At 35.2% G+C, this 72,089-nt stretch overlaps 3 protein-coding genes across 3 annotated transcripts; 1 reads left to right on the forward strand and 2 right to left on the reverse strand.

Annotated features, from left to right (window-relative positions):
- Positions 1–6,277: 6,277 nt before the first annotated feature.
- Positions 6,278–6,598, reverse strand: LOC141680332 (uncharacterized). Its single transcript, XM_074486588.1, has one exon. It carries the CDS (start codon positions 6,596–6,598, stop codon positions 6,278–6,280), a length of 321 nt encoding a protein of 106 aa, XP_074342689.1.
- Positions 6,599–7,223: 625 nt separating this feature from the next.
- LOC141680333 (uncharacterized) lies at positions 7,224–8,896 on the reverse strand. The gene is made up of 2 exons (XM_074486589.1): positions 8,571–8,896; positions 7,224–8,382 (listed from the first exon to the last, which is right to left on the reverse strand). The coding sequence occupies exons 1-2, from the start codon at positions 8,894–8,896 to the stop codon at positions 7,224–7,226; spliced, it is 1,485 nt and encodes a 494-aa protein (XP_074342690.1).
- Positions 8,897–22,917: 14,021 nt separating this feature from the next.
- On the forward strand, positions 22,918–24,066 carry LOC141680334 (uncharacterized). The gene has a single exon (XM_074486590.1). It carries the CDS (start codon positions 22,918–22,920, stop codon positions 24,064–24,066), a length of 1,149 nt encoding a protein of 382 aa, XP_074342691.1.
- The last annotated feature ends 48,023 nt before the right edge of the window (positions 24,067–72,089 follow it).

Here is a 72,089-nt window from a genome sequence, read left to right on the forward strand (position 1 = left end):
GAACAGAAGTACAAAATTTACTCAAAATGAGACTAGGGTGTTACAATATGAATACTGAGATCAATAAAATAATTTCTTTGTGTTAATCTATATTTTCATACTTTTTAATCTCTTCACTTTTGTGAATAATTTTCAATCTTGACCTTATTAGATATATAAATAGGTTTTGATTAGTGTAATACAAGTTTTATGCTCTTGAATCTAGTGATAAACCTATTATGTTAAATTAATAATGTACTTTAATAATGGATTGAGTCGTCATCACAAGTAAAATTAGCCTCCACACTTATGATGAGTTAAAGTTTGTTCTTTTTTAATTCACAACTCTTAGACCTTCAAATCTCTTGACCGCTTTTGCTTTAAGATATATTGGTCTAATGAGAAGAGATTAACTCATCTAAAGATTTTTACGGCATAAATAAGTTTTATGTGAAAAAAAAATTATGGGCCAATATATTGTCTTGTTTATTTTTCAGATTATATGGTCAAATTTTTTATGTTGAGTTATTACATATCATTGTATATCACTTTTTACAGAATATTAGTGTACACACAAGTTGAGTGTCGTTCGTAAAAACAAGCTATTCATTTTTATAAATGAGAATAACACCACGTACATGATATCGTTATATACAGGGTAAGTTTGATTGGTGTTATGTTTTCATACTTTTAATATTTTATTTCTATTCATTTTTTTCCAGTTATGTATGTTGACTAAAGACTCTGGTAACAACAAAGATTGAGGTTTCTCGCCGGAATTAAGATCTATGACGGTGGTTCTTCGCCGGAAAATCAAGCGGTGTATGGTGGTTTGTGGTTGTTTTAGGCTGAGATTGATCAGAGTAAGTGGTGGCTCTCTTATCAGCTCTCAACTTCTTACCCTCTCAATGTGCCTACGTACCATTTATATAGGGATCAAGCCTGACGTAGTTCTTGTGGAACAAGAAATCTAATGGGCTTAGACTTCTTATTCCTAGGCCCGGTAGAAGCCCATCCAAAGTCCGTCTTCCACTAGCTTTAGGAATGTCCAACTATGAGGCCCAACCGCAAAGGCCCAAGGCTCGTCCGTAATCGTATGACTTCACGGATAGTGCATCTCCCTGCGCAAGGATAACACTCCGCTACAGCTATTTCCCTTGATTTACAGACACAGGTATAACCACGGTTCACCCCAAGTGCCGGACACATCCCTGTCCCCTGAATGAGGATAACCCACCAGATAACAGGACAGGTGATCCCAAGCTCTTGGGTGCAAAGTGCAGGATGACTCCAAAGTTCTCCAACGAGGACACCCGTTGAATACAAGAACAGAGTTCCCAAAGCATACACCAATGCTAACCCCGCATCCCCAACGAGGACACCCGTTGAATACAGGAGGAGGCCTTCAATCATCAGGCATACCCCTGGAGGCCTTCAAGCTTTTCACGGACATCCCCCTCTTTGACCATCTCAAGGAGGGAATTCTTCAAAGAGTACCTGCAACAAATACATTAGTAAAAATAATCTCCACTGCTCCCCTCCATGCAACCTTTATCCTAAAGTCACCATTGAGAATACATAGACCAGGCACAGGACGCGTCCTAAGACCCTGGGCGTGTCCTCACCTTCATGAAACCTGCATAGCCTCCTCAAAAACCGTTGCGCACAGCATTCCACTACATAGGGCGCGTCCTAGGCAAAACAAGCGCATCCTCCAGCTGTTATTGCCACGAGACCACGTTTGCCAAATGCTTTCACTACGGTTGACGCGTCCACTTAGCTTGGGCGCGTCCTTTACCAATCATGCACTCCCAAGCTTCGCCATCACTAGACCATAAAACATAAAACATCTCTTCTAGATTAGGTGCATCCTCTCTGCCTGGACGCGTCCTTATCTTCTACAACGCGATACCGGGTTTGACCGTACTTAGTCCGTATTTGACCCGAATCAACTCAATGCCGAGTTTTGGGTATAACAACTACCCCCGAATTCCATTTGCAGTTGAAAAAAATTGGAATTTTTATTTAAAAACCTCAAACAAAAATTTGCATGGGCCCATGAGGACGCGTCCTATAATCTGGACGTGTCAACTTTTCAATCATTTATGATCGACCGTTGCATAACAGCCGTCTTATACACGTCAGCCATCTCTCTCTATAAATATCTTCCCCCTCCCACAATATTACTTTACCATTTCTCTCTCTCCAAAAACTTCCATTACCGCCGCTGCAAGAAGCTAAATCCGAAAATCCGACGAATCCACCGGCCATTTCCTGATTTTTTTAGCTTAATCCAACCCTTAACTTACGAGGTACGTGAATATTCTTTTATTTCTTTATTTGGTTGAATAAATCGACTCTAATAAGCAAAAAACCGTTCATATTCCTCATGTTTTCATGCACTGTTCTTCATTTTTGCCGTGTATGTATATGTGTATATATAAAAAATCTCCATATTTTGCTCTTTTGATTCTTGAATTACATGTTTTTAGGGTTTTATTATATTTTCCCTAAATTGCTAATAGTCGGTTAGAATTCTACTGCATTGCAACCATATAGGACGCGTCTACCCGTCAGGGCGCGTCTTATATTCCTTTATTTAAGACGTATGCTTAAGTTGTTCCAAACAAAGATCATATAGGGCCAATACCTTACTAGGATGTGTCATTATGGTGCGTCTCCTGCGATAGATTCTTAGGACGCGTCCTCGTACTTTTCCAGTACCTTCCTCCTTTTCTTTTCTTTCTTCTTCCTTTTTTTTCTTTTTTTTATGTGGATGCGTCCTCAAGTTTTTCTTCCTTCTTTTGTAGCTGGAGGACGCGCCTTCTTCATCACCTTTCCATCCATTCAAAGTTCTCAACAAACGCCTTGAGATTTACTCCCCAAACTTGATCTCTTTCAAACCCGATTTTCCTGAATTTCACAGGACGAGTTCCTTCCTTGAAGCAGAAAGACGCATCTTCGTTTCCCTCAAATCAAAGATCTCTATAATGTCTGATTCCAGTTCCGATTCTATGGATCATGTCCCCATAAGCTCTAGAATGAAAAAGAAAGAATTCAAACGGAACAGAACCCCAATTCTCAATGCTAGAGCTACTATCGAAGATTGGACTAATGATGAAGTCATCCCAACCACCAGTCAACAGCCCTCCCGCATGATTGTTTCTAACGAGGGCGCGTCTCCTTCTCAGGATGCGTCAGCTTCTCGGGACGCAGCTTCTTCACAGGACGCGGCTCCTTCTCAGGACGCATCTCCTCTCAGCGTAAGTGAGTTTGAAAAAAGAATTCCTGATCCTGAAAAGTATCCTGTGTCTCCTCAAAAATCCGACCCACCCTTCGAACACTGGGAACCCTCGGATGTCAAAGTGGATTGTGACTGGACCAAGCTTGGTGCTTTAACTGAGGCATAGATTAACGCCAGGAGGAAGAAAGAAGGCAAGCTAGCTGTGTAGCCCTCGACTCCACCGCAACTAACTTGGAGATCCAGTGGCACATGAAATATTATGACATGGAGGGCATCTGTGCGCGCCCTCTTCGTACCATGAGGCCGCACATCTTCAAAATTGGGAACCAAAGGATCCCTAGAATGGTGCTCACACCAAAATTGATTTCTCTAAGCGTGGGCGCGCCCTTGCACCCATACATCAAAAAGATCTTGAAGTGGTATGACGTTGCCCCGATTCTATTGTCTCCAAACTCATACAAACTAGCTTGGGCTTTGTACATGATCTACCACAATCTTGGACTGGGCGCGCCCTCCATGAAGGAATTTAGCTTCTTTTAGAACATAAGAAAATCAATCCCTGGCTATCATTTCTTTGTAGTCAACAAGTGGCTGAACAACAAGGGATTCAATAAAGGCAAGATCAGCCATGAGAGGGATTGGAAGGAACCTTTCTTCTACGTCTATGACGTCAAGAGATCCCGAGTTCATTTCAACCTACAACCAAGTAAGTGATTCCCAAAACATGTCCTCATATGCTTGACACGTCTTTTACTATGGACGCGTCCTGTTTTTCCAAATTTTTTCTTTTTCTTTAACAAGTCCTTATTTTTTTATCTTTAGACAAAAGAGTTCAAAAGGAATTAATAGGGAAAAGAAAAAACAGAGCATATAAAGTTCTTCAGTATGCAGATAAACACTTCAACCTCAAGGACATGATCACAGAAGACAACCTCAAACTGGTGGGTGCGTTATCTGCCCGGGTTGGCTCTATCTGCAAGTTTCATGAATTTCATAATGGTAAACCTATTCTCACAGCCTTAGAAAAAGCCAGGGGCCTTAGTGCCATAGAAGTAGTCGAGATTGATATTAGTAAACAATTTGATTTAGAACAAGGTAAGTGTACATGAGAGAGGACGCGTCATCCTTTTTGGACGCGTCCAAAGCTACAGAATTAGCTTTTTAATTTACCTAAATCTGTAGGGCGCGTCATGTTTATCTTTGACGCGTCATACAGATGTTTGTCTTTTCTTTTATATACAAAACTTAATACGTTTTACGGGCGTTTCCTGCACATATGTCTCTGTTTTGGGCGCGCATTAGTTTCAGGGCGCGTCTCGTTCCAGTCATCTGGGACTCATACCATTTTCCCATGACTTGCACTTTTACCATAACTCACGTTATAGCCAGTATGTCCTTAATTAGGGCACATCATATATTTATGACTCGTCATCCTTTCTTTATTTGACACATACACGCATTCCTCACGTCTCTGCATATACTTTTCTTGACATATCATCATGCATTTACATGCCTTTATATACATTTTATTTGACATTTGCATTGCCTATTCAACTAATGTTTTTCTATGTTCATGTCACAGATATGGCTTCTCTCCCGAAAGGATTTGCCATTGGAGCTTCCAAAAAGCTGAGGGCCAGGAAACAAGCCCCTGCAAAGCCTGATCCAAAGGTTAAAGACCCTACTCCTGCTGTAACTCCTTCCCCTCCACCAAAAGTGATTGACACTACTGTGCTCGACATCCCTGAGAAGGAGGATGACGCGCCCTCAAAGCGTCAGAAAGTAGTGCCAGATGAACAATCCTTTGTCCTTCGATATCTGGGCGCGTCCTCAGCTGGCGACTTTACTGAAGACGAAGTTAGAGGCTGGACTTTCAGGACAGAGGAACAAACAGAACAAGCCATGGTAAGGGCTGCAGCCGAGCTCCATCTACACGCCAGGCAAAGTGCCAACATGGCTGCGAGACTCAGAGCGCGTCTTGCTATGACTGACACCTCCAAAAGCCAAGCCGAAGACAAGATCAAATCCTTAGAAAAGTATATTAATTTGCTTGCCCAAGAAAAGGACACCGAGATCAGACGCCTGGAGGAGGACAAGACACGTCTTGAGGCAGAGAAAGCTGTGTTGGAAGGCAATGTCTCCTCTATGGAGAAAACGATGGAGAGTGTTATCACACTAAATTCCACCATGCAGCTAGAACTTGACACTATAAACGATGACAGGATGAACCTTATTTGCTGGCACGTTTTCATGATATTTTCTCGTTAATTTACCTTTATGCATATCTTTACTTTATCAACTCTGCTTTGTCATAAAGATGGGCGCGTCCTATGGAGGACGCGTCGCCTTTGAAATATTGTTGTTCTCTCTACTGTCACACATCAAGTAGGTGTTATTAATGGGCGCGTCCTCTCTATTTGGCCGCGTCTTCGTTTGTTTTTAAATTGTCTAGATAGTGTATTTCTAAAGGGCATGATATCATGCTGCATTTGGATGTTTAGATATGACACAGATCGTGAGGGGCACATCCTTAATAAGGATGCGTCTTCCCTTTTTAATTATGTTTTGTCAATATTAAAGAAACATCAGGCTGTCAGAACATCAACCAAGATAACTTGGGCGCGTCCTTGGGAATAGTATGCATCTTAGTTCCATTTTCACTTGAGTTTTGTTGTCCCTTTTGACAGCCATATCAAGGCGCGCCCTATGTCAAGGGTGCGTCATGCAACTTAAGCAATTTAACAAGCAAATAACTTTTGGAAAATTTTGAAGTTTTCATTAATAATGCGCTCTGGTGTCAAAAGTGCATCAATCCCACGGCTACTATGCTCTGTGGGGAATTTATTCGAAAAAATGACCCTTAAACTAGTTCTAAGGTAAGTAGTACACACACTACCCCCCTAGGCTAGGAGGAATTTATTTAATTCTAGTCTATAGTCTGGGCATAATCCTTAATAGAAAAGATATGTAAGGGGCCAAAGTCGCTCCTTACTGATAATACTTCCGAAGATGTTCCGCGTTCCAAGCTCGCGGAACCAGCTTTCCTTCCATATCCTAAAGGTGATATGTCCCTTTCCACAAGATTACTTTTATCTTATATGGTCCTTCCCAATTAGCTCCAAACACTCCATGCCGGGGATTCTTCGTATTTGGCATCACCCTCCTGAGCACCAAATCCCCTACCTTTAGCAGCTGTCCCTTTACCTTCTTGTTATAATACCTTGCGGCACGTTGCTGATATGCCACAAGCCTCAGCTGAGAATTCTCCCTTGTCTCTTCCAAAAGATCTAAATGAAGCCTTTTATTAACCTCTACATCTTCCTCCGTGTAACGATCTCTGCGAAGCGACCCCGAACCAACTTCCACGGGGACCATAGCTTCATAACCGTAAGTCAGCATAAATGGAGTTTCCCCCGTAGTAGATCGTGGAGTAGTGTTATAGGACCATATTACTTTCAGGAGTTCCTTAGGCCAATTCCCCTTGCGTTCTTCCAGTCTGGTCTTAAGGGTGTGCTTTATTATTTTATTCACGACCTCTGTTTATCCATTACTTTGAGGATGATAGACCGCTGCAAACTCCTTCTTAATTTTCAGGTCCTCACATAATTGCCGTAATTCCTTGCTGTCGAACTGCTTCCCATTGTCAGAGATAAGTTTGTAAGGAATACCAAACCTGCAAACAATGGAGTTGAAAACGAAATCTCCGATTTTCTTTGCCGTGATAGTTGCCAATGGTATAGCCTCTGCCCACTTAGTAAAGTAGTCAACCGCGACCACCGCATACTTGACATCCCCTTTAGCCTTGGGCAACTCCCCAATAAGATCTATTCCCCACATGGCAAACGGCCACGGACTTATCATAGACGTCAAGAGTGTCGCTGGCATAGGTGAGTAGTTTGCGAAATACTGGCAGCGATTGCATGCCCTGACAAAATTTACAACATCCTCTTTTATTGTAGGCCAATAATATCCTTGGCGCAAAACTTTCATTGCCAACGAGCTACCCCACCGAGTGATTGCCACAGATTCCTTCGTGCACCTCCCTTAAGATGTAATTTCCTTCTTCTTCGTCAACACATCTAAGCAACGGTTGATTGAAGCCTCTCTTGTACAGAACTTCGTCGTACACCACATACCTTGCAGCCTGATAGCGGAGTCGACGAGCCTTGAACTTATCCTCGGGGAGGGTTCCCTTGTAAATATAAGCGAGAATGGGCGTCATCCATGTTTCCTTGGGAGCCCCATCCACTTGAATAACTTTTATCTCCGGGATACTAGGAATCTCTTGGATTTCAAGGGGTATGGACCCTAACAACACTGCCTCCCGTTGTGACCCCATTTTTGCCAGAGCATCCGCGTTGCTGTTCTTCTCCCGTGGCACACATTCCAACCTAACTTCTTTGAACATTCCAATCAGGCACTGTGTGCACCTCAAGTACAATTCCGTTCGCGGGCCTCGCACTTGAAATCCCCCATTCACCTGATTCACCACCAGCTCCGAGTCACTCCTCGCAATTAGGTTTCGCACCCCCATTTCCAAAGCGATCTTTAGGGCATTAATCAATGCTTCATATTCTGCATCATTATTTGTTGCATAAAACTTGAAATGAACTGCAGTCATCAGATGATGGCCTTCCGGAGACACGAGTACTATACCCGCACCTGCTTCTCTATTGTTAACTACCCCATCCACATGCAAGATCCACCAGGGATGTGGGAATTCCTCCAAAGACTCCTCATCATGAGGTGGATGTAGCGGCACTAAAGCTTTGTCATCAACTGCAGAGTCAAATTCCAACAAGAAATCAGCTAAGGCTTGCCTTTTAATAGCTGTCCGGGGCATATATTCCAAAACAAACTGTCCCAACTCCACAGCCCACTTCAGCATTCTCCCCGATGACTCTGGTTTATGAAGGACTTGCCGTAGCGGGTATGCCGTGTGGACTTCAATTCTATGGGCCTGGAAGTACGACCGTAACTTTCTTGACGCAAGGATCAAGGCATAAACCAGTTTCTCCATACTTATGTAGCGAGTTTCAACGTCGTGCAATCGCTTGCTCACGTAATACACTGGCGACTGCTGTCCATCTTCCTCTCTTACCAGGACTGCACTGATTGAATACTTAGACCAGCGAGGTACAGAATTAGAGATTCCCCATCTAACGGTTTCGACAATATGGGAGGATTCCCCAATTGTTCTTTGATCTTTCTAAAAGCTTCTTCACATTCTGGTGTCCATACGAAGTCCTTTCCTGCCAACTTAATGGCTTTGAAGAATTCCTTGCATCTGTCAGACGACTTGGAAACGAATCGATTCAGCGCGACAATCCTTCCAGTTAAACTCTACACCTGTTTTACATTGGTGGGTGACTTCATATCCAACAATGCTTTGATCTTTGCAGGGTTAGCTTCAATTCCCCTATGATTGACGATGAACCCAAGAAACCTGCCTGACTCCATGCCGAACACACACTTTTGTGGGTTCAACTTCATGCGAAACCTCCTTAGAATGTCAAACATTTCCATCAAGTGTTCGATATGGTCATTCGCTTCCTTGGATTTTACCAACATATCATCTACATACACCTCCATGGTTCTCCCAATATGGTTTTTGAACATCATATTCACCAACCGCTGATAGGTTGCGCCAATATTAATCAATCCAAACGACATTCCTATATAGCAGTATAGCCCCCTATTGGTGATGAAGGATGTATGCTCATGGTCGGGACCATACATGGGGATCTAATTGTAACCCGAATATGCATCCATGAAACTTAGCAAGGCATGTCCTGCCATCGCGTTTACCAACTGATCAATTTATGGGAGCGGGAAACTATCCTTTGGACATGCCTTGTTGAGATCTATGAAATCCACACACGTCCTCCACTTCCCGTTCGGTTTTTTTACGAGCACTGGATTTGCAAGCCATTCGGGGTAGTAAGATTTTTTGATTAGTCCCACCTCCAACAAGCGGTCTACTTCTTCTTTTAATGCTATTGCCCTTTCCCCACTCACTCGACGACATTTTTGACGTATGCCCATACAATTCGGGAAGATATTCAACCGGTGACACATTACTCCTGGGTCAATTCCTACCATATATGAATGACTCCATGCAAAGACATCGAGATTTGCAATCAGGAAGCGGGTAAAACTTTCTCTTATTTCAGTACTTAGCTGGGATCCCACTTTCAAAACCTTGCTCGGGTCATCTTTATCGACCGGAACAGGTATTGTATCTTCGGCCGACCCTGTTTTTTCGGCGGGCGCAGGGATTCTGGGATCCAAATCAAAATCAAAGTCTCGGGGGTCCTCAACCTTCACTCTTGCATCTGAGGGCGCGTCCCCATGAGTGGGAGCATCTACCCCAGAGTAAGGCATGATTTTGTACAACGCAAGTGTGGAGGGCGCGTCCTCATTTGGAGGAGCATCAACCTCAATTTCATTTTTACTTTTCAAGGGCGCGTCCTCTTTTTGAGGAGCATCCACCTTGAGGTTACTTTCGAGACTTTGCAAAATCTCACTTCTTCCTTCCCACTTTTCTCCGTTAAACTCTGTCTGCATGATCTCCTCTGCACGGTTCATCACAACTTCTTCCATACTACGGATCCTCGAAACATTTCCCAACGTCAAAACAGAGGTCCCGGTGATATGGGTTCCTTCCTCCTCTGGGCCTTCTACGAAATAGTGGGCATGTACCTCTCCACTTGGTTTTGTATGAATGTCCTCCGCATCCTCAAATAAAAGACCCTTTCCCTCGTATCTTCTCCTGCGGAATTCCTTAACAGCCTTGTGATAGCAGTCACACGACTCGTACTGTGACCCTCTCAGACTGCCCACTCCGTTGGGTGTTGGAAATTTGATCATCAAGTGGTGTATCGAGGTTATCACCCTGAATGCTCTCAGCCAAGGTCTTCCTACCAACACATTGTACGCGGATTCCTGGTCCAACACTTTGAAGTCTATCATTTGGGTAACCGAAAAAGCTCCTTCTCCAAGTATGACAGGGAGTCTAACCGAACCCATAACTCTTACCGCTTCTCCCGTGAAGCCATAGACGTGTGTGTCTTCAAAGTACATATCACTATCCGGGAAACCCAGTTTCTTGTACGTGCTGTAATACAGGATGTTTGCAGAGCTCCCATTGTCCAAGAAAACTCGATGTACGTTCATTGCCCCAATGAGCATGGTAATCACCAGCACATTGTTATGGGGATGATGCACCCACCTTGATTCTTTTTCCTTGAATGTAATGTCTGCGGACTCTTCCTTAAAGATTTTCGAAGGTCTGTCTTCCAAGCAATGAATGTTAGTGAGCGGGGGATGCCGTGCTTCCCTTGTATTTCTTTCCAATGCTCGATTACTATCACCAACAAAGGGGTGTCCTCCAAAAATTGCCCTAATACTTCCAGCCCTCTGAAACTTAACTTTTGCCATTTTTTCAACACCTTCCACCCGTGGGGGTTGTCTTTCATCCTTACCCTTGCCATCGCTTCCCCTGCGTTGTTTCACCTTGTCTATCCATTCACCCAGGTACCCAGCCTTGATCAATTCCTCAATTTCATCTTTTAGGTGACGACACTCGTGGGTGTCATGGCCGGTAGACTCATGGTAATCACAATACTTCTTCCTGTCTCTACTCTGCCATGAAGTTAGACGGTCTGGTTTCTTGAAAATTCCTCTATCTTTATTCACCTCAAAGATATGTTCAATGGACGCTGCCAGTGGGGTTTAATTGCTGAACCTCCTCTCATAGTTCGATGGCGGACTCCATTCTCTCCGCGTGTTAACGATGTTCACCCTATTAGGGCTTCTGGCATTCCGCCGGTAATCTGGGCTCAAGGATCTATCTCTTCTCTTGGCTCGCCCCTTGGAGTTATGGGTGTTGTCATTCTTTTTTGTTTCTGCAAGCGACTGCTCAATCGCTTTGAATGATTCCGCCTGCACAAGCACATCAGCTAACGACACAGGGTCCTTCCCTTGCAGGTGCTTACAGAAATCTGTCCCAACACGCAGTCCAGCTATAAGAAGTATTTTCAACGTTTCATCAGTTGCGCCCCTTACTAGAGTGGATTCTACATTGAACTTTTTGAAGTATGAGGTCAAACTTTCTCCTTCCTTCTGTTTCACATTAGCCAGCGTGGTAACTGGTGGTGTGTACTTCATTGCATCTTAGAATTGAGTTAGAAACAAAGTTTTTATTTGTTCCCAGGATGTGATCACACCTGGACCAAGTTTCTGGAACCACTGTTGAGCGCCTTCTCTAAAAGTGGCTGCCAGGAGATGACATCGAGCCAAATCAGGTACCTGATATACATCCATCTCAATATTGAAACGCCCCAGGAATTCCACAGGGTCAGAGTTCCCATGAAAATGCAAGTCATTGGTTGTGTTCCTGTATCCTGCCGGCAACTGCGCCTCCCTCACAACAGCAGCAAAAGGAGAAGGAGCTTGCGCAGTTGCCGTCACTCTTCCTCCTTCAAGATGGTTGAGCAACCTCTTGAGATCGTTCACATTAAACGTCCTACTCCAGGAATGGTTTGAACATTAGGCTGTTGGGGTTGCTCCGCGACTTGTTGTGGTTCCCCTTGATTACCTCCCGGGTGTAGCGGTGGATCTCGCCGCCCCTCTCCCTGATGTTGCGGCTGTGGTATGTTACCATCTTGATTTTGAATGTTTTCCCGCACACGAGGTTCCTCTTGACCGCGTCGCGGAATTTCATCATTATTTTACACTCTAACTTGAATTCGCCCGCCGTCCTGGTCATGAGGACGCGCCCTGGACCCATTACCCGTAGCACCGTGAGAAGTTACAGGAATAACGACATGAGCTTCTTCAGTGGAGGGTGCGCCATCTCTCCTACCATTGTAGGGTGTTCTTTCATATTGGTATCCCATCCTTCCTCGTCCATTCCTCTAATATCCCTGGTAGTAATTCTCGGGCCTTCCTCGCGGAGGGGCACGCTCGTGCTCACGCTGCCGCACCCTGTCATCCCTTTGGAATGTAGGGGGCACACGCGTTGTATCACGGGGCCTCGCTTCCCCAGCGTTTCCTTCCTTTAGCCATTCTACCAGCAGCATCCTCAAATCGTCATCCTCCAACCTTATGCCAAGCCTTCTTTTCAAGGTTGAAAATCTCTTCCTTCCTCATCTTGATTCTGAGTATTCTCCGCACGACGACGCTCGTCCATCATACGCCCAGACCTATGTGGGTGTGGCACCACCTGGTTACCAAGGCGAGGCCTTTCCCTACCATCAGTATCCTCATCGACAAGCTCCACGATAGGTTCTACATCATCAGAATATTTCAAGCACCGCGGAGTGATTCGCGGGTTTTCTTTGCTACCCTGGGTATCTCCTTCAACTACTGGTGCCTTCCCCACGGCATGACCGCGACGGAGAAAACGACGACCTCTCCTCGTTCTCCGATACTCCACCGTATTCAGTCTTGAGTGAAAACTATTAAGAGTATCCCCCATGCGGTACAACTACTCCAAGATATCAGCGTTGCTGATGAGAACCGGAGGTGTCCCCCACACATCTGTAGCTCTCGGTGGATCTGCCATGTTTCTGGGAACGTAGGGTTCATGGCGAGTGTAGCCTCCCCCGCCTTCTCCTTCAGATCTGCTATCACTTCCATCATAAGAACTTCCATCACGATTGTAAGACATCTTTTCCTCCCAAGATTACGATCTTAATTTGCAGCCCCTCATTCTAGCGCCAATTTGTAGATGGAGGAATTTGGTAACAACAAAGATTGAGGTTTCTCGCCGGAATTAAGATCTATGATGGTGGTTCTTCGCCGGAAAATCAAGCGGTGTGTGGTGGTTTGTGGTTGTTTTAGGGTGAGATTGATCAAAATAAGTGGTGGCTCTCTTATCAGCTCTCAACTTCTTACCCTTTCAATGTGCCTACGTACCCTTTATATAGGGATCAAGCCTGATGTAGTTCTTGTGGAACAAGAAATCTAATGGGTTTAGACTTCTTATTTCTAGGCCCGGTAGAAGCCCATCCAAAGTCCGTCTTCCACTAGCTTTAGGAATGTCCAACTATGAAGCCCAACCGCGAAGGCCCAAAGCTCGTCCGTAATCGCAGGACTTCACGGATAGTGCATTTCCCTGCGCAATGATAACACTCCGCTACAGCTATTTCCCTTGATTTACGGATGCAGGTATAGCCACGGTTCACCCCAAGTGTCGGACGCATCCCTGTCCCCCGAATGAGGATAACCCACCAGATAACAGGACAGGTGATCCCAAGCTCTTGGGTGCAAAGTGCAGGATGACTCCAAAGTTCTCCAACGAGGACATCCGTTGAATACAAGAACAGAGTTTCCAAAGCACACACCAATGTTAACCCCACATCCCCAACGAGGACACCCGTTGAATACAGGAGGAGGCCTTCAATCATCAGGAATACCCCTGGAGGCCTTCAAGCTTTTCACGGACATCCCCTTTCTTGACCGTCTCAAGGAGGGAATTCTTCAAAGAGTACCTGCAACAAATACATTAGTAAAAATAATCTCCACTGCTCCCCTCCATGCAACCTTTATCCTAAAGTCACCATTGAGAATACATAGACCAGGCACAGGACACGTCTTAAGACCCTAGGCGCGTCCTCACCTTCATGAAACCTGCATAGCCTCCTCAAAAACCGTTGCGCACAACATTCCACTACATAGGGCGCGTCCTAGGCAAGACAGGCGCGTTCTCCAGCTGTTATTGCCACAAGACCACGTTTGCCAAATGCTTTCACTACGGTTGACGCGTCCACTTAGCTTGGGCGCGTCCTTTAGCTTGGGCGCGTCCTTTAGCTTGGGCGCGTCCTTTACCAATCATGCACTCCCAAGCTTCGCCATCACTAGATCATAAAACATAAAACATCTCCTCTAGATTAGGCGCGTCCTCTCTGCCTGGACGCGTCCTTATCTTCTACAACGCGATACCGGATTTGAGCGTACTTAATCCGCATTTGACCCGAATCAACTCAATGCCGAATTTTGGGTAAAATAATGTATTTCTTTTCAAGGGAATGCATTTCTTTTGTTAGGGTAAATAATGAAGATATGACTTTTTACTATAGATATTTGTTAGCAGGAGATATAGGATTTATGTATTTAAAAGAGGATATATAATTTTGATATTGGAGGAAGCTAAATAAAGTTACAAATTATTAAATTTTATTCTTTTATAGGGTGTTTTGAGATTTTAAGTTAATAAAAGGCCAGTGATATTTGGAGGGTTTTGAAGATGCGGTTACATTTTGGTGTTATTTAATATATATAACTATATGAACTCACAATTTTGTAAAACAACTGTAACATTTTAAATTCTTAATTTTTAGTAGTTAAATTCTTAAATTTACTATATTCTTCTAAAATATTCCCATTCATGCGTTAATATTTAATAGTTCTTTGTTCAGCAATCTTGTTTGATTGTCTTATACTTAGACACCAAAATTGTTTTATTTTTCGTCGAAAAATCCATGTTTCTGTTTGCTCGTGCTGCGGGTCGGGGTCGTTAAAAACTATTTATCTTCGGTAGTTCATTGTTCTGTTAATTCAATGGCAAGGCATTGGACTTTCAAGGAGTCTCTTGCTTATTGCTATGATATCATCTGTACAACTTTTTAACAAAGTATAGAAATGTCCATTGTCCGCTAGAAATTGAAAAACTACAGAGCGGCCTGTCCGTTTGAGAAACTGGATTTCATTTTAAATTATGGATTTGATCAAATACGTTATTTGATAATTTAGATTTGGATTTTATTTGAAATTAAAATCCAGGATATTCAAATATTAGTATAAACATGAGAATTTGAAATGACAACTTAAATTCTGTCATTTCAAATATCTCATTTGAAATGAAATGCAAGTTTACAAACGCCCTCTAAAAGTAATCAGGGTAGCACTTTTCCAAGACTTAACGATAATAGTATCGAATAAAGTAAATTATGCTTTATTTTAATTTACAACATATTTGTTCAGTTTTGATTATTTTTATAAATTATTGATTATTTTTGTAGATGATGTATGATTTTCGATTAATGATTCACTTCTTTAAAAAATAATTATGTGTTTTCATACTTTGTATATATGCATTTATATTTGTTTTTGTTGAGCTATATATTTTCTAGGTTTTTTTTGTTGGAAGTAATGCAATTATTATGTTAGGGTAAATAATTAAAGTATGACTTTTTACAATACATATTTGTTAGTACGAGATTTAATATTTTTTTATTTCAGTTATATCTTAGCACGGTATTTGAAATGTATTTAAAATGATATATATATATATATATATATAAATTATATACCATATATAATTTTTATGCCGGAGAAAGTTAAATAGAGTAACAAATTATCGTCACAAGTAAATTTCCAAATTATCCCGTAGGGAGACTCTACTCAATTTATAAATTTTACATATTTTTTTTTGACAAATGCAAAAAGTTTTCATTAATTTAAATATAGTACAGTCGAGACAAACCCCAACTGTCGATATAATCAGGTGGTAAAATAAATAATATATTAAAAATAATTAGATGATTTGTTTCCTGATTCTTTAACACATAGAATTTAAAAATTCTTAAAGCTAAAAATGAAATCAAAGGACATCCCAAACGATTCAAATTGCACCAACATATCTGAAATAGCAAAATCGCAATTGACCATATCACATAAAAACCATTATTAGCCAAATGTTTCAGAAACACCAATCGCATAAACTGAGATTGAAAAAGAGGCACCACAGCTATCTACATGCCGGACACCAGTTATAAACATGTCGAATTCACCCCAACTATCTACATGTTGGATATCAGCTATAGACATGCCGAAAATGTAAACTCGTGAATGGTGAATAATCTTTGGTTGTGAATGGTGAGCTTTTGTAATAATCACCACCGTCCCAGATTCGATGCAGGCTTTGCTGATCACCAAAAATATCAATAAACTCGTTCTCAACGGATCCAACATCAAATAAACCCAACAATGACTAAATAAAAATATAACAAAACACTCCAAAAGGAGAGACAAAACACACACTTCAAGAGGAGAGACACACAAACACCAAAAAATTGAATTTTATCGAAAGAAAATTAATGTGAGCAAAAGAGAATGAAAGGATTGGGATTTTACCCCAAAAGCCCCTTAATTTACTTGAAAATGGATAAATCCTAGGAGAGAGAGGAGGGAGGCGGTCATGTATTTTTGTAATAAGTTTCTAATTCCACATAATACTTGGTTTAATTTATTATACTCAAACAATGGCATTTTCTCTAACTCGAACAATGACATTTTCTCTACCCCTTCTTATCCTGCAAAGGAAGGTATTAATTATCACGAAGGTAGACTTTATTCAATTTATTAATTCTACATATACTTAGTTTAAATTATTTAATTTTTTTTTGAAAAGCTAAATATACACATTTTGATATTTGAATATGTAATCTTCTAACAAATAAATAATTTTTAATATTAATTTAAAGGTTTTCAATTATCTGTTATATCTTAATGAGCACTAGTGAAGCCTCCTCAAAATTTGTACTAAGAATGGTACTTTTGTAATTATTTTGACCCATATTTTAAAATTTTGACCAGTCAGTCGACCCATATTCCAAAATCAACTAATTCCTATACAAAAAATGCAAAGATCCAAGGAGTATCCATATCTTAAATGGTATTTATAATTATTAAAAAATCACTTTTAAATTTTAAAAAGATCAAATATATTATTAAAATTGATTTGTTTTTATACCCAATCAATTACAGATCCACAAATCATGTCTTCAGTTATTCAAATTCAAAATTCATTACTACTTTCCTTGATAATCATTATCTTCTTCTTTATTTTTACAGCCAATATACATGAATATGAATAATTGTATACATCATCATCTGCTATTGATTTTATGTTACACATTTTTTGTTATCTTTTGTTCAAGGTTTTGTCCGATAATGTTTAACCAAACCTATTTTTATTTGTTTTGCAGTAATGACAGAAGCTGGGCTCATCGCGTAATGACAGACGCATAGGTTAAAGTTTTGAACGGGAGAAAAAGATCTACTATCTTCCATGACCTCAGACCTGGTATGAATCTGCATAATCAAGGGTTTTCTTCTCTATTTTTTAAACGTTTGTATTGATAGGACTAATTACATACCATATAAGATATGAACGGGAGCAAACGTTCTACTATCTTTGATGACAACGGTCCTGATACGAGTCTGCATAATCATATTATCTCTTTGTTTTCTTTAAACGTTGTTATTGATAGTTTGTAGTCATCATTTTCACATTTAGTATTCATTTTAGCTGTTAAGCGACGAGTTCGTGGACATATATGCAATCCGATTCTCCAACCTCTGGATGAGAACAAATCAGATAGCCGATAAAATATCTCTCAGCCTATGACGGCTACCGAAGCATCTGTCATGTCTGTTGACTACAGTATTATATTTTTTTAACAATTGAAAGATCTGTAATGTAGCTTAGAACGATTGCGTTTACTAATGTATAAATTAAATTTATGAGCCCAGTTTGTCAAGGTCGTGAGTCAACTTTGGACAGGTTTCTACGTAATAGGTTGCTCAACATGAATCGTACTGGTCTGGAAAATCCAGGTATTCTGTGTTTGTAGCATATCTTAACATATTACATAGCATGTCATCGAGATCTCACCTTGCCAGTAGCCGTAAGTTATGTGGACAACATGTAGTTAACATTTATTATTTTACACTGATTTATAATGTTTGTTTCTACTTTATTTTTTTATCTGGCTTTGGTAAAAAACAACTGAATTATAGTCCAAATTGCAATAACAACCCAATACTATCCTATATAACTAATCGTGAGTGTTCGGTTGTTAATCCTTTCTCAATCCAGATAACTTATATATAAATATATATTATACTTAAGTTGCTGTTATGATTTACAAATTGATATTTATAGGATCAACTCCGATAAAAAATATCTTAGCATATCCCGCGTCAAGCAATAATACACCAATTATGTCATCGAGATCTCACAATGCCAACACATGTATGTTAGTTTCAAACTTTATTCATACTTTTTGCCCCCGATTTAAGATAGGTTATTTAACCATGTTTGCATAACACCTTATGTGGTTGTATGCAAATAAAGATACAGATCATGATTTATGGGTTTAGTTTTCTAATTAATTAGATTTTTTAATTGATTTTGTTTTTCTTAGGCTTTGGTCAAGCGATAATGAATCACACAATGCTTTCCAATAACAGTCCAAACATATCATGTTTATCTAATCGTAAGTTTTCAGTTCTTATTCTATGATCATTAGCAGTCCATTATTATGCTCTACATATTTGAATAATGAATTGATTTTTTTAGGTACCACTCCGCCTTCAAGTGTCAAATCATATATTCCAAAAAAACGCACGTCAAAGGCTCATGCTGAATCTGACATATCAGGTAATAGTGTTCTTCCATTTTTAAACACAATATATGAGATAAGGAATTATAACGACATATTATATTTGGGAATATATTTATATAAGATGTTGACGTCTTTTCAATAGAATCGAAGAGACGTTACAGAGGCTCTAGCATATCTACAATACTACGTAACAAAGAAAAAACTAAGGAAAATATTGATCCTGCTTCACAAAGTATGAGAAGTTAAAGTTTGTCAGATTCATCTTATTTCCAGAAATGGCCATCATTATCAATATTTTGATTTTCCAATTTAATTACAGATGTTTCACTTAGGCAGAACTCCGATTTGAACAACAGTCGATTACCTTCTCCCTTGGCTGCTAACCTGATTAATAATTTTGATGACGCATATCATGGAACACATGTGGAAGAACAACTTTTTAACGAAGGTCTTTTTATCATTACTTTATTCAAAATTATGCAGGTCTGTCGCACATAATTAAATAAATTTAAGTAATGCACTTCTTTATTTTGGTAATACTGCAGAAGCTGAACCCGTGGATTTGCCTGAGATTGATCTTTGGGATGGTTATGTTAATATTGGTCCGCCAACCTCAACATATGTTAAGTGTGATGCCCGTATGTGGAACATGGAACGTAACAACAAATCCAACAAAAATAGTTATCCTACCTTCTCTCTATGCTGCAAGAATGGACAGGTTCAGCTCTCACCAGAGAAACAACCTACTGAGCCACTAAGATCATTACTATATAGAAATGACAGGACAATCCACTTCAAGTTAAACCATCGTATATACAATTCATTATTTGCGATGTGTTCCAGTGGTGGTAAAATATATCACAAAATTAACAATGGAGGAGCACCCTATTGCTTTAAGGTCAAAGGTTAAAATCTTCATCTTCTTGGTAGTATGCTTCCGGCAGATAATGAATCTCCCAAATTTTGTCAAGTATACATCTATGATACTGAAAATGAACTGGAGAATATGATGAATCTAATCGGTGGATGCAGAGATGAAATTGACGAGATCATTGTTGAAGCTTTGATGGACGTTAAATCAGCATAATAAATTGGTTAGGCAATTTCATACTGCACGTAAGCGCTTCAAAGACAATGAACATAATGAGTTTAGACTGGTTCTCTTATCTTCTCAATCAGCGAGTGGTCTTCCTAATATAATTGGACCAACATATGAGGTTGGAGGTCTGATAGTAAGTACTAATAGAGATTCATTAGGTTTTTGGGATATAATTATGGAGACACGTACAAAATTGCTTCAGAAGGTTTGGGAAACTGACATTTTTTTATGCAGCTCCAGTATCCACTTTTGTTCCCCCATGCGGATGAAGGTTTTCATACAAAGATTCCATTGAATAAAACAAAAATGTCGAAATCAGCCGATATAAATCCCGATGATAATGATTTTGAAAAGAAGCATCGAGAATATGTTTCCATGAAAGAATATTATTGCTATAAGTTGATGATTCGCCTTTCTGAAGGTATACTGTAACCTCTCATATGTTTAGATTTTTCCAGGATATGTTTACTAGCTTCATGAAATTTATCAGAATTTGTCATATACCACATTATCTAAATCATTTTTTTGTGTGTTAGGGTTGACTATGCATTTATTAGGTCATTTGTGGCAACAGTATATCGTTGATGCCTTTTGTGCAATTGAACAATATCGGCTGGATTGGGTTACTACTCACCAAACAACTATAAGGTCAAATCTGTATACTTCCATCCGAGATGCTTTGCGTAAAGGTGATCACGATTTCAATTATGTTGGGAAAGCTGTTGTCTTACCTGCATCCTTCACAGGTTCACAAAGGTATATGTCATAATATTTTAAGGATGCACTTGCGTTATGTAGGGCTATTGGACACCCTTCTCTTTTCCTGATAATGACATGTAATACAAGGTGACCTGAAATAACAGAGATGATGAAATCTTTACCGGGTGTTGATGTGTGTGATGCACCTGACATAGTGTCAAGAGTTTTTAAACTCAAGTTGAATCAGCTAATGCATTTGATAAAGAAGAAAAACTACTTTGGAAAATGTATATGAGGTATTTTTTTATTAATCTTTCCTCTTATGACAGTTTAGAAACTCTTTACTCTGAGAATTTAACTCTAACGCATTATACAGTTATGCATGTAATAGAATTTCAGAAACGGGGTCTTCCACACATGCATATGTTGATTTGGCTACACCCGGATGCTAGGCCCAAAACAGTTGCTCAAATAGATGCTCTGGTCAGTGCTGAAATACCTGACAAAGATACAGATCATGTTGCTTATGTCGATGTCAGCAATTACATGATTCATGGGCCCTGTGGAGTTGACAACACCTATTCACCTTGCATGGTTAAATGAAGATGTATGAGACACTTTCTTAAGAGGTATCGTACAATGTTATAAACATAGATTTTTTATATTTACATGGTTTGAATGAATCAATTTAAACCAACATCATATACTATATTTAGGAACAATGCCATGTAATTATATACAGAACTGGATCATTTTTTAACAGGAAATATCGGTACATTCATTGCAGGTTCAATGGTAACACGTATATTGATGATTGTGGTTTTCCCATTTATCGCAGACACAACACTTGAAGAAGTATAAAAAAAGGTGTTTTTTTGGACAATAGGTTTGTTGTTCCATCTAATAGAGACTTATTGGTTCTTTTTCAATGCCATATAAATCTTGAGGCATGTAATAGTGCTCGGTCCCTTAAGTATCTATTCAAGTATTGTCTTAAAGGTTATGATACTGGTACTATGGTCCTAAAAAACAAATCAATGTCTGATAGTAGTGTATCGAAGAAGCAATCCTGTTTAAATGAAGTAAAGCAATATCTTGATGGTCGTTATGTTTGTGCCTCTGAAGCAACATGGAGAATATTTGGTTTTGATGTACATTCTCGGTGGCCATCTGTTGATAGATTACCTATTCATTTACCTGGCAAAAAGTATGTCAGTTTTAGAACATGTACAACACTATCCGAAGTTGTTCAACAAGCTGATAGTAAAAGGACAAAACTTGAGGCTTGGTTCAAAGCTAATAAAGAATTTCTAGCCGCTCGAGATTTTATCCATGCTGAATTTCCTACACATTTTACGTGGCTACCCCGAGAGTGTAAATGGAGACCTCGCCAAAGAGGTGATGTAGTTGGCAGATTAACAAAAGTACATGCTACTGGAGGTGATTTGTTGTATCTACGCATGTTACTTATGCCGAGAAAAGGTTCTACTTCATTTGACGAGCTAAGGACGGTAGAAGGTCATGTTATTGAAAGTTTCAAGGAAGCATGTGCTGCTATGGAGCTTCTTTAGAATGACAATCAATGACATGAAGCAATGGTTGAGAATTCTTACTCATCTCTTACGAAACAACTCCGTGAAATATTTGTTAACATTTTGGCATATTGCTCAATCTTTGATCTGCTATTTTTATGGAATGCTCAATGGAAATGTATGTCTCACGATATCATCCTGCTAAAACGTAAAGAATGTCGTAATGGGAATTTACAACTCCCAGATTGTGACATTCAAAATTTTACTCTTGCGGGTATGACTATCTTTAAATTTGGCGGATAATCTTAATATGTATATATCTTTCCACTATTAATCGTTTTTTGTTTGCGATGAGCGGAGTATAAAACATCTGTATTTTCCATAATTATAGATTTTGAATACATGATTTGAATAAAAACGTTAAACTATTTTATAATTATTCTTGCAGAAATTGAAAAACTTCTGAACGATATTGGAAAGAGCTTAAAAGATTTCCCGATAATGCCCTATCTTCCGGAAGTCTTTCTTTACAACAGTGGCAATGGTTTAATGGCTGAAGAAACAGGTTACGATACAGAGCAAATGAAAAGGCAACATAATGAGAATTATATCAAGTTGAATAGAAAGCAAAAGGAAGTGTATGAGGCTGTTGTCGAAAGTGTAAATTCTAACAAAGGCGAACAGTTCTTTGTCTATGGAAGTGGAAGATGTGGGAAAACATTTGTCTGGCAGACACTTCTATGTCGCCTTCTTTCTGAGCGTAAATTTTTTTTGCCAGTAGCCTCATCAGGAACTGAAGCTATTTTGCTAGATGGTGGTAGGACGGCTCACTCATGCTTTCAAATACCTATCATTGTAGACCAATGCTCTATAGCTGGAATAAAGCACGGTATTGATCTTGCTGAATTATTACAGAACACAAGTTTAATCATTTAGGATGAAGCACCTATGCGGCATCGACATGGTATTAAGAGTGTTGATAAATGTTTAAGAGATTATATTTCTCCTATTGATCCTAATAGATCATCAAGGCCATTTGGTGGAATAACTGTTGTATTTGGTGGAGATTATCGCCAAACACTACCGGTTATCCCAAAAGCTTCCCAAGGAGAGACCGTTGGATCAACATTGAATCGATCAAAGCTGTGGGATTTCTGTGAAGTCTTCACCTTACGTCAGAACATGAGACTTTATTCAGGAAATTCAGATGAGCGCAACAAGATAATTGCTGAATTTGCTAAATGGCAGCTTGCAATTGGCGATGGAAAGGTCCATAGAATTACTGAGAACCCTAAAGATGATGGTTTAGTAGATTTTGAAATTCCAGAGCAGTTTATTATTTGTGGAACAGATAATTCAATTCAGTCTTTATTTGACATAACCTATCCAGATTTTCTATCGAACATGTCTTCTTACTGTTATCTTAGATCCAGAGCAATCCTTACTCCTACAAACAGTCTGGTGGATGATATAAATGACTTTATGATTGAGAAAATTCCAGGTAAAACTCATACCTATTTCAGTCAGGATTCCATAGATGACAATGGAGGGGAGGATAATGATTTTGATACTGCCTTTCCAGTAGAATACCTGAATTTAATTAACATGCCGTGCTTGCCAAAGTACGAGTTACAGATTAAGGTGGGTTGTACCATGATGTTAATGCAGAATTTGAATCAGATTCTTGGTTTATGTAATGGTACACGAATGATAGTCACTGCATGCAAAAAAAATTCTGTAGAATGTGAGATTCTTTGCGGTTCCAATGTTGGATCAAAACACCTTATACCAAGAATTGACATGGTTCCAACCGACACCAAATGGCCATTTGAATTCAAAAGAACTCAATTTCCCTTGCAACTCTATTTTGCCATGACCATTAACAAAAGCCAAGGAAAGTTCCTCGATACTGTTGGATTATATTTACCGAGATCAGTGTTCTCGCATGGTCAACTTTATGTAGTTGTTTCAAGAGTAACTTCTCCAGAAGGACTTCATATTCTGATATTAGATGATACTGGATGTTATTCAAACGTTACGTCTAATGTTGTATATGAGGAAGTATTCTATAATTTACCAAAGCTTGACGATATTTGATCTTATTTAAAATCAACTTTGGGTTTGCCTCCTCTATACAGATTATTTGTACACAAATATAACGTTTGATTTTACCAGATATAATCCATGTCCATATCTGTTACTAATAACAACTTTTATTTGTATGAAGTTACCTAAGCAGATGTAATTCCTTACATCTTGATGTTGCCATTTTGAACTTATCCATATATGGAATAATGTCAATTAGATATGTATTATACAGTTGTCTTCTGTTTCATCAAGAAGATTTGTATATATCCGTTTTTCCATTTTTAACGAACTTTATTGTTCATCATGATCAACAGTTTCATTTGTGTATTCATACAACATGATTATTCGAATTTTTTTTTGTAAATTTTAAGAGATATAATACCTAATTAATTTATAGTAGTTGTAACAAAAATCAATCATTTCTCTTATTCCACTTTATAATCTTTGTGTTCATACACGTTCATATTACCTCCATAACTCATAATCAACATATATAAAGCCATAATGTATTGAACACTTAATTCGTCAATATCCCACTATCACAAACAATGTCGGAGGGTGAGTATAACAATCATGTTTGAATTTAATTTTTCGATGTTAATGCTATTTGTATGAGTAGTACCAATTACATGTCACAATTGCTAAGAAATACAAAGATGGCTAACATATCATCTTTGATGTGTTTGTTTTATAGGAGTTAATTTCAGTTGTCTATCATCTCTTGATCATACAACAAGTGTCTGACAGATTAAAGTACGTGTGATTAGAGTTTGGCGTACCTTTGGCAATATGGAAAATAGTACAGAAGGACTAAATTTGATTCTTCTTGATAGAAATGTAAGATCTAAATTTATGAAAATATTTTTATCGTAAAGCCGATTATTTACACATTTTAGTCTTAGTTGTGACAATCTTACTATTTCAGAATGTACAATTGCATGCTTTTATCCCTTTGGAGTTACTAAGTGTATTTTCACAAACCTTTGCCGAAGAGAATATATACGAAATAGTACACTTTCGACGCGTACGAGGTCTGAAAATAACAGTGAAAATTCCTCACCGATTAAAATATACTTTTCACAATCAACTATAGTAAAACATGTCATCGGTGATGATTGGAGTGTTCCATTACAGAAGTATCATTGTGAGCTTGCAAAACTTTACTAATAGTGTTGGAAATAATTCTCATGATGATCTTGATGACTCTCCTCTTGACGCATCAGATATGTCACCAATGTTATTCTCAAAATATCATTTGATTAAAGTAAATTGATATTTTCTTACACGTGTTTTTTACAGACAACGAAATACATTTATTATGAATAAAAAACTTGGTATACTTTTTTGTATTTTAGACATAATCGGAGTTGTGTACCAATAGATCTACTCTACGACTGTACAGACGGTTTATGGCGAAACCAAATGCCTGAATTTCTATGTTAGTGATGGCATGTCCAAAGTTGAAGTTATATTTTTGGGAGATTTAGCTAAAGAGGCGAATGAATTATTTTACCATGATATTCAATAACTGATAGTTGTTATACTATCACTCTTTAGACAAGAAATAATTTATGGTATTTTTTTATGCTTCTATTGGTATATACACTTATTTGTTGTCATCCAGGTTATAAGAAAATGATTATAATTATTACATACTTTATTTATATAGGACATGCTTTCATCACAAACCTGCCCTTTTCTGCAATTTATGTAAATCCTGACATTCCAGAGGTGGAAGCAGTGAGGAATCAGTATACACACTACCATACTTATTTATGCTAATTTCTCTTTTGTTTACATAATTATTTAATTTTTCCTATTGTTGTATTGTGTTATATGTAGGTATTTGCAATATTGATTAAATGATTGCAACCTTTTGTTAAAGATCATCAGAAGGATGAGTGACTTAAATACTTAATTATTGTAATCATGGAATTTATTGAAATTATATTTATTATTCTAAGTTTATTATGTCAATTTTTAATGTATTTTTTATTATCGTAAACATGTAGCATGCTTACAGTTTCACAGATATATAATAGTTTATGAAGACTAATAAAAAACTATTTGAATATGGTGGTAGCCTCATGATACATGTAGTCTGTATATTCAGGCCTTATCATCATACTTAAACCCAACCAGTCATTAGGTTCATGTTGATCAGTACCTTTGAGTCTACAAATCATTAGCATTAAATCAAATATCCATAAAAATTCACAAAACAACATCAAAGTTTAAGGCATAAAGCCATGAATATTTCTTCAAACAAAAATTCCAGGTGGTTTAATGACATGATTGTAATATCCGTAGTTCTAAAATTCAACATTGAATTCAACACCGTCAACATTGTTTGATAAATAAAAAATCAATTTGTCCGCAACCTTTAGTTTGTTATCGCTGTTGAATTTGTTCCATTGTGCCAAAAATCTCAACACCCCACTAGAATAGACAATTCCAACTTTCCAACTTTTTGCATTTCTGACCAATGTTACCTCATCACCAGCTTTGAACGCATGATGGAATGGATGGATTTCTGTAGGAATGAGCTACAGATGAAACAAATGTAATATTGGATTAAACTTATGAGAAGTTTCCAAATTAATGTGGAAAGAGTGTTTTTTGGTATGTCACAAATCATTAATTTTGTAAGTAATTTGAAATTGTACCACTCCGTGTGAGCTATTATTCACATTTGATGGCTTCATAATTGATATGAATTGAACAAGAGCACCTTCTTCAATTTCAGCTTCCATATCTACAAAGCCATTTCCTAATTCATCATGGAATTTATAATTTTATCATATAACCATCAAAACATATTATAAACATGTTTATAAAAAATATAACAAATAAGACATGGTTTTAGGCGGTTCTTGCCATTAGTCATAAATCTCTCAATGTCGTCGCTATCAACAATATCAAGTGTAAAATGTCCTGCTCTTGTATGACAGAAAGTGACTTATCATAAGGTTATATATAGTTTGCATTAGTACACCAAGTCTCTCATCACTTCTGGTGTAAGTTCTTGTATAAATCTCGCCATTTTTCAAACCAAAGGTTACTGTTCTCGGGATATTAGTACCAAACCTTTGTGCAAGTGAAGAAGGTATTGCCTACAAAATAAACAAGTTATCTATATCAATTTATATTTCACTCTAAGATGTAAATCCTTAACCAAATTGTGATTTACTTATAAGAGCACCAATCATCAAGATACCTCCTTTATATTGATAAGTAAACTGAAATCTGCTGTCTGATTGTTCACCTATCAATGATAATCATTTAATTGAAGTACTGAAACAGATATATGACATATGTATAGAAAAATATTACATGTAAATAGAATATCATGCTAATTTATGGATATCTGTGCACCTGTATTTGAGTACATAGGAATTGAACTCGAAATTGTCTGTTATCTGTAGGTTATGATAGTGAACAATCGATTAGGCTACTAATTACAAGTTCATATTGGATCAAATACTTCAATGAAGAATAGTATGATGAAGAGTTCATGTCAGTCAAAACACAACTTCTACTACAGGTTTCATTCAATATAGTCTGTAAATTAGTGTATATAGATCAAAATAAACGAAATTGCATACCTGTTTATGTCTGATGTTGGTTTTTGACTGTTCTTCTTGATTCAGAATCTCACTTCTCCTCAGCAATTCACTCTACTGTTTCTGCTCACTAACAATTTATGTTTTCCCCTTTTTTACCCAAGTATCCACTATATATTTTTTTTCTAATTAATAACTGGGTTTTACTTATTTTGGTTTTGGGTGAATATACAATTCATGATTCGTTATAAAATAATTTTATATTGGAGTTATGAATTAGTTTTGTATGATAATTAATAACGGATGTTATTTTCAAAATATATTTAAAAATTGTTTATTTTACTACGTAATATATTCAATTCAAGAACAAAATTAGCGAGGATATATTATTTTATATTAAAGTTGTTGGATTTTTAACGCAGCAGGGTCATGACAAAACACTTTTACACATACAAAATCCAAATAAAAGCATATAAATCGTGAATAAAAATTCGAGGGATCGAATCTAACCTTTTAAAATAATTCGGAGACAACGATCAGAGATCCTTAGCAGTTGCTCCTCAAGTGTGAAGCACTCCACCGGTATCCACTAAGAAAACGATGTTAAGGAGGAGGAAGGAGGTGGAGAGAATTGGGTTTTCCAAACTTTTTGGGTTTTCAGGTTCAAATAAAATTAGGGTCTATAATAGTGTATTTATAGGCAAAATTTTCAGCTGAAATTTTCCCATAAATATTATTATTATTATCCCATTTATTATTCTCATTAATAATTAAAACACCTTTTAATTATTAATCATTTTTATAAACACTTTAGAAATAATTCTCTCTCTTGATTTAATTTCCAAAAATTAAATCCTTAATTAATAATATTAAGAACTTTTCTTAATTAATTTATAATCAATTAAATATCATTTAATCAATTATTAAATTTTTCTTAATTAATTTATAATCAATTAACTCTCATTTAATCAATTATTAAATTTGCCAATTAATTATTTATTTCACAAATAAATAATTATTAGCCATTATTAATTAATTCCTCCACCATTAAATCATTCTCCTTTTATGGTGTGACCCTGTAGGTTCAATATTAAGCCGGTAGTAGAAATAAATAATAATAAAACTATTTTATCATTATTTATATAAATTCTCTAATTTATTAAATATAATTAATTAATTAATCACATTTATTCTACATCGTGAGGGATACTTCTCAGCATATCGCGACTATCCGGATAATATGAATTCACTGCTTAGAATATCAAGAACCTATTCAGTGAATAGTTACCGTACAATAAACTCCTTCTACCCTACAATATCCCGATTAAATACAAGGCATGGATCTCGTGTCAAGCCTATCTAATTCAATCACTTGCTTACCATTTACTATGTGTAGTTCTATGCAAATTAGAAACTCCTTTCTAATTTCATTCACTCTGGCCAGAGATTCCTGAACTAGCACAAGTGGATCAGCCTTGAACATTCGCTTCCTTCACTGGAAGGGGTAGATCCTTTATTGATGATACACTATCTTCGTGTACAAATTTCTATACCCAGAAGAGCCCTAATAATTGTCCCTGGAGACTAAGAACTAAACCAAAGCATAGTTCAGTGTACACAAGATGACTATGATGACCTCAAGTCTAAGGATACTTGTACAACTATCACTATGTGAACAACTGCTGACACGTGAATGAACTCCATCAGTTGTTCAGCTGTGCGAGTCATGTTCAGTGAACTTATTCTATAATAAGCACCTACATACTAGCTATAGTGTCACCACACAAATGTCTATGAGAACAGACATCCTTCATAATGAAGCAAGCATAGTATGTACCGATCTTTACGGATTATTAATTACCAGTTAGTAATCCTATGACCAGGAACTATTTAAGTTTAGAGTTATCATCTTTTTAGGTCTCACTCATTATGATCTCATCATAATCCATAAAAAGCTTTACTCTAAACTATGGTATATCTTATTTAAACACTTAAATAGATAAAGCCCGTAATAAAAACAAAACAAGTCTTTTATTAAAATCAATGAAATCAAAACAGATTACACAGGAAGTTATTCCTAAATCCTCATACATGATTGGACTTAGGACATATTCCTTTCAATCTCCCACTTGTACTAAAGCCAATCACTCTGGTATCTAATACCCATCTTGTCTTTATGATGATCAAAGTGACTTTCATAAAGTAGCTTTGTGAGTGGGTCTGCTATGTTGTTATGTGTGTCAACTCTAATTCAATACAATACAAGAAATGTTACCGCGCTCCCACTAACCCTTTTGTAGACGCATGGTTCATATGCGTTTTTGATAAAATCAAACTCTTTGATTGTCTCATCAAAACGAATGTTCCATCTTTCGAGAAGCTTGCTTTAAACCACACATGGTTCGCAGCAGCTTATACACTAGGTTTTCATTTCCCTTGGAAAGAAAATCATCTGGCTATATGCCAGATCTCATAGTCGTAGTAAGCAGCAATCGCAAGCAAAATCCGAACTGATTTTAACAGGGCTACAGGTAAAAGGTTTCATCAAAGTCAATCCATTGCCTTTGTTTGAATCCTTTTGCCACAAGCATGGCCTTATAGGTCTCCACCTGGCCATCTGCTATAATCTATCTTTTGTATACCGTATACATAGATTCCATTCTGGATTTCATGGCACTATGCCATTTCTCTGAGTCAACACTACTCATAGCCTCATTATAGGTTACATGGTCGTCATCATCAATGATCGACAACTCATTGTCATTCTCAATGACAAGGCCATAATACCACTCAGGTTGGCGAGACACTCTCCCTGATCTATGAATGGGCTGTTCCACAAAAGGTTATTCAGTCAGAACAGGTGTTTCCACTTGATCCGTAGTAGTTTGTGCTTCTTGAACTTCATCAAGTTCAATTTTGCTCCCACTGTTTCCTTCAAGGATAAACTCCTTTTCCAGGAAGGTAGCATGTCTGGAGTCAAACACCCGATGATCGGTGTAAAAGTAATACCCTAAAGTCTCTTTAGGATATCCCACAAAACTACATTTTACGGATCGATATTCCAGCTTATCTGGGTCAACTTTCTTGACATAAGCTGGACATCCCCAAATCTTAACGTGTTTAAGACTCGGTTTCCTTTCTTTCCATATCTCATACGAAGTTTGAGGAACAGATTTTGGAAGGCGCCATATTCAGTAAATATGCTGAGGTTTCCAATGCATAACCCCATAGGAATACTGGAAGATTTGCATAGCTCATCATGGACCGAACTATGTCTAACAAAGTTCGATTTCTCCTTTCAGATACCAATCTAGAGGCGTCCACTGGGAGACTATACCATTTACTTTGAGATAATCTAGAAACACTCCATTAAAGTATTCACCACCTCGATCTGATCGAAGAGTTATAATACTATGTTTAATTGTTTCTCCACTTCATACTTATATTCTTTGAACTTTTCAAAGGCCTCAGACTTGTGTTTCATCAAACACATATCCGAATCCAGATCTATCATCTATGAAAGTAATGAAGTATGAAAATCCACCCATGGCTTGCGTAGACATTGGTCCACATACAACTGTGTGTACCATTCCTAGCAAATCTGCAGCCCTCTCTCCATGTCCACTAAATGGAGACTGCAGTGCCACTATGAAGTGAGATTTTCATTATCCCTTTTCTTTTATTAGTTTGTTCAATCTGAAGTAAATTATGTCACATTTATACATACCATTATTTAAAGTACCACGTCTATAAAGAATATTATCTCTAAGAATAGAACATTCATTATTCTCAATAATAAATGAAAATCCAGCCAAGTCTAATATGGGAATAATATTCCTCACAATCGAGGGAACAAAATAACAATTATTTCAAACAATAGTCTTTCCCGTAGGCATATGTAAATGAAATGATTCTACATCTTCAGCAGCAACTCTTGCTCCATTTCCCATCAGTAGAATCACCTCCTCTTCCTCAAGAGTCCTACTTCTCCTTGGTCCCTGCAACAAATTTCATATTTGAGAACCACAGGCGGTATCTAATACCCAAGTAGAAATTTGATTTAATGACATATTCACTTCTATCATGAACATACCTGAATCAGAAGCGGTAGTCTCACTACCCTTCTTCTTCTTCTTCAATTCTGCAAGGTAAACCTTGCAGTTCCTCTTCCAGTGCCCCACTTTGTTACAGTGAAAGCAAACAACTTTGCTCTTGGGGTCTTCAGCTTTTGGTGGAACCGGAGTTTTCTCACCTACTTTCTTCTTCTTGGAAGAGTTCCTCTTCCTTTTCTTAGGATTGGAACCTTCACCAATTAGAAGAACATAACTCTTCTTAGGGGGAAAATTCGATTCCGCAGTCTTCAACATGTTGTGGAGTTCAGGCAGGCTGACATCCAACTTATTCATGTGAAAGTTCACAACAAACTGCGAGAATGAACTCGGAAGCGATTGCAAGACCAAGTCTTGGCTCAGCTCCCCATCCATGGCAAAACCAAGTTGTCCAAGACGTTCAATCAAATTGATCATCTTAAGTACATGGTCATTCACAGATGATCCCTGAGATATCCTACAACCGAACAACTCCTTCGATATCTCATATCGAGCTGTCCTCCCGGCCACATCATACAACTCTTGTAGATGCATGAGGATAGTGTGAGCATCCATATGCTCATGTTGCTTCTGTAGCTCAATGTTCATGGAAGCTAGCATGATGTACTGAGCAACATTTGCATCATCTATCCACTTACGATACACAACATGTTCATCATTATGTGCATCGCTAGCAGGTTCAGTAGGCTTAGGTGAGTCAATCACGTATTCCAGCTTCTCAATCCTGAGAACAATTCTCAAGTTTCGAAGCCAGTCAACATAATTAGGACCAGTCAATTTGTGAGCATCCAGTATGCTCCTGAGTGATAGTGCAGAAGACATAATGTATATTGTAAATCTGTAAATGATAAACACATAACAACACTTATCAAATATTCGATTTCATTTTAAAACACTACATGAATCGGGTCTTTATTCATAAGTGGCTCCCACTAGTTTATCTAATTTATTCAACCCCCTACGTGAAAAATTAAGCATTCATAATGCTAGTGGGAATAGGGATCCTACATTCCATTACACGACCCCGGCTGTAGCACGAACCGCTATGTAATGTTCAATAGGCAGACAACTCTTGTCAATTACATCTCATGTTATTCCCTAATCAAACTTTAGCCTCTTGAATAATTGAGTCTCGGCTGTAGCACGACAAACTCAATATTCTAAATCAAGTCTAACCCAACATTCTGTACAGTTGAATCAGTCCCCAAAGGCCCACGACTATAGCACATACCGACCTTTAGATTCTTATTCAATGTACACATCTCTATGTAATAGACAAGTATTTCTTATTTCGAAATCAAAGCCCTCGGCTGTAGCACGAACCGACAATGATTCAAAAATAAGAACTACTTTTCTATCATGTTGGAAGGCTATGACCGATACAAGCCCGTTGTGTCATTGGCCAATTACTACTTGATATTATTAAATTTTAGAGTGTAAGTCATATGTCATAGCCTATTTGTATATTCGAGGATTCAACTCAACTCAAATAAGAATGTAATAAGTAAATAGTGGATCGACCGTCAGAGAGATCTCGCAAAGTAATATCTGTCAAAGGATTCAGAAACAAGGTTCATCTACAGACTTGAGGAGTTAATTCACTGGAAGAAGTTCAAGAAGTTGATCATGCCTCAGTGATATAAATCAAGATCGTGGATTTAATCAAGTGACAGAGATCTCGTCAGGGTAGCATTAATTACAAGGATTTAATCTGAAGAAAATCAGAGTATCAAAGTCAACACATGAAGAAACGTCACGGAAGTTAGTCACTCATGAACCAGACAGTACATCGAGTGTCAACGTTGAAGTGGTGGAATTGATTCATAATTTCAATGATTTTCAGAAGATATTCAGAAGATTGGTTGCTGCTCAGGATTAGTATTAATTCTCTATTAATTAATTAAGTCATATAATTTAATTAAGAAAATAAATTATATCTGTAAAGATTAATTTATTGATTAATTAAATTAATTGATTAATTAATTCTGAATTAATATTTAGAATTTTTAGAATTTTTAATTGGTTAAAATCTGTTTTAATTCCAAAAAGACAACTGATTGTATTAGTATGACAATCGGTATGACAATCAATAGTCATACCGAAAGTCATGCTAATTCAGTTGATTGTCTTACCAGAATTATTATTAGATTAAAATCACTTATTAATTCAGAAAAACAATCTGCTTGAACTACTATGACAATCGGTATGACAATTGATTGTCATACCGAAAGTCTTGCTAGTTCATTCTGATTGTCTTGCTAGTTCTAAGGATAGTCCTACCGATTGTCTTGCTGAGCTAAGGATTGTCTTGCCAGGTCAATTCTATTCTGTTGATTAAAAAGAAGCAGACAAGCAGCAGTTCACATGAACTCAATCATCCAACTGAAAAAATTACAAGAACACAGCAGCCGCCTAAGAAATATTTCATTGTTCTCTGCTGAAATTCAAAGATCAATTTCTAGATTGCAAAGTTAAATCCAATCAACTAGAAATCTCTATCTTGTTCTTGTGTAACAATCTAGCGGATCAAAATCCCTAGAACTTAATCTCAAATCGCGTTTAGCATTTGATTCTAATTATTGCAAAAATAGAAAAAGTTCATGTCGAATTTATTCTAGATTTGTGATAATTGATTTGAGATTAATACCTTGTAATCGATACAGTTGTTGTAACACCTTTCAAGTTTAATAATATTTTTATTTAACTTGAATTTTGTTTCACATTTTTTATTCCGCATTTATTCAATTATTTGGTACTGTTTGTATTCAACCCCCCCTTCTACAAACAAATTGGGACCTAACAATTGGTATCAGAGCCTTCTGATTAACGAACAAATCAAGATCCTAGACTTTTGTGATTTTTCAACTCCTTGAATTTTTATTTATTCAAAAATTCATAATGACTTCACATAAAGTTGGAACCGTTAAAATTCCACAATTTGATAAAGAGAATTATATCATGTGGAAGAAGAAGATGCTATTATTTTTACAAGTTGCAAATCCCAAATATTCAAACTTGTTAAAGAAGGGTATAAAAACTCCGATAGTTATTGAACCGGAGGTAATAATAGATGGTGTGGTGACTACTGAAGCTAGAACCTATCCAAAAGAGCTCGAAGATTTTACTCCTGCTGAGAAGGAAGAAGCCTCCTTAGATGCCAGCCTTCAATTAATATTAATTGATTCCCTTGATCCCTTGATGAACAGACATGTGATGAACTGTAAAAATTCTAAACACATGTGGAAAACTATTGAGGTAATTAATGAAGGCACAGAGGAAGTTAGGGAGAACAAGTTGGAAATCCTAACCTCTGAATATGAACATTTCAAATCAAATCCAGGAGAAGGAATTACTGAAGTGTTTGAGAGGTACAATGCGTTGATCAACAACCTGAACATCAATGGAAAGTATTATTCAATCAGGGAGGTCAACAAAAAGTTCCTTTTAACACTGCCAGCTCATCTTGAACATAGAATCACTGCCATTAGAGAAGCTAGAGATCTGAGTGAGATTTCTTTGGACAGGCTCTATGGAGTGTTAAAAACCTATGAGTTGGAGCAGATTCAACAGAAGGAAGTCTACGGGAAGGATAGAATGGTCAGCACATCTACTGCACTTGTAGCTGAAGGTCAACAACAACAACAATCTCAACAATTAGAAAGAATGGTACAGTTTTCCAAGGGTGAGGAAAATGAGTTAGTAGCAGAATATGATCCTCCTACTACAAATCAATCTAGTGATGATTTTTATTCCTTGGAAGAGCTGGAGCAATTGGAAGACGAATCAATGGCCCAAATTGTCAAGAGATTCTCTAATGTCAGATTCAGGAGGAATCCCAAGCTTAAGTACAAGTCCAACTACAACAAATTCCAGAAAGGTGGATCTTCATCCTCTAACACCAGCAGTGGTGGATACAAAACAGGGATGGTTGATCGGGGCACCATTAGATGCTATAACTGCAATGAGTTGGGACACTTTGCCACCGAATGTAGGAAGCCAAAGCAAGTAAGAAAGAACTCTGAAAGGGCTTATCTGGCAAAGGGAAGAAGCTGGGATGATACTGACAGTGAAGATGAAGAAGAAGGAAATCTTGCTCTTATGGCTATTGATGGAAAAGCTTCATCGTCAAGAATAGAGGTAAAACTTTTTGATGCTGAAATGGTTTATCATCTAAGAGGTAACTTAGATTGTGCACGTCGTGATAATGAACTGTTAAGTTTACAGATCACAGACCTTGAGAAAGAGGTCAATGAATTAAGACTTGTACACATTAATCAAGACAAATTAAAAGAACAGGAATCTTTTCTAGAGAATAGAGTTGACTGTTATAGAAAACTCGAAACTATTCTCAAAGACAAGATCACCGGTCTTGAGACTAAGGTTAGAGCCTACTTCAATTCTTGTTCGAAGGCTAAAGAGTTCTACAGTAAGCAAGCTGTTAATCAAACATCTGGAATAGGTTATGATTACAATGCTGCTATTGGAGAATTAGGCATAAACTCCCCTCCTCATGTATGTGCTAAAGGGAGGGAAGTACCACATGTGCTTAAGGGTGTTGATGAACCCCTCTATAAAGCATCAATTGCTGAACCATTTGATGCGACCTCTTCTGTTATTCAAGAAGAAATACGTGCTGAAGATCTTGCTAATGAGAAGGTTGTTTCCAAGTCAAGTGTGTCGAAAGTTCCAGTCAAAGTTGTGAAAGCAACTGAGACTAACTCAGACACACATGAGTTGGATAACAAAAATGCCATGTCTACCATGCATAAATTGCCTGCTGTTAATCACTCTCATAAAGCATGTGGTGTTGTTAATTGTATGTCTTGTGCTTTTAATATGATGTATGCTTATTTTAATGGTAAGCATGTGTCTAATGATAAGACTACTCCTCGTCAGCATGTGAATAACAAGAAGCATGATAGGTCTAAGACTGCTAGTCCTTCTAAGGCTAGAAAGGAGACATTTGTGCCTAAGCTTAAACAGAAATTTGTTAAGGCTGTTTACAAGGTCAAATGTTCAGTCATTGAGAAAGTTGAGACAATTAAAATTAAAAATGTTGTTTTGCCTGACAAAGGACAGTTCTACAAGTATGCCGGGCCCAACCAAGTTTGGGTTCCGAAGAAGGTCTAATCCATTTGTAGTGCAGGGCATTAAACAGGTGTAACCGGTAGTGTGGATTCTTGACAGTGGATCATCAAGACATATGACCGGAGATAGAGCCCTGCTATCAAATGTGGATTGAGAAAGCTGGCCCCTGGTTACCTTTGGAGATAACAGCAAAGGTTTATCTGAGGGATATGGCTGTTTGCAAGCTGGGAATGTTATCATTTTAATTTTGTATATTGTGCTAGGTTATTATCAGGAAGCAGTATCCAACATATAGCACTAGTGACGAGACTTGAGAATATTATGACATATCAGGCACCTGCTGCACATTACACTTGGAATTGAACTCTAGTAAGATGTGTACAAGTGTACTCCTGGTTGGTGAGTCAAAAGAGGAAGTCAGTGCACCACAGTTCATGGACTTTGCAGTTGCAGATCTATTGGACTATGCAATCTCTTCTTCACAATCTCACTTCAGGTTGGTATGAACTAGTATACTGCTCAAGCAATCGTCAAGGACATGGTATGGCACTCTAACAGAAGTTATAATTTTATATGAATAAGTAGAGTCGTCATATTTATAACTATCTTATCACTAAGCACAATCATATTGTTTTATATGTGCAGTGGTATATTGTTTATGCAACATAACAATTAGTATCTAAAGTACTTGACAAGTATCGGTCAATGATATGTTGTTAACATTATGTTGCAGATATTTGTAAGCTTTTGACATGAATGAGAATTACTTAGACTTTACCCTAAGTGATCAATGTTTTATCCAAAAACTCATTCATATTGAAAAACAAAATTAAACTTCTTTCTACATTAGTGGTTTCTTATTTCATGTAAAATCTTTTGAAATCACTAGTATAAATCATTTTCTCTCTATTACCATTTATTCTGTGGTACAGGTTCAGTCTCCAATGACTTTCTTTCATTGACAGTCATGAGGTTGAAAACCCACAACGTCTATCCCAGACTGTAAAGACAAACACAAAAACATAACCAACCAACACTCTCTTACCACCAAATGTAGTATGAATGAGCGTGAGGGAGATAGTGCCTAGTGCACCACATAAGGAAGGTTCTGTAGTCAACCCAGTAGCTCTGTCTCATACATAGATGAGTAGTATTTAAACCGAGACAACTGCTAGCCCCCATACATCTTCTCAAAAAGATGTAATGGCTGAAAAGGCACTAAAATAGTTACTAGATTCATTCTCTCAACAGGGTGCGTCTATTGAATTTTGCCTGTCGGCCAGGGTATCCGATGTAGTGTCACCACTTCAAACATAATCAATTCTTGATGCACAAGGAGAGGTTACACACACAAAGGATGAGTTGACGGAAACAAGAGTTTCGACCATTTTAAGGCCAGATTCGATTGTTCAAGGTTCGTTAGTGGACCAATTGCCTTTACAGGTGTTAGGAGAGGATACCGTTCCAAAAGCCATATATCAGTGGTCAGTGTCTACCTCCCCAGGCTTAAATCCCCTGGATGCATCTGCGGATAGTGGATCTGACATAGGTGCAGATCGACAACTTGTTGACAATGATTCAGATATTACCTGATAAGTCACAAGGAAGTGTCTTCACAGACATTAGAAGGGAACTTTGATCTTTATGCTAAAATCGTTGGATCATTGTTTACCTTCCCAGAATTCAAATCTGGAACCCTAAAAGGGAAACTAGCAACTTGTAGATTATGACTTAGATTTATCTGACGAGTTTAACAAGGATGGGGATTTGTGAACTCCCATTGCACCACCTGTGACCTCCTTAAGGATGGCTAAGGTGATTTTCCTTGCAGGTACAGCTGGATTATAGAGCTATGAGAGAAGAGTGATACACTTGTGAGAATGAGTGTAAACACGAGTGGAGAGAAGAGTGAAACACATGTGAGGTACACTAAACAGAATCACACACTCACAGTGAGGTAGAAAGAGAAACTACTTGTTATTTCTTTTCCAACCAAGTGAAATATGAGAACTCCTTCAGACGACGGCATACATTCCTTCTTTAAGGGGGAGATAAAAGCTTAAGAAATAGTTTGGAGGATTCTTCAACTAAGGGGGAGAAATAGCAGGGAGGAAGAAAAAGATCATATGTACACTACACCACACCATTGTTATTTCTAACTACGGATCCTATTGTACGGGAGAGGTGGTAAACATAAGGTGATTTCCTAGTAAGGGAAGAAGCTGTTAGGGGAGTACCATTGGTTTTTATCTGCGGATCCTATTGTACGGGAGAGGTGGTAAAACGAAGGTGATCTTCTTTAATCAGTTGATTCTCATAGGGGGAGAAGCAAGACAGATATACGCTTCTCAACAGGAAATGTGGTTGTACAAATGAAGATGGAACTACTTGAAGATATGTTCAGTCTAGAGGAACATCTACTTGGAATCTGGAAAATGTTAAATCTCATCCAGAACTTTTCTGCTATTTACTTTGCATGCATGGTTATATCTTTTTCTTATTTGTTAGTTGAGTTATCCTCTAGGTATTTGTGTGTTATTGTCTAACAAACAAATAGGGGGAGATTGTAAGTCATATGTCATAGCCTATTTGTATATTCGAGGATTCAACTCAACTCAAATAAGAATGTAATAAGTAAATAGTGGATCGACCGTCAGAGAGATCTCGCAAAGTAATATCTGTCAAAGGATTCAGAAACAAGGTTCATCTACAGGCTTGAGGAGTTAATTCACTGGAAGAAGTTCAAGAAGTTGATCATGCCTCAGTGATATAAATCAAGATCGTGGATTTAATCAAGTGACAGAGATCTCGTCAGGGTAGCATTAATTACAAGGATTTAATCTGAAGAAAATCAGAGTATCAAAGTCAACACATGAAGAAACGTCACGGAAGTTAGTCACTCATGAACCAGACAGTACATCGAGTGTCAACGTTGAAGTGGTGGAATTGATTCATAATTTCAATGATTTTCAGAAGATATTCAGAAGATTGGTTGCTGCTCAGGATTAGTATTAATTCTCTATTAATTAATTAAGTCATATAATTTAATTAAGAAAATAAATTATATCTGTAAAGATTAATTTATTGATTAATTAAATTAATTGATTAATTAATTCTGAATTAATATTTAGAATTTTTAGAATTTTTAATTGGTTAAAATCTGTTTTAATTCCAAAAAGACAACTGATTGTATTAGTATGACAATCGGTATGACAATCAATAGTCATACCGAAAGTCATGCTAATTCAGTTGATTGTCTTACCAGAATTATTATTAGATTAAAATCACTTATTAATTCAGAAAAACAATCTGCTTGAACTACTATGACAATCGATATGACAATTGATTGTCATATCGAAAGTCTTGCTAGTTGATTCTGATTGTCTTGCTAGTTCTAAGGATAGTCCTACCGATTGTCTTGCTGAGCTCAGGATTGTCTTGCCAGGTCAATTCTATTCTGTTGATTAAAAAGAAGCAGACAAGCAGCAGTTCACATGAACTCAATCATCCAACTGAAAAAATTACAAGAACACAGCAGCCTCCTAAGAAATATTTCATTGTTCTCTGCTGAAATTCAAAGATCAATTTCTAGATTGCAAAGTTAAATCCAATCAACTAGAAATCTCTATCTTGTTCTTGTGTTAACAATCTAGCGGATCAAAATCCCTAGAACTTAATCTCAAATCGCGTTTAGCATTTGATTCTAATTATTGCAAAAATAGAAAAAGTTCATGTCGAATTTATTCTAGATTTGTGATAATCGATTTGAGATTAATACCTTGTAATCGATACAGTTGTTGTAACACCTTTCAAGTTTAATAATATTTTTATTTAACTTGAATTTTGTTTCACATTTTTTATTCCGCATTTATTCGATTATTTGGTACTGTTTGTATTCAACCCCCCCTTCTACAAATAAATTGGGACCTAACATAGAGGGATTATATTACGTTACAATCATAATCATATTATAAAGAGATTCTTCCTTTTAAATTAAATATTTCAAATCAATAATCAATAATCAGATGATTCCCAGATCGGGTGGAGCATTGTCAAGAGGCGTCACTTAATAACCCTTTCTTACAGATAGAAATCTGTTATTGACAGAATCATCCTTTTTCTCATATCGAAAATTCATATTCAATTACGTGTTTCATAAACACAAGAATCTCATGATTGTATTCATAATATTATCATTAAGGTTATGAAACAATTTCACTATACTAGGTTGTCTAACAAACGCCTTATGTTCATTTAAGTTCACCTATATCTATCATCGCATAATAAACTAAGCATATATCACATATATAAACATGAATAAACATCAAGGTAGGCATGTTACATCATCTAGCACATTAGTCTAAGCATTATACATCTCTATGTATCACAAGAAGCATTTAAAAGCAATTAAAACAGTTAAAAATAGCTTTAAAACATTTCATGGAAATATAAACAGTTCAAAACTTTTATATAAACTAATATTGATCACTCCATTAGATCCGTCTCGGAAAAACGAATCCAACGGTATATTGCACGCCCAAAACGGAGTTACGAAACTCCCAGAAAATCAATTTTAAAATCAACAGACGGGCTGTAACGCATTAGAGGAACGCGTTACAGGACCTGTAACGCATTCTGGTGATGCGTTACACCCATTTTAAGCCATTAGAGGGTGTAACGCATTCCGTGAATGCGCCACAGGTGTGTAACGCATTCCCGGAATGCGTGACACCCCTATTTTTTTTTCTGCAGCAGCCGTCACTTTCTCCTCGAAAACCGTGAAGTCGCCTGATCTCCTTCTCTTTCCGTGCAACACAGCAGACAGCAGGCTGATGTATTCTTTTACAGCAGTACAACAGATGTACAGTAACACAGACAATACAAACATATATATATACTATATATACATATATTTATACTTATTTAATTACGAATTTAATTACAAGAACTTCAAAAATTCATAATAAAAAATCTATACATCCTAAAATTATGAAAAAAATACCCAGACGATCTACAACACTTGTAGAACCCAGATCAACATTCAAAATTATTCTGAGAAACGATTTCTCATTAGAAAAAATTAATCCATAATATAACTTGTAAAAATCATAATTAATTCATACAAGCATATAAAATTCTGAAATTTTTACCACAGATCTATATGCATACAAACTGTGCTCTGATACCATTATTGGATTTTTAAAGCAGCGGGGTCATGGAAAAACACTTTTACACATACAAAATCCAAATAAAAGCATATAAATCGTGAATAAAAATTCGAGGGATCAAATCTAACCTTTTAAAATAATTCGGAGACAACGATCAGAGATCCTTAGCAGTTGCTCCTCAAGTGTGAAGCACTCCACCGGTATCCACCAAGAAAACGATGTTAAGGAGGAGGAAGGAGGTGGAGAGAATTGGGTTTTCCAAACTTTTTGGGTTTTCGGGTTCAAATAAAATTAGGGTCTATAATAGTGTATTTATAGGCAAAATTTTCAGCTGAAATTTTCCCATAAATATTATTATTATTATCCCATTTATTATTCTCATTAATAATTAAAACACCTTTTAATTATTAATCCTTTTTCTAGACACTTTAGAAATAATTCTCTCTCTTGATTTAATTTCCAAAAATTAAATCCTTAATTAATAATATTAAGAACTTTTCTTAATTAATTTATAATCAATTAAATCTCATTTAATCAATTATTAAATTTGCCAATTAATTATTTATTTCACAAATAAATAATTATTAGCCATTATTAATTAATTCCTCCACCATTAAATCATTCTCCTTTTATGGTGTGACCCTGTAGGTTCAATATTAGGCCGGTAGTAGAAATAAATAATAATAAAACTATTTTATCATTATTTATATAAATTCTCTAATTTATTAAATATGATTAATTAATTAATCACATTTATTCTACATCGTGAGGGATACTTCTCAGCATATCGCGACTATCCGAATAATATGAATTCACTGCTTAGAATATCAAGAACCTATTCAGTGAATAGTTACCGTACAATAAACTCCTTCTACCCTACAATGTCCCGATTAAATACAAGGCATGGATCTCGTGTCAAGCCTATCTAATTCAATCACTTGCTTACCATTTACTATGCGTAGTTCTATGCAAATTAGAAACTCCTTTCTAATTTCATTCACTCTGGCCAGAGATTCCTGAACTAGCACAAGTGGATCAGCCTTGAACATTCGCTTCCTTCACTGGAAGGGGTAGATCCTTTATTGATCATACACTATCTTCGTGTACAAATTCCTATACCCAGAAGAGCTCTAATAATTGTCCCTGGAGACTAAGAACTAAACCAAAGCATAGTTCAGTGTACACAAGATGACTATAATGACCTCAAGTCTAAGGATACTTGTACAACTATCACTATGTGAACAACTGGTGACACGTGAGTGAACTCCATCAGTTGTTCAGCTGTGCGAGTCATGTTCAGTGAACTTATTCTATAATAAGCACCTACATACTAGCTATAGTGTCACCACACAAATGTCTATGAGAACAGACATCCTTCATAATGAAGCAAGCATAGTATGTACCGATCTTTGCGGATTAATAATTACCAGTTAGTAATTCTATGACCAGGAACTATTTAAGTTTAGAGTTATCATCTTTTTAGGTCTCACTATTATGATCTCATCATAATCCATAAAAAGCTTTACTCTAAACTATGGTATATCTTATTTAAACACTTAAATAGATAAAGCCCGTAATAAAAATAAAACAAGTCTTTTATTAAAATCAATGAAATCAAAACAGATTACATAAAAGTTATTCCTAAATCCTCATACATGATTGGACTTAAGACATATTCCTTTCAAAAGTTAAATATTAGTTTTGTATGATAATTGAAAATATATGTTATTTTAAAAATATATTGAAAACATAACTATTTAACTACGTAATATATGCAATTCAAGAATAAAATTAGCAAGGATCTACTTTTTTTCATCGATTTTTTTTTAAATTGTTTACTTCAATATTTTTGTATTTACATAAAAAGGAGAAACATATTGTTATACATGAGTTTTTACTACTCCCTCAGTCTATTCCAATTGGTTACAGTTCCGATAAAGTGTCCAACACGTATTTTAATATGCATAAAAAGTATCAGATACAAATTATACTTATTATAATTTTACTTTTTCGAGAAAAAGTTGAAAGTTTCAATTTTTATTCAGAAAATCAAAATTGTAAAAAAAAGAATTGTAATTTATATACACCATAAAAAGCGTGTCAGACGATCTCTAAAAAATATTGTTAGGTCTCAATATATTTGTAGAAGGGGGGTTGGATACAAACAATACCATTTAATTGAATAAAATGCGGAATAAAAAAGTGAAACAAAATTCAAGTTAAATAAAATTATTATTAAACTAGAAAGGTGTTACAACAACGGTATCGTTTATATGGGATTAATCTCAAATCAATTATCACAAATCTAGAATAAATTCGACATGAACTTTTTCTATTTTTGCAATAAAAAGATCAAATGCTAAAAGCGATTTGAGATTAAGTTCTAGGGATTTCGATCCGCTAGATAGTTACACAAGAACAAGAAAAGTATTTCTAGTGGATTGGATTTAATAATAAATACTAGAAATAAATGATCTGTGTATTTGCAATAATTTCTCTGCAGGTTTCTTTTGTTTTGTGTTCTGCTGAATGATATATTCAATGCTCTGCTCTTTTGAATGATCTGCTTCTGTTGGTTTTGTAAACAAAACACTTCTATTGAATCAGTAAGACTTTCGGCAAGACAATTCTTTTGGCTCAGCATGACAATCCTTTTAACTGGTAAGACTTTCGGTAGGACTATCAAATGAACTAGCAAGACTATCCTCCTCCCAGTGTAACTTTCGGCAAGACAATTATTTGTACTAGCATGACTTTCGGTATGACTATCAATTGTCATACCGATTGGCATATTAGTATAATCAGATTGACTTGTTGAATTTAAATAGATTTTAATCCAATTTAAATTCTGAAAAACCTTAATATTAATTCTGAATTAATTAATCAATTAATTCAATTAATCAATAAATTAATCTTTGTAGATATAATTTATTTTCTTAATTAAATTATATGACTTAATTAATTAATAGAGAATTAATACTAATCTTGAGCAGCAACCATTCTTCTGAAAATCTCTGTCAATTATGAATCAATTCCATCACTTCAATGTTGACACTCGATGTACTGTCTGGTTCATGAGTGACTAACTTCCGTGACGTTTCTTTATGCATTGACTTTGATACTCTTGATTTTCTTTAGACTAAATCCTTGTAATTAATTGATACCCTGACGAGATCTCTGTCACTTGATTAAATCCACAATCTTGATTTATATCACTGAGGCTTGATCAATTTCTTGAGCTTCTTTCAGTGAATTAAGTCATCAAGTCTGTAGAAGAACAATGTTACTTAATCCTTTGACATATGTTACTATGAGAGATCTCTCTGACGATAGAACCACTATTTACTTGTTACATCCTTATTTGAGTTGAGTTAAATCCTCGAATAAACAAATAGGCTATGACATATGCCTTTCAAATATAAACAATCGCAAAGGACGGAGCGAGTATATGTTATGGAGTTTAAATATGACACCATCTAGCATACTATAGTTTTACTTGCTTGATATAATTGTATTGAAAATATACTTTAGAACCCGTGTTATGGTTATTTTGAGAAGGACCGAATTGTATTACTATCTGTAATGATATAATAGATATTGTAATTTTCATTTAACTTTCTAATAAAAAAATTAAAAAATATTGGAAAACCATATTTGAATTATTGAGTATCTCTATTGTCAATATATTATCAATATAATATCGTATTGCCTTATATAATTACAATATCTGTATTTATATAATTGTACTTGCCTTTATATTATTTTATTGAAAACGTACTTTATAACCCATGTTTTAGTTACTGATTGTATAACATGACTAATCTGGTGATGCCTGTTTATTGATATAATTATAAATTATTATTATTACAATATCTGTATTTATATAATTGTACTCGCCTTTATATTATTTTATTGAAAACGTACTTTATAGCCCATGTTTTAATTACTGATTGTAAAACATGACTAATCTGGTGATGCATGTTTATTGATATAATTATAAATTTTATTATAGTTCAAAAATTTAAAAATATTTGTATATGAATAATAAGTTTTTTCGGGAATTTATTTAATATTTATCCCTTTTGTTAGTTTTTGTATAAAATATTAAAAAATTAAGATATATATATATACACACACATATATATGTTTTCTAAATGTAAATTTACAATTTGTTAATGATAGAATTACATTGTTTCGTTAATTATATGATCAAATACCTTTGAATTTTGTAGATTTTGTTATTTTTATATACATTTTGAGCAAATTTTTACAAATTTAGTTGTGATACTTGGTTATCATATATTAATGGATATGTAAATGTGTTCTTTTTACACTAAGATACTTTATATTTCCAACAAATGTACGTGTGACCGTAATTTGATAATAATGATATAAAATAAAGTACGTGAATAAAGAAACTGAAAAAAACAATTTACTTTCAAATATTAACTAAAACTACACATTTAAATTTAATCATAAATAAATAATTGATCTAACATTTAAATTTGTTTTGAGAGTACTGCTTTATACTATAGTAATATATATTCAATTAAAATATAATCTTATTAAACTATCCAGTATCTTTATCCTAACACTAAAATAATAAAGTTACATAACCCCATTATATTGCCCTGTTTGGTTGTAACCCTGTTTTATCCCCAAATCCTTGCTTTCACACTGCAAGCCAGATACCAAGAGCATGTCACTGTTCAAACTCGGATTCTGTGGCAATGGAGGTAAGTCCTATACATGCATTACTAATCTCTGTCATTCCCGTACTTATATGGACATATTTGCGTTGTTTTTTTCGATTCAGTATTATATTGATGTTCTTAGATGACATCCAACTATTAATTGCAAATTGATTGTTATAGTTTTTTCTTAATCTATTGAGATATAATAGCAATTGTTATATAGCAGTACGCACAATGTAAAAGAAATCAATGTATCAGTAATCAATTTGAATATCAGTTGTTATTATTGAATACATATAATATAGTTTAAAAGAAATCAATGTGTACAATACTATAGTAGAATCAAGTACAGTGCAATCATCAGTGTTTGGTTATTTTTGGTATTTGTACAAAGATGTAGCTATAGATCATGTTACATATTTGACATTGGTTATAATTTAGTTATGTTATTCCGGAAGATTTTATGCTGATATAAGTTAGTGGGCCAATGCATAAAGTTGTCATTATAAGCTTTTCCAATTTTTAATTTTTTGTACACGGTCTTGCTGGATTGAGTATAAGTTATTGCTGAAACCCATTGCAATCTAACAAAATGACTGTATTAGATTACAATGTACTTAATTGATTAACAAATATTGGCTTAAATCTCAAAGATTGGTACCTCTGATTAAGTTAACTTTGTCATTATTAACATATACTTTGTTAATTTGACAAATTAAATATCAACTATCGTACTCTATTTTCAGCTATTCTTGCTAAACTCATATATAGATAAGCTCTGTTTTGCTTTTGTGTGAGACTTAACATGTTCAGTTATAAACTCTAAATATCAGGCACAAGCTCACCCTTAATTCTTCATTCGTTTATGTGGCAAAGATTTCGCGAAGACACACATAGTTAGTTTCTTTTAACATTTGTCAAAATTCTATAATTATACAATTATTTTAATCTTTTAATTTTAGTAAGATATTTTTGTTGGTGCCTATTAAATACTTAACAAGATTTGTTATGTAGAAATTACCCTCGCGTTTTGTGAAGCGTTGTGGAGATCATGTTCTCGAACACATTACCGTGCAACTGCCAAATGGATACCAGTACTACAGCCGTTTCAACAGGGAAGGAAAGAAGTTTGAAAATATTGTTTTTTTTTTCAAGATTTTAAAACCAATGAAGGAGTTTATGCAGTGCTGTACTGTAGGGGTTCTGCGATATTCACCATTTTCATACTTGACCATAATGGTATGGAAATTGATTATCCATCCCGAAAAAAGTTGCTTTTGGCTCCTGTTTATTTGGAAGGTATGTTTCTAGGCTATATGCAATGTACCTATTACATTGTCTTATAATGTTAAGATAATAAATATATGATCTAACATCTTACATTACAAAAACAGACAATAATGATGAAATCGGGAAGAAGTTTATGATTCATACCGATGAGAGAGTTTTACTTGCTGCTGAGATCATAAGACTTAAGCTTTAGTTAATTAAATTCAATAATCTCACAGATTATATACTAAAGTTCCAATGGACAATTATATAACTTATTTTTTATGTGCAACAGGAAGTTCCTTCAGAGTTTATTCATCCGTTTCGACATATGTTGAAAAGGAAGAATTTTCTCACACTTCCTGATGAAAATAAGTATGAGTTTATTTTCTCAGCAACGAGAAAAAAATTTATAAATCTCAGAGCAGTCTTGAAGAAGAAATATTTTGAAAGCTGGTGATACTCTTCTCTTCCAACTGACTTCCAAGAATGAGTTTGCTGTTTCCATTTTCTCCAGAAAAAGAGTCGAAAGGACCTTACCTATATTAACAGGCAATGATGGTTTTTTTTGCCACCTCTTTTCTAATTTGTTTTTTCATATCAAGCATTCCAATTTGATATTTACATTGTATTAATATATTGTGTAGACCCTGTCATTCGAACAATTCATCAGAATTACAACAATAGGGTATTCGATGTTGTGCTCATACGATCAAATCTAGATCAGAATTATCATGGAGTGGTACAAAATTACTTTACATTTTTTAAACATACTGTTTGTTCAAATTACATCAGTTCAATTGATATGTTAATTTTCATGTTAAATAGTATATTCCACCATGGATAATTCCGGAGGATCAAGAATGGGTGAATGTGAACAACATTCTTCTGATAATGAATAGACGCAGTTGGAAGGTCAGAGTGGTTTGTATACATTCCAAGCCTCGATTTTCTGGTGGATGGGATAAGTTTGTGAACGAAAGCAAACTCTCAGTGCATGATAAACTAATATTTGAAATGATCGAAGAAGATGACGTTGTTTCGTTCAATGTTTATGTTATTTAAATGTAATATGTTTGTTTGACGATATTTCTCCTGATGAACTACTGTATTTTAATGTTTAAACATTATAACATCAACTTTGTTTAACATGAAAGATTCGTCTGTATGATCTTCTTTTGTTTGACTACTCCTTTATCATTGTTAAAAATAGTTATTGAAACATGTGATATGTGAGATCTATCGAGCACAAAATGCTCTATAATTCTCACATAATTTAGAATATTTATTATCTACATTTCTAAAAGCCATTTAATGGATAGTCTAATACTTATATTGTTAGGGGGAACACACACAAGTATAGAACCAAACAAACAATGCAAAACACACACTCAATATATGACGCTGAAAAACCCACGTCCTAACTTGTATTATTAATCAAAACAATTATCAATAATACAATCAATCTCACCAAACGGTATTCATTCAAGCGATACTTAAGTCAAACAATACTCAAGCATACATCAAAACAATAACATGACTATGTATATATAGCCATGACAAACTTAGCCAACAAGACATACCTAATCTGATTACAATAATAATTGTCTACCCATACAATTACTACCCATTCTCATTATAATAATAATTGTCAACACATACAATTATTACCCAACTCAATTATGATAATAATTGTCTACCCATACAATTATTACCCAATTCAATTATGTTTTCTATCACCAAGACCATACTACCTATTGGGTTTAACCCCAACAATCCTCCCCTTCAACCCAATATGATTTCATGCACAACCGAATTAACGGTCACCATCAAGCCATCGACGTCGATCGCCCAATACCTCCCCTCGAACAATAACCCCTCCTTCTAGTACAAAAAGATTTCTCTTATCTTTTCGACCTTTGAGTATCTCTAAATCTCCTTTAGTGACTTTCAACATACTGTTCTTCATCATAACTGTATATCCCAAATCAACTAATTTACCCAACAAAATCAGATTTCGATTTAACTCCGGTGTGTATCTTACTTAAGTTAACTTCTGAACACGACCGTTGTGACGTTTCATTGTTACCTCACCAATGCCAGCAACCTTTACCGTTTTACCGTTCGGTAAAGTTACAATCTTTCCCTCACACTTTTTATAGGACGAGAACCACTCCCTCCTACCACATATGTGATGAGAACATCCCGAGTCAAGCACCCATTCTTCTTTTGATCCCTTCTCTTCTTGAACCAAAAGAACATCTTCATCAGCTTCTACAAGCGAAACACTAACCCCCTCGATTTTTCTTCAACTCTCTCAAGTTTTCTCTTGCCTTTGGACACATAAATTGTATATGACCCAATTCCTCACAATAACAACACCTGATATTAGGGTTATGTTTCTTAGCATACTTCTTTTTCGTGTCACGCGCACGTACCACAAATGCACTTCCATCAGATGTGTCACTCGATTCTTGTTTCATCAATCTTTCGGCCTCCAGAAGAACAACAATACTCTCATCCAAATCTAACTTCGTTTTCCCAACCAATAAAGAAGTCATCACAGTATTGTACTTCTTCGGTAGAGACACTAGTAGTAGAACAACTTTGTCCTCATCCTTTAATTTTTCATCCAAATTATTTAGCTGGTTGATTAAGCCATTAAAACGATTCAGATGATCTCTTAAATCTCCGTCTTCTTCCATCTTGAGCCCAAACAAATCTTTCTTGAGAAACAGCTTGTTGGCCAAAGACTTTGAGTGATAAGTCTTCGTTAACTTCTCCCACAAATTCTTGGAATTGTCCTCTTCAAGAACATCATACTTGATTTCCGGTGCAAGGGCCAACCGGATCGTTGATGCCGCACGTAACTTCATGTCTCCCCACTTTGTATCATCAACTTCAGTAGGCTTCTTCCCTCCGAGAGTCGCATATAACCCTCGTTGAATTAACAGATCTTTTACCGTACTTTGCCACAAGGTAAAATTGTTTCTTCCATTAAACAATTCAATTTCAAATCCCCCAACCTTCTCCATCATGAACCTTGGCTCTTGATACCAATTGTTAGGGGGAACACACACAAGTATAGAACCAAACAAACAATGCAAAACACACACTCAATATATGACGCAGAAAAACCCACGTCCCAACTTGTATTATTAATCAAAACAATTATCAATAATACAATCAATCTCACCAAACGGTATTCACTCAAGCGATACTTAAGTCAAACAATACTCAAGCATACATCAAAACAATAACATGACTATGTATATATAGCCATCACAAACTTAGCAAACAAGACATACCTAATCTGATTACAATAATAATTATCTACCCATACAATTATTACCCATTCTCATTATAATAATAATTGTCAACACATAAAATTATTACCCAACTCAATTATGATAATAATTGTCTACCCATACAATTATTACCCAATTCAATTATGTTTTCTATCACCAAGACCATACTACCTATTGGGTTTAACCCCAACATATATTCCCTTTTAACAATATTTTTAATTTCTGGCAAATTGGTTTTATAGACTATACAATAAATTTTAGACACCTTAGTAAACAACATTGTAAGCTAAACTGTTCCAACAATTTCAGTTATTTAAAGCTCTACAAATATTTGCAATATACACATCTCCCCAACTCTTTAATTTTATGTTTTAGTTCTTTAAAACTCTACAACTATTTACAATATACACATCTCTTGAACTATTTTCTTTATATACTACTTGAAAGAATCAGTTTATAATATCCAATATAATCAATTTATAACCACAAACAGTTATTTGTTTTACACATTTAAGGAGAATGGAACATGTTGAACGTGTATGGCAATTTCCTCCTAATGGTTGGGTGAAGATCAATGTGCATAGTGAGTTTATTCAGAATGCTCCAGAAGGCGACAATAGAAACGGTATTGGTGTTGTAGTAAGAGACGCAGAAGGTCATATTCTCAGACTGACTTATGGCACAATTCCAGGCCTTACAAACCTGAATAGTGCATTATGGGCTATTCTATTAGGCATGCGTCGTGTATTCCAGGATTCTTACGAACGTGTTATCATTGAAACTGACAATATACAAGCATATCATGAATGCAAATATTATAAAGAAGAAGGAATTACACCACATACTAGACATACTTTCAGGCTTAATGATAATAATATCCGTTATGAACTTAATTTGGTTCACCCTCATAGGAATGCAGTTGCGCGTCATTTAGCAACACTTGGCAGACAGGATTCGAATGACCTTTGCACATTTGATAGGCCTGTTGCAGATATACGTAATTAATTAAACATGCATTTGTGTATTGGGTCAGAGCAAACAAGATTTCAAGACGTTGAAATTATTGATCCCGAACCAGCAAACAATGGTCTGATTGTGCAAGTATAGAAATCTTTCAATCCATATAATTTGATGTATACAGTTCATGTAAGGATATCATATGTGTAAATAGAATAAACTGCATAAATGGTTGTGCAATGTATATATTATTTTAATCATCTACAGTAAACATAACACGATAGTAATCCAACATAAACAATCATTCCCATTTAAATGTTTTGCATAAAAGTGTTTATTACACTTCTTTAACTTGAACTATTATGATATATCATCACAGGAAATCGACTGCAACATAATTTATATATTTCGAGCATAATCATTTAATAGTATGCGAAGCTTTCCACTTTCTTCAATCAACATATCAGCACGATCATTCAAATTATTAAGATGTTCCTTCCATCCATCTCCAAACTTTTGGTATGCACTTATCATTTCTTTTGTATTCTGTTTGAAGTTCTTCTCATGACCATGTAGAGACATAGATGTATCACCTAGGAATCTGAGTGAATTCCCCGTATAAGAATGTTGAATTTCAGTACTATTTTGTGAAGACTCTCCATATTTTTTCCTTGATCCATTCTTCAGAGTATCTTCTAATTCGCTGTAAAACATTGAAACTAATGTTATAGGATTTGTGTCATAAAGCAATGTAAATCATAAAATCATATACACATTCACATCTTACTTGAATTGTTCCTCAAGGCCAACAGAACGAGCAAACAATTTAGACTGCCTGTTTTCCATTGTAGCATACATCTCTGAGTAGAAAACTTATGCTTCTTCCATATCATTATTGAATTTTGCGCACTTTATAGCCAGATTATGCAAGTCTTGCTTCGCTACATTCTTTATGTCTGCCCATCTCTGACTCTTCCTCTTCTCTCTTCGTGAAGTCATTTTATAAGATTTAGAATACATCAAAATGTAAATAAACACCAAAAGATATATATATATATGTATGAGTATGTCCAATAGTTTTGGGGCAGTTTCCTTTAGTTTATAATAACTGATTGACAGTTATTAAACAGTAACCAAAATTTGGAATAACTGATTGATAGTTATTAATTTTTTTAGTTTATCTGATTTCAACAGTCATGTTACTCGAAGTTACTGATTGTCTCATCATGTTGAGAAGTTGCTTTAAATAATGCTTACCAAAAACCATGTTTAGAGTTGTAAAACATTATGTTTTTATTCAATCAAATTACCCACATTAGGCCAAACTTTATATTTTTTCCAAATCAAAATCTTAAGGATAGTTATGTCTAAAATATTTTGTTCACCTTATTGTATTTCGCTTTAGTATAACTATATAAACATTAAACCAAATCGCGTCTCATTTGTATATAGAAATTATATAATGTTTCTTTTATTTTAGATTTTCTGGATTTTTTTAGTATATACTCATCTTGACGTCATTGTACATGTTAATGAACTGTACTGAAATACATACTTCTAAAATGGATTTTATATGATACATCTTGAATAGTATGAGCACACAATTACGTATAAAGGTTTTTTTTAATATTATATATTTCCATTTTTGGCAACAACATATTTCATTGTTTCCGATGAACGTTTACTCCTCAAATTGGTGATCAAACAATTAAAGATATTACTGTTCAAGTGAGATTGTTATATTAATGATTTATATTTAAAAATAAATATAAATATAAATTATATTTTTAATTTGAAAATATTATCTGCATCATGGTGTAAATATAAGGTTCAATTTTATATATATACTAATTTGAATAAACCTAAACCCTTAAACTTAAAACTTATTATGTTCATCTAAGTACGTCTAAATAACTAATAATTCAGTATTCATCTGACTGAATCTTTTTTTTTTACAAAACCCATAATTTATACATAGAAATCTCAATGGACATAACATGGTAAGAATTATTAAAACGATATCACTCACACATATGACTGATATATTTGTAAGATAATGCATATTAATTTTGTGGACCTCAAGATGAATAATTTGTGAAAAATAAGAAATGGTATAATCCCGAACACATAGTTAGCAGCTTGATCATAAGTTACCAATATCATGCATATTTTTCTAACCATCTATCATTAATATTTGAACAATTATTTAAGTTTCCATTTTTTGGAATTTTTTAAGAATCGATGCATTAACATTTATCCGCAGAAATGCATGATCATACCACACAAATTACAGATTTGTAAAGCATTAATCTTGGTATAAATTAAAAATAACTAAATCAATGATTGTTGCACAATGTCAATCCATATATCTGTTAGTTGTGATCATGCATATCTCAACAAACAGAGAATATTAAGGAGTTTGATTGAACTTGTTCGCATTCTTCATTAGACTCAATATATATATATCAACTCCGCGTTGTAACAGATTTCATCCTGTCAATACACAACACTACTGCTAATGGGTCAGTAATTTTGTTAAAGCACCATATTTTCTCCTTTTCTTAAGGAATCCATTTGTTTAATATACGCATATTTTGATCACTTAAAATTCTTCATCTTTGTAAACAGATGTCTTTCATTCCCTGCGTACGGTCGATAATTCACCGACGGCTTGGAGAATTAGAGTCCCTGTCACTCGGATGTGGCTGTCAATGAGAGATGCAGGAAATAATTTTATGGGAATGAATCTGATTTTCCTATATGATGATGTTAGTAACAATATACAACCTTTATATGATGCTATCGTTGAGTTTTAGTAGAGATCTTTTTCAAACTAATTCACGTTTGATTTTTTTTCTATACAGGATTATCATGTTCATGCCTTTGTTAACAGTTCTATTTGGCATTTATGGAATGATGTCATCATGAGGGAACTGTTTATGAGTTTACAGATATTATGACATTAGATGCTGCTGGAAAGATGAGGCCTGTTTCTTCTCCTATCAGAATTTTCTTCACACAACAACAGGCCAACAAATTGTCAATCCTCCTGTGAACATACCTATGCATAAGTTTGAACTCAAAACAATTGAGACTCTGTATAGTTCTTCCCTTTTTGACGTACAGGTCGAAGTACCTACATTTTTAATCGGTCAGTTAAATGTATTTTTTCAACAATAGGCCCTATGTTATAATAATAATTTGTGTTATGACATAGTTAAATGTTTTGCTAGATGTCGTTGGTATTGTGTCCAATATTCAGCCAGTAAGGAATATAGCCACGAAGTATGGCGAGAAAACAATGTTTTGTTTCGAACTTGAAGACCACTGGTAAAATCTCTAATTTGTACCTTAATAAGTAATATATAAAATTCCAGTTTGTCTCATAGAATTGTAAGTGACGTTGAACAAGATAAATAATTTATATGTATTTCTAGGCATTCTGTCAAAGTGAATTTGTGGGATTCAATAACTGGCGATGTTCCATAGAAATTACAAAGTATTGTAAACGAGCCTGCTATTATCATTATTGCAAGTTGTAATTCTGTGTTATCTCGTGGTTAGTATCTTACTACTATATTGTAAGAGTTATCAGTGATTAATACACTGACATGTAATTTGTTTAATCGTGTACACTTTAACAACAACGTGTAATTTTAATTTCATGTTATATTTCAGTTAATATTGTGTTATCATCTATCCCTTCCACCAAGTTTTATATTAATCTTGCACATGACATTGTTAACAATATGAGAGAGGGGTATAATTCATTTAAGAAATCATGAAGCATAATAAACTGATATTTAAATGATACCACCTGACCTTTTTTACTTGTCATTGTATTGCAGATTTGTCAATGAAGATGAAGTACCACCGATTGAGTAACTGTAAAATAGTGCAAGTAAAAGCTATGGCCGAGACCTGAAGATTGCATCTGCATTTCCTTTTTTCAACAACTTTTTCCATATTTGGCCTTTCTCAATTAAATTTAAAAGATCCGAGTATCTGTCACTCTTGGATTATCTAGCTTTTGTAGGATTTTTTCTATCACGGAAGCATGGTAAAACATTTTTATTGATATAAAATCCATATAATACGCATATAGATCATGATTTAAATCGAGGGATCGTTTCTAACCTTTAAAAGCGATCCAAGAACCACGAGCGGAGATCCTCAGCAGCTGCTCCTCAAGTGTGAAGCACTCCACCGGTATCCACCAAGAAATCGATGTACTGGAGGAGGAGGAAGTGGAGAGAATTAGGATTTTGTAAATTTTTTAGGTTGAGGCAAAAATAGGGTTTATAATAGTATATTTATAGGCAAAATTTTCAGCTGAAAATTTTCCCATAAAATATTATTATTATTAACCCTTTATTATTCTCACTAATAATTAAAATACCTTTTAATTATTAATCCTTTTTCTAAACACTTTAGAAATAATTTTCTCTCTTGATTTAATTTTCAAAAATTAAATTCTTAATTAATAATATTAAGAACTTTTCTTAATTAATTTATAATCAATTAAATCTCATTTAGTCAATTATTAAATTTACCAATTAATTATTTATTTCATAAATAAATAATTATCAGTCATTATTAATTAATTCCTCCACCATTAAATCATTCTCTTTTATAGTGTGACCCTGTAGGTTCAATATTAAGCCAGTAGTAGAAATAAATAGTAATAAAACTATTTTATCATTATTTATATAAATTCTCTAATTCATTAAATATGATTAATTAATCATATTTATTCTACATCGTGAGGGATACTTCTTAGCATATCGCGACTATCCGGATAATACGAATTCACTGCTTAGAATACCAAGAACCTATTCAGTGAATAGTAATCGTACAATCAATTCCTTCTACCCTGCAATGTCACGATTAAAAACAAGGCATGGAACTTGTGTCAAGCCTATCTTATTTAATTACTTGTTTTCCCATTCACTATGCGTAGTTCTATTTAATGTAAATTAGAAACTCCTTTCTAATTTCAGTCACTCTGGCCAGAGATTCCTGAACTAGCATAAGTTGATCAGCATTGAACATTCTCTTCCTTCACTGGAAGGGGTAGATCCTTTATTGATCATACACTATCTTCGTGTACAAATTCCTATACCCAGTAGAGCCCTTATAATTGTCCCTGGAGACTAAGAACTAAACCAAAACATAGTTCAGTGTACACAAGATGACTATGATGATCTCAAGTCTAAGGATACTTGTACAACTATCACTATGTGAACAACTGCTGACACGTGAGTGAACTCCATCAGTTGTTCAACTGTGTGAGTCATGTTCAGTGAACTTATTCTATAATAAGCACCTACATACTAGCTATAGTGTCATCACACAAATGTCTATGAGAACAGGCATCCTTCATAATGAAGCAAGCATAGTATGTACCGATCTTTGCGGATTACTAATTACCAGTTAGTAATCCTACGACCAGGAAATATTTAAGTTTAGAGTTATCATCTTTTAGGTCTCATTATTATGATCTCATCATAATTCATAAAAAGCTTTACTCTAAACTATGGTATATCTTATTTAAACACTTAAATAGATAAAGCCCGCAATAAAACCAAAACAAGTCTTTTATTAATATCAATGAAATCAAAACAGATTACATAAAAGTTATTCCTAAATCATCATACATGATTGGACTTATGACACATCTCTTTCAATCTCCCACTTGTACTAAAGCCAATCACTCTGGTATCTAATACCCATCTTATCTTTATGACAATCAAAGTGACTTTGAGAAAGTGGCTTTGTGAGTGGGTCTGCTACGTTGTTACATGTGTCAACTCTCTTGACGTCTCCTCTTTCAAGACAATACAAGAAATGTTACCGCGCTCCCACTAACCTTTTTGTAGACATATGGTTCATCTATATTTTTGATAAAACCAAACTCTTTGATTGTCTCATTAAAACGGATGTTCCATCTACGAGAAGCTTGCTTTAAACCATATATGGTTCGCAGCAGCTTACACACTAGGTGTTCATTTCCCTTGGAAAGAAAACCCTCTGGCTGTGTCATATACACTTCCTCTTCAAGTTTTCCATTGAGGAAGGCCGTTTTTACGTCCATTTTCCAGATCTCATAGTCGTAGTAAGCAGCAATCGCAAGCAAAATCCGAATTGATTTTAACAGGGCTAAATGCAAAAAAGTTTCATCAAAGTCAATCCCTTGCCTTTGTCTGAATCCTTTTGCCACGACCCTGGCCTTATAGGTCTCCACCTACCCATCTGCTCCAATCTTTCTTTTGTATACCCACTTGCACCCAATAAGCTTAACACCTTCAGGCGCCTCAACCAGAGTCCATACTTGGTTGGTATACATAGATTCCATTTCGGATTTCATGGCACTATGCCATTTCTCTGAGTCAACACTACTCATAACCTCATTATAGGTCACAAGATCGTCATCATCAATGATTGACAACTCATTGTCATTCTCAATGACAAGGCCATAATACCTCTCAGGTTGGCGAGACACTCTCCCTGACCTACGAATGGGCTGTTCCACAGAAGGTTGTTCAGTCTGAACAGGTGTTTCCACTTGATCCGTAGTAGTTTGTGCTTCTTGAACTTCATCAAGTTCAATTTTGCTCCCACTGTTTCCTTCAAGGATAAACTGCTTTTCCAAGAAGGTAGCATGTCTGGAGACAAACACCCGATGATCGGTGTAAAAGTAATACCCTAAAGTCTCTTTAGGATATCCCACAAAATTACATTTTACAGATCGAGATTCCAGCTTATCTGGGTCAACTTTCTTGACATAAGCTGGACATCCCCAAATCTTAACGTGTTTAAGACTCGGTTTCCTTTCTTTACATATCTCATATGGAGTTTGAGGAACAGATTTGGAAGGCACCTTATTCAGTAAATATGGTGAGGTTTCCAATGCATAACCCCACAGGAATACTGGAAGATTCGCATAGCTCATCATAGACCGAACCATGTCTAACAAAGTTCGATTTCTCCTTTCAGATACCTCATTCAACTGTGGAGTATATGGATGAGTCCACTGAGAGACTATACCATTTTCTTTGAGATAATCTAGAAACTCTCCATTCAAGTATTCACCACCTCGATCTGATCGAAGAGTTATAATACTATGTTTGGTTTGTTTCTCCACTTCATACTTATATTCTTTGAACTTTTCAAAGGCTTCAGACTTGTGTTTCATCAAATACACATATCTGAATCTAGATCGATCATCTATGAAAGCAATGAAGTATGAAAATCCACCCATGGCTTGCGTAGACATTGGTCCACATACATCTGTGTGTACCAATCCTAGCAAATCTACAGCCCTCTCTCCATGTCCACTAAATGGAGATTTGGTCATTTTACCCAATAGACAAGACTCGCATATAGGATATGATTCAAAATCAAAGGGGTCAAATAACCCTTCCTTATGCAATGTCCGCAATCTATTTTCACTAATATGACCAAGTCCGCAGTGCCACAAGAAAGTGAGATTTTCATCATCCCTTTTTATTTTATTAGTATGTTCAATTTGTAATAAATTATGCTCTACGTCACATACATACAGACCATTGTTTAAAATACCACTTATATAAAGAACGTTATCTCTAACAATTGAACATTTATTATTCTGAATAATAAACGAAAATCCAGCCAAGTCTAACATGGAATATAAATAATATTCCTCACAATCGAGGGAACAAAATAACAATTATTTAGAACAATAGTCTTGCCCGTAGGCATATGTAAAGGAAATGATCCTACAGCTTCAGCAGCAACTCTTGCTCCATTTCCCATCCGTAGAATCACCTCCTCTTCTTCAAGAGTCCTACTTCTCCTTAGTCCCTGCAACGAATTGCAAATATAAGAACCACAGGCGGTATCTAATACCCAAGTAGAAATTTGACTTAGTGACATATTAACTTCGATCATGAACATACCTGAATCAGAAGCGGTAGTCTCACTACCTTTCTTCTTCTTCAATTCTGCAAGGTAAACCTTGCAGTTCCTCTTCCAGTGCCCCACCTTGTTACAGTAAAAGCAAACAACTTTGCTCTTGGGGTCTTCAGCTTTTGGTGGAACCGTTTTTTTCTCACCTACTTTCTTCTTCTTGGAAGGGTTCTTCTTCCTTTTCTTAGGATTGGAACCTTCACCAATTAGAAGATAAAAACTCTTCTTAGGGGGGAAATTCGATTTCGCTGTCTTCAACATGTTGTGGAGTTCAGGCAGGCTGACATCCAGCTTATTCATGTGAAAGTTCACAACAAACTGCGAAAACGAACCCGGAAGTGATTGCAAGACCAAGTCTTGGCTCAGCTCCCCATCCATGATAAAACCAAGTTGTCCAAGACATTCAATCAAATTGATCATCTTAAGTACATGGTCATTCACAGATGATCCATCAGACATCCTACAACCGAATAGCTCCTTCGATATCTCATATCGAGCTGTCCTCCCTGCCACATCATACAACTCTTGTAGATGCATAAGGATAGTGTGAGCATCCATATGCTCATGTTGATTCTGTAGCTCAATGTTCATGGAAGCTAGCATGATGCATTGAGCAACATTTGCATCATCTATCCACTTACGATTTAGAACATGTACATCATTATGTGCATCGTTAGCAGGTTCAGTAGGCTTAGGTGAGTCAAACACATATTCCAGCTTCTCAACCCTGAGAACAATTCTCAAGTTTCGAAGCTAGTCAACAAAATTTGGACCAGTCAACTTGTGAGCATCTAGTATACTTCGGAGTGATAGTTAGGGATGGCAATCGGGTCGGATCGGATCGGGTATTGCAGAATCCATATCCAAACCCGAAAATTTTATCCATACCCGAACTCGGCCCAAACCCGAAAAAGAATACCCGAACCCGATCCATCGGATTTCGGATCGGATTCGGGTATACCCGAAACCCGAAATTTTTTAAATTGAATATTCATACCCGAAACCCGAACCCGAATCTGAAATCTGAAAATTTGTATAATTATTGATATTGCAAGTGCTTGGGATCGAACACACGATTTATATAGAAAGAGTTTTAACATGTCATCTTCAACCACTACACCACATCATTAATTGTGTTATTTTATGTATAACTAATAAATAAAAACTCAACTCAATTGATACCCAGTTTTTTAGATTTATTAGTAAAAGATGTTTTGTTAACCTTATAAATATTATCAACCGTTTAAATGATTGAATAATCATATTTAATTAAACTTTATAATTAGTTAATTTTTAACATAAATATAAAAATATATGTTTTAAAAATTATATAATAATATGTATAATGTATATTATTAATATATATATATATTATAATATTATAATATGTAATATATAAAATTCTAATATTATATATATAATTAATATATATATATAATAATTCGGGTTTTTTTTCGGATTTCGGGTTCAGATCGGGTTCAGATAGAGTTTCGGATTTCGGATCGTGTTTCGGATCAGTATACCTAATATCCAAATCCAAATCCAAAAATTTCGGGTTTAAAAATTAAATCCATATTCAAATCCAAATCTAAAAAATCGGGTGCGGTAAATCCAAAATTTCGGGTTTCGGATCGGGTATCCGTCGGATCGGATTATTTTGCCATCCCTAGTGATAGTGCAGAAGACATAAGGAATATAGTAAATCTGTAAATGATGAACACAGAACAACACTTAGCAAATATTCAATTTTATTTCAAAACACTATATGAATCGGGTCTTTATTCATAAGTGGCTCCCACTGGTTTATCTAATTTATACAACCCTTAAGTGAAAATTAAGCATTCATAATGCTAGTGGGAATATGGATCCTACATTCCATCACACAACCTCGGTTGTAGCACGAAACGTCATGTGATGTTCAATAGGCAGACAACTCTTGTCAATTACATCTTATGTTATTCCCTAATAAAACTTTAGTCTCTTGAATAATTGAGTCACGGCTGTAGCACAACAAACTCAATATTTTAAGTCAAGTCTAACCCAACATTTCGTACAATTGAATAAGTCTCCAACGGCCCACGGCTGTAGCACGTAACGACCTTTAGATTCTAATTCAATGTACACATCTTTATGTAATAGACAAGTATTTCTTATTTCGAAATCAAAGCCCTCGGCTGTAGCACGAAACGACAATGATTTAAAAATAAGAACTACTTTCTACCATGTTGGAAGGCTTTGACCGACACAAGCCCGTTGTGTCATTGGCCAATTACTACTTGATATTATTTAATTTCAGCTTTCTTTCTGCTTTATTCTATATTTTGGAATTGGAATTCTGACTCTGCGTTTATATTAATACTTCAATAAGTTATTTTTTTCCAGAAGTTCTGATCTGATTTAAATTCCATTATGTATACAACATACAACAATATAAATAATAAAAAGGATTGTTTTTGTAAGAGGACAAATTGGAGGAAGAATAAACAATCCTTATTGTTTACCCAAGGTTTCAAACACTGTATTCTTCATTATTTTAACAATGTACTCTAATAACTCTCCAATTAATGTATCTCAACTACAAATAGATCTGAAGTAAAGCAATAGCCTTACTGTTTCTCTTGCACCTAGGAATTAAATTGGAGTGGTTGTGTTATATTACCACATGTTTCATCATTTAGTACCCACATTTCATATTTAAAAAAGCATCAGTCTTCTACCACCATACTTCTCTACTCAACTATTTGAGCAACAATGAATAAGTTCCCACCCATGGAAATGAGGCCTGCTTTGGTGTATGCTAACATATCATTATAGCATGTATATCTAACATTTGATTAATATGTCTTATAATTTAACTTTGTTTTTTTGCCGAATTAAGAAATCAGAAGTTGAAGAGGTTGCAATAACACATACCAATAAATTTCTATCGACTGAGAATAGGACTGCTTTAGCGTATACTATCATACCATTGTATACTGTATACATGCTATAACAGTACTATGTCATATAAGTTTGTTTGTTGCTTTTGAAGAACTAAGAAACCAGTATTTGAAAGTGTCGAAACAAGCAGGAGTTTTAGTAGTTTGGGCTACAAGGGAATAAGGAACAAACGTTGGAAGAATAGGATGGGGAAGACTCTATCAAAACTTGAATTCAAAATCAGACGTATTTCACGCAACGTTAAAAACTTGACAAAAACTATTGAACTGCTCCTCTGAAAAGTTGGAACAGATCATTCTGATTTGGTTAATAATGTGAAGCGCATGAAGAAGGATGTGAAGTCCATGATAAAAGATGTGAACATTTTGAAAAGTAATTAAGTAAACTCTATTTTCTTATCAGAATTTTGTATTAAGTAACATGTATTAGCTGTATATGATGTAGATGCAATTTCATCTTACTATTATTATGTTATAATTGTCATTAAAGATTATTGTTGGTTCCAAAAATGTTGAAGTAGTTTTTCATGAAAGTCTGTTAAGTTTCTGCTTTATGTTATTTTATTTGTTAACTGCATCCTTTTCATATCAACATTTTGCCATAGTCTTTATAGTTGTTAAAGAACATCTTTTTATTTCTGAACATAATGTTACTTTACTATTCAAGTATTTTTGAATCAGGTTGGATTTAGAGATATTTCTATTTTATTTTCAACTCTGCAATGTTAAACCGTGGTATCCAAAAAGTGCATTTGTAATGAACAATCTGTGGCGACCCAAAATCCGGGGTCAGGGATCTAGGAGGCCACGCCGTCTCGAATCCTGTATAACACTTATCTCATACCACTATATATAAATACTCACACCTTTACGACCCCACACTTATCACACACACTTACCATTCATTACTAGAGTAAATCAATCCACAAAGTGATAATTATTACATCCCAAAGGTAATTAAGTCTTACCGCGGAAATAACCTTTAAGTAAGGTTAGTCCGTCGGCCAAATATTCGTTTCTTATTTATTATCTTATATATGTCATACTTGTAAATAAGCCGAACCAAAAATAACTGAAAATCAATCCAGCTTATTCGATCTACCTGAGGTACAACACTAAATATCCTACGGCTTGCCGTTTCCTACCTGTTTCCTAGCTGTGAGTTTCATGATAGGCATCTTGATTCACTGTTGTGTTGTGTCAATTTAAGAAAACAAGTGTGAGCTATAATGCCCAGCATAATAATGTACAATATGAAATGACTGTATGATAAACTCAAGTATAATACCATAAATGATAAATGTATTTTATTCAAAAATAGTTTTCCTTGGTGATTCATACCTTCTTTCGAAAACAATTCTTTAATGGATTTATTATCCTGGGAATATCTTAATGGTAAACCCATCACCTAGGCTTGGGTTACGGTATTGCATCACAATTCTAATTGAAAGAATAGGACATTCACTGGAGCCACCACATACGATGATCAGTCGTACTACGGAAATAGTAACCTTTTCTACTAGTAGAAGGATGACACCTTCGTATTCTAGTTATCACCCTTGCTGCATACGGGCTATGTATCATCATTTCGGGTATACACACACTTCACAGGTCCTTAGGTACATATAGTACCGTCTCCTACGATACCGGCAGTCTATCCAATACACGAAGTACTTGGATCCTACCCCTCCTTTATCCTTTAGGAAATACTATCATATACCTGGAATCATCGAACCATGTCGAACTTCCCCAAGCGTTTGGCTTGTTGATAGGTACAACTCGTCTCATATGTATATATATACATATATGTACTTCCGAGAATTTTCAGAGAAAGTACTAAGGATGTGAGTTGACCGTTGTCAACAGATAAATAAATGAGGGGGAGTTTCTTTTGAAACTATATTCAAAATAATTAAAATACGTCGAGATAATATTCTTCGACGATATGAAATTATTCAAATGATTTTCAGAATTTTAGAAAGTATTTTAAATCAGGTTTTATGATTTTTAAACCATATTAAATCATTTGTAAATTTTTAATAATTAAATAATAATTATTAAATAATTAAACCTCGAATAATTATATATTTTAAAAGAATATTTGAAATAATATTCCTCAACTAATTTATGTTGAAATAGTTAGAGTAATCCTAAAATAATTAATCGAGTTTGAAATAAATAATTATTTGAGAATAGTTCTCCTATATTAAATAAATAAATGAAATAATATTCATTATTCGAGTAATTAAATATAGTTGAGGGAATATGATCTTTGGAAATCGTTTTAATAACAGTTTGAGGTATTTAATTGTTTCGTAAGTGGACATCGAGTCCCTTTGGAATAAATAACTGCGGACTTCAATCGTCCAAAATATCACCGGAATTATTCTCGGGTTTTCATTTTAAAACTCCGACCGACTCTCTGTCTTATAATTATACATCACGCTCGTGGCGGCGTTAAACATTCTACGACATATACGTATCGTACACCATTGCTATATATGCGGAAACTCAAATACTTAGTATCATGGCAAACATGGCATTTATGCAAAAGATAATAAAACAATACTTTCACAACACAATAGTAAATGGAGTTGGGCTCATAAACTTTCCCGGGTATTTCGTGGTGGAGGATGCTCTACGGTCCGCTCGGAAATCTATAAGCATAAACATAAATCATTTCGTTAGATCCCGTTCTAATTTACGGTGACTCATACTCATATGCTACTTATTATTCGTTCTCTCAACTTATATACCCTTATTATTCCTTTAAGTACTTATTCATGTCGGTCGCTTCCTTTTCGAAGTACCTTATGTTCGTTTATATTTTCATCGTCGGCTCCGCTTATGAATTCTAACGGTTTTATAATCGCGCGGTCTTGGTTCCGATATTTTTATAAAATTGAAAAATCATTATTTTTACTTGAAATTTTTATATAAGTTGAGGAACTATATTTAATACTCTCTGTAAAAATTTCATAATTTATGAATATTTTTAAGTCAATCATTTCCATTTCCAAAGTTCGTAATTCATAGCAGTTTTTATCGCGTAAATCACTTTTAGTAAAACGGGCATAACTTTTGATCCGTAAATCAGAATCAAGCAATTCAAGCGCCTAAACGATCCTTATAACATTTTGATATCATAATCAAGTATTACTATTTAAGAAACTATAGTTTACACATTCAGGACTTTCTGCAGAAACTTAATGTTGTGTTTTGTTCATTTTAGCGAGATTACGATTACGATCCGAGTTTCGTTTACGCCTTAAATCTCTATACTACCACCAACAATCATCAAATCATCATAAAAAAAAACTAACTCCTCTCAAGAACATCATGTTATTGAGGCAACAATCATCAACCTTAGATCCAATTAACTAAACATCAAGATTACAACAAATCATCCACCAAAACTAAGTTTACATCTATGTTCCAAAAGATTCTTGAACTTAAACCCTATATAAAAATGGGTAAAAGATTTATACATTTATTCAAAGCTTGAGATGTGTTCTTGATGATGGTGAAGTCTTGGGAGTGCTTGGTAGGGTTTTTTGGAACCTAGATCAACCATTAAAATCAAGAAACCAAAGAAAATGTACTTTTCATACTATTCATTATCATCTTTCTTAAATTTTTTTCTCCCATCAAAGCTTGATAAAATGAGATTAAAAAATTATCTTACCTTAGTTTAGGATGTATGAAGCTTGAGAATTAATGGGAGATTTTTTTTTCATGACTAGAAGAGAGGTTTTTAGAATTTGATTTCCTTCCCTTTTTGAAGAAAGCCGAATGAAGAATAAGGTGAGGGAGAGAGAGAGTTTTGTGTTGTGTTTCTTGAATGCTTCTTGTATAAGATTGTATTTTGATTTGTATATCTTCTAGTATATATCCTAGGACTAGAGAATGTTGGCATATCTTTGGACAAATCTTGCTAGCTTCCAAGGTTAGAAGCTAATCTATTTAGTCTTAGGTTTTAGCTTCACTATTTCTAGCTTTAGGTCATCATTCCTACATAGCTAGGTTACTATTTAATGATTTAACCATGGTTAGTTTCTTACCATGGTTAATTAGTTTCATTAGTTTGGTTCGATACATTTATTTATTCGTTCCCACATTTGCACGGTCGCTTAATCATTTTCGTAATGATTTCTCGTAAACGGTTCGCGATGTAAATCCTTTCGTATACATTCTTTATATTTTGAAGTATCGTTCTTGGATATAAATCTGTAGGGTTTTAAATTTGTAATTATATTGTGATTCCCGTTTTCCTTGATGGTTCGTAAATACGGTCATTTTGAAAGTTTGTTTTCTTCAAAAATGAATAGCGTTTACATACACTCATTTCGTACGCATAATCATGTTATCAACTCCGAAACTCAATTTCTCATGCATAACATAGTGTGGGCTAAAAAGTTTTCCCCGTCTGTCAGGGTTACTAATCATTAAGCATTTTTACAAAGTTTCAAAAATTTGAGTTATTACACAATCCCACCAAAGTAGATTTAGAACTTTACTATTTCTGAAAAAAAATTCATTGTGCCCAAGTTACAAATTCATGTATTGACCTCAACTTTTTGGAGGATCTCAACATCAAATTCCAAGTAACATTCTCAGATTAAGAAAAACAAGAATTATCGATCACAAGTTTCATTTCTCTGCAGAATTCTGACCACCCATCCGTAAGCGTGATTCTTTTTCTCCTTTTCTTCACTTTCACATGCCACGTTAATTCTTCGTGATAAACAACTATTTGTGATGCATTTCTTCAGTGATCAATTAGGTGCCGATAATTTGATTTAACATACGGCATATGATATACTTATCATAAACCGCACAACAAATCCAATTAGAGTAAGATATACATACGACTCCATAGAACTTTTTGATTGTGTGACACTGTTTGATATGAATCTCAAAATCCAATTCAATGGATGTTTTGTATCCTGAATGTGAAAATAAAAATAATTACCATTATCCATATTTAGCATCATAGGAGGCTGTGTATATGACAATTTATATAATGTAAGTAGCCTCTACCCGGATATTCAATTCCGGTATTACACAGTGACTTTTTGGTTCCGTTTATACCAAATGTCGATACATAGAACATGAAATTGCCATCATATGTGAAAACCCATCGACTTTGTTTTCCAAGGCTTATAAAGTGTATAACACCACAAAGTCCATGCAATTCACCATCCTTCTCACAAAAACATCCCTCAAATGTCTGACCATTATTCAGTACTATAAATATCTTATAAGGAATCCTATGAGCATATTTCTCCATGAAGCAATGCGACAGACGCTACAAATTACAAACAATATTGTCATGATATTTTCATCGAAGTCGTGCATTAATAAAATATTTAAAGAAACTTACGATATCTATCAAATTTCTTGAACAATCAATATCACACACAAATTTTGCAACACCCTTGATTGAACACCATCCTACATTAGAAATGCCCAACCTTTTGGAATCCAGTAGAATTTACGTAGTAAAATGTTACCCAAAATAAAGTATTAGAATGCAGTGGAATGTACCTTGGTATTTCAACATTGAATCAACAAGTTCATCAGCCGTCAAATTGAAAACTATAAATTTTCCGGGGTTTACTACGTAGAGATAGAAACAATCTTCTGCAAAACGTTCAAATAACATCCAATTTCCAATTTATAATTCCACCGTTGTTAACAAGCATTTAAATCCACACAACACGTTTCTTTCTTTGTCAAATCCCAACACAAAATTAGATCCATTTGTTAAAATGGAAGAACCTACCAAATAGATTCAAAGATGTCAAGCTCTAGAAACTACATAGCGACAAATGTAGAAAACATTACCAGTTCGTTTGATTCATAGTTTTCCTTCGTTGGACATGCCAATAACTTATTTGTAAACACTTTTGCAGGATCCATGTGACTTTGTGATGACTAAAAGTTAATCGAATGTATAATATTTACTCATCAAAACAACTTTGAGTCTTCTACAATATTACCTAAAATTAAGGCAAAGTGATTTATTTGTTACGATTTTAAACAATTTTTATCTTTATTAGTGACAATTATTAAATTTCATATCAAGGATAAAATGGAATCATTTTTGAAGAATAGAAGCGGCCATGATATATTACTTATGACAAAAGATCTGAAGAAGATATTTTTTTACATTATTATGATATTATATTGAAATGCCCAAGTTTGTTAGCCTTGGTTTACATTTAGTTATTAGTTGATGTATTTTTTATTTTAAACATCATCTCAATCAGGATAAGTATTTCTTAATAGATAAGTCTTTCACTGAGAATTTAATGTACTATTTTTTAGACTGCTTCAATCAATCTCCATAATCGAAGTCAACTTTGCAAAATTAATTTCAATCACATAACATAATTCTTCTACCTTAAATATATACTATAATCAATCTGTCAAAATAACACTCATCTTCACAAGTCATTTTCTTACTCACCATGAGTCATGAAGAGTCTTTTGTTTGATCACATCGAAAATCTCCAAAAGAACAGAACGACATAGCGACTGAAAGTTAGAGTGACACGAATTTGAGAGACTATATCACCTGAAAACAGTTCCATTAGAGGCTACAATCTTATTCTTCTGGATGATGATGTATATAATTCTTATTAATCTTGCTTTGAAACTAAATTTCCATGTACTTATCGCACATTAACTATATGCAGTATATTTTATATTATACGTATTAACCTTATTTCACATTGTAAAAAATAGAATTCTCATGTACACTACGTGTTTCCTAACAATTGGAAGGCGATTGGAAAAGATGTGGTTGAGGGTCATGTTTACAGATTTGAAAACTTTACCGTAAGGGATACTGTTGGCAAGCTCAAGCCTGTGTCAACTAATTTATGTATAAGGCTATTGAGCTCCACTATTATTCAATGTGTTGAGGATGATGGTATGATTCCACGTTATAAGTTTGAATTTATGGACTTGGGTGACCTAGAGGAACAAACGAAGCATTTGGGAGAGAACGAGAATCCTGAGTTTACCGCCGGTATGATTACATTTTTACCTACTTTTAAGTGTTACAAGAATTTTTGTAATGTCAAGCACTGTGCGAATTTTATAACTGACCGATAATCCTTCAGTAAAAACCAATTTTTTTTTCAAACAATGACTCAGTTTGGTTGGTTTTACTGCTATGGCTCAGGCAAGCTGACTATTTGGAATAATGGAGTTCCAACTCGTTATCCTATCAACAACATTCCTTCTAATCTCTGGATTCAATTTCCAAAAATCATTAAAAATGATTTGTTGACTGTTCAAAAAGATCTTCATCTCCGTTCTCTTAGTCAGCAGGAGAGAATCATTCGTCTTGCTATTTTTTTTATTGAAGATAGGAAGAAGAATTAATTGCTATCCTCCTGTTTCTCTTCACTGTCAGCTTTGTCAGTCTTTTAGACTAGGACTAAGGCTGTTGATGTTAGGGATTCTAGACTAGGGCAATCTTGCAATTTTCTGCATGTAATATAAGTTTCATGAAATGTATTCGTTTGATATATTAATGAAATTTTACTTTATTGCAAGATTTTGCCTCTGAGTCATTTCATATTCTGATTACCCTTTACATTCTGATAATAATCAAGTTGTGCTGCTCACGTGGTAGTGTTTATTTGCTTGGTTTATTTTTGGTTATTCTTAAATGGGATTATTTTATCAGAATAATTGTTTAAATGGGATTACTTGGTTAGTGGGACGGTTTTTCTCCTTGAAAAACTGTATGTGATAAGTAATGATTACTGAATACCCGTGCCCATTAATTATTTTTTTACTGCTGCATGCCTGACAGGTGTCCAAAGACCTTTCATATTCGTCTCAACGGTTATCTTTTACCATGTATAAGTAAAAGAGAGAAAAGATTGTAAAATCTTTTATTCACTTTTATACTCTATCTCTCTCTTTTTACTCTTATACTCTCACTATTTTCTGATGATTTATCACACAGGCATTTTCTCGAACACCTTTCAGACACTCAAATTTTTCATTGATTTCTCAATGGCACCTAAAGATATTATCTTCAATGGAGAAAAGTTTGTTCCTAATAACTATGCTGCCATTCTTTCCACGCAAGAAGCTCCGTCAGAACTTCACTTTTTTCAGGACTTCTTAGCTAATAGTGAAATCGGATACGCTTTGACTCAACCATCAAGTTTTTCTGGATCACAAGTGCTGACATTCTGGAGAACAGGGGTTTATGATGATGGTGGTAAGCGTGGATCTCCTAGTATTGTCTTTACAGAAAATAAGGAGGATTATGTTGTTACTCCGATAGTGGTTCACAGGGCTCTCCATTTACCAGAAAATGTTCAATTTAGTGCTGCTGTTGAGGAACCACTGCTTCAGGAAATGATGGCTGATTTGGGCCATGAAGAAAGTTTAGCAAAAATGGGTCAACTCAAACGTGTACACATGCGCCGAGAATGGAGCTTTTTCTTTGACTGCATCACAAAGGCATTTGGTAACAAATGTACAAATTTTGATGCCATTCCAATCTTGTCTCAACAAATTGGGTATGCTCTTCTCCATCAGTCTCATTTTGATTTTGCTAGAACTGTGCTATACTTTATTGTGACAGAATGAAAGAGGATAGGAATATTGTCTATTTTGCTAGATTCTGTCAATTAATTTATAGTCACTGTATAGAAGATGAATCTATCTTAGCCAGTGACCTGTTAGAATCCTTTAAGCTAGCCAAAAAGGGTTTTACTGATTTACTAAATGTTGATAACAAAAAGGCAATTTTGAGACCTCTTAGAATTCCCTTAGTTGTCAAACAAGCCCTAGTAAATGCTGATGTTGCCAAATACTCTATAATTTATCCTGATGTCCCACAACCACAACATCAACCACAACCTCAACCACAACCATCAGATCCTACTCATATCCCTCCTCAAACACAAACATCAGAATATGCTCATTATCCATCAGCACATACTACAGTGCAACCT

Source organism: Apium graveolens, chromosome 8, assembly GCF_009905375.1.
Source record: "Apium graveolens cultivar Ventura chromosome 8, ASM990537v1, whole genome shotgun sequence".
Lineage (NCBI taxonomy): Eukaryota > Viridiplantae > Streptophyta > Magnoliopsida > Apiales > Apiaceae > Apium > Apium graveolens.

Coding starts and splice junctions, on each gene's coding strand:
- LOC141680332 (XM_074486588.1), bottom strand. CDS start 6,598: ATGGTCCCCGTGGAAGTTGGTTCGGGGTCGCTTCGCAGAGATCGTTAC.
- LOC141680333 (XM_074486589.1), bottom strand. CDS start 8,896: ATGTCGTTTGGATTGATTAATATTGGCGCAACCTATCAGCGGTTGGTG. Junction 8,383..8,570: donor CCCACCAATGTAAAACAGGT/GTAGAGTTTAAC, acceptor CGAAACCGTTAG/ATGGGGAATCTCTAATTCTG.
- LOC141680334 (XM_074486590.1), top strand. CDS start 22,918: ATGCGGCATCGACATGGTATTAAGAGTGTTGATAAATGTTTAAGAGAT.